The sequence below is a fragment of the Oncorhynchus kisutch genome, linkage group LG29, assembly GCF_002021735.2.
Source record: "Oncorhynchus kisutch isolate 150728-3 linkage group LG29, Okis_V2, whole genome shotgun sequence".
NCBI classification, from domain to species: Eukaryota; Metazoa; Chordata; class Actinopteri; order Salmoniformes; family Salmonidae; genus Oncorhynchus; species Oncorhynchus kisutch.
Window position 1 is genome coordinate 20253913 of NC_034202.2, and position 72089 is coordinate 20326001.

Genomic DNA, 72089 nt, shown 5'->3' on the forward strand with positions numbered 1-72089 from the left:
GATAAATTGGGGTCAAATCTCAGATTCTGGGTCTGATTTCACCTACAGAAGTATATGAAAACAAACATATGAGGGTCTCAGAGAGGAGTGTCCTGAGTCAGAGGTCGTCAGAAATGTACTAAAAGTAATCAAGCCAGGTGCTTTCAGGGACATGTTGACAAACAAACAGGGTCTTACTGTAGCAGATCTGAAACGCTTCTTTAGGTCTCATCTCAGAGATAAAAGTAGCACAGAGCTCTTTTGGGAGCTGAGTAACGCTATACAGCAGGACAGGGAAACCCCTCAGCAGTTTCAATAGGGGTTAATGGGGCTCAAGCAGCGGGTACTGTTCGCATCACAGAAAACTGGTGGTAGGTTTGTCTATAACAAGAAGTTGGTGCAGGGTATGCTTCTCCTGACATTTAACCAAGGTCTCAGTGAAAAATGCACCAAAATCGGAGAAAAAATAACATATCTCTGATTGTTGTGACTGGCAACTTTATCCTCAAACAGATAACACAATCAGCCAGTTAGGAAGCAGATAGACAGAAACATCTAAGTATCAGTGCTAGACACAGTAAATGTCATCTCAGCACAGCAACATCGGGAAAGTGAATAATGTGACCAGTCTCCCCCCACTCAGGTTGACGGTGAAGTGAAGGCCAACCGCACAGCCATCCAGGAGCTGACCGAATCTGTGTCGGCACTGTCTCAAAACCTGGAGAAAATTATGAAACCTGCTGCAGGTGAGGACCAGGGATACACACATCCCCCACCCTCCAGATGGCTCATGAGAGGTGAAACCCAGGGATACACCCCTTCCCCACCATCCAGAGCCGTCAGCTGCCTGAAGAGACAGACATCGGGAAACGGGTCAAGGTTGCTGGCGAGGGACAGACAGTGACCTCTGCAAACAAAACATCCCCGTCATTGTAAACTTTGGGAAGACAGAGAAACCAGCTACACCACCACACACAGCAAAACCACCACGCATTCAGCCTAAGACACCCAAGGTGAAGCACGTCACACAGCTCATAGTCTCCTGTCTAGTCAATGGATTCAAAGCAAATATGTTGTTAGACACAGGGGCACAGGTTAGCATTAGGAGAATGACAATACATGTGCCTACGCTAGTCAGTCAGAGCTGTGTATACTGTCCACTACTAGGCTTTAATTTCATAGAGGAACTGATCAGAGAAAACAGCTACAGTAACAACCTGATGGTGTCAATCTCACTGCTCTGCTAGAGGTGATGAATGTTAGAGAGAGAGCTGTTGAAACCATGGTCTCTGCCATTCAAGTTATGACACATGAAGAAATGTGACCGACCGCCTTCATTCGGTCTTATCTAATAAAATTTGAATTCTTTTTAGCATTTTTATATTGGATAAAACAGAGACACAGAGCTACAAAATGTTATATCATACACTGCATTTGAGGAACAATGGGAAAGAAATTATGCTTTGAAAGTTTATAAAAGTTTATAAGTGTGACCTCACTTTTGAGAAAATGGCCTTTGAATGTTGTGGTACCTGCTGGAGAGCTCTTCTTTGTCTACATCCATTCAGCATCGTTCACACCCTCTTAAACTTTATCCCCACCCATCTCTTTGACGATTGATCTGAGCTAACTTGCCAGCTTCTTCCAGACAAATGAGAGAACAGCTTACTGACCATTATTTGCCCTAGCAGAGCTGGTTAGGCTGTTTTTATGTTATCCAGAGTGTTGGTGACTGCAACTGTGCTGCTGGCAACAATATACGCATATCCAACGGGTGTTGAGCGTTCGTAAATTTGTCAGCTATTCTAGCTCTGGCACACTCAGACGAGAGGGCTCCGATGTCGGAGTAGATAGCGAATTTATCAGCTACGTCTATCAACAGTTGTCGCAGTGACACTCTATTGAAGGGTAGGTGGGTGAATTCTATATGGAGTACCAGAGTGCACTCTGGGCGTTCATAAATTCAGAGTGTTGTCAGATTGTCCGTTCGCACACTGGACGCTCTGGCTGAGGAGTATGGTTGATCCGAGCGTTCTGACCTCACACCCAAGCTAACTGACTTACATTGGTTAGTTTGCTAGTTACTTGAAGACACAAATGAGAGAACACCCCACTCTGACCATTTTACTCGCCCTAACAGAGCTTGTTAGGCCGTTTTCATGTTATCCAGAGCGTTGGTGACTGTAACTGTGCTGCTGGCATGAATTTAATTATGCTTTTATGCCAATGTTTACTGACACCGGCCATATTCAACACATGTTGAGCGTTCCTAAATTCATTAGTTATTCTGCGTTCTGGAACACTCAGATGAGAATGCTCTGAAATCAGAGTAGATGGCCAGATTAACTGGAGTCTTTTGTTCAGACATATAGCTAACTAGCTAGGTAAACAATTATCCATAATCCCTACTCATGACGTTACTACCCTGCACATGAATTATTATATTTTTTTCACCTTTATTTAACCAGGTAGGCAAGTTGAGAACAAGTTCTCATTTACAATTGCAACCTGGCAAATGAATTAAGTACCTAACCAACCAGGTTGAATGTTAGCCAGCTAATATTAGGCTATAACTAGGAAAGCAAATGGCTCTGAGAAACTAATAATAAGCTCATACACGTAACATTAACTAGCAAGCCAACCAGATAAAGTTAGCTAGCTAACAGTACACTTTAACTTGAAATTAAACTACTTTCTGTCAAAATTAGAAAGAAAGATGTCATATCTGAAAATTTAGCTAGCTAGACTATCTTACCCATGTACATCATGGATGGATGCGTCTCTCTGTCACGGATGCCATGGTTACCCTTAGTTTGAAGATATAATCCGGAGACAAGTGTTTTCTCCATCTCCTTAGCTATCATACTCTAATTCCACTGATTTCAAAACTCATTCCTCCAGAAAGGGGAGAGCATCGCTTACGTAGTTTTGCTATGCGATACATTAAAAAAAGTTGCATTAGATAGGATAACCTAAACATACTCACCAGCTCAAAAAAACAGAAGTGTGTTAAATGGCAGACCAATCCAAACTTCTCTCTCAGCATGTCCAGCCCACTCATTATTTCAGCCAATCATGGTTAGTGAGAAGATTGCAGTCTTTTTCTGTGGCTAAACCAACTAGACTCGTAATTTAACCATTTTATTCGTATTTACAGAAGGCATACACGTTTGTTAATAAGGCACATGAAAGATTACATGTTCCAGAACGCATTTCTGCCAAAAAACGCATTTTGATTTAAAAAAAAGTTTGTTCAAAATGCTCTCCTGTGAAGTAATGACATACACCTAGTTTCCTGAAACGAATCAGGAATATCACGAGTTGTGTTGTGAAAGTGGGAAAGAAAGGACTCACCATTCATACAGATCAAATAGCAGAGGTGAAATACAGAGTCAGAGCCTGGCCAGAGGAAGGAACAATGATGTTTGAGCCAGCCATGGAGAGCCACTGCCCAGACGGGTTGGTGGTGTTTCCATGCCTCATGGATGTGCCCTGTGGAGCCTCTAAGGTGGTAAAGATTGAAATCCAGAACTCCACACAACATGATATTTACCTCTCTCAGAGAACAGTGCTGGGCAGGGTAGAGAAAATAGCTGACTTCAGACCTGTAATCACTCCAAACGGTGAGTCAGTCCAGTGATGCTTACCTCTGGACCACTCAGCTCCTGAAAAACATGAACAGAGAAAAGAGAGCCACACACCAGCTGGGTCCAGAGAAAAATGGCCATTGTCTGATGTGTTCGCACAGGAAGATAGGCGACATGGCTACATTCCAAACCTGAAGATGAAACTCAACTTGAAGGATGACAAGCCTGTCCAGAAAATCTACAACAATACTCGACGAAGGCAGCGCGTACCATCAAAGCTGTGTGGATGAAAGTTCAAGACATGTCACTGCCTTCAGCATCCCCTTGGGGCTATACACTCTTAGAAAAAATGTGCTATCTAGACCCTAAAAGGGTTCTTTGTCTATCCCCATAGGAGAACCTTATAACACTACTGCCAGCACTAAGATCCACCATTGTGTTAGGTTTGTTTAAAGAGAGCCCCTAGTGTGCCTCTGCTACTCTATCATGGCCTCTCTTTCACACATGTATATGCTAGTTCTTTTTTTGTCAATGTATCTCTTCAGTGTCATTCAGTCTGTTTTTCATCCCTTGCTGCTGCTCAAATGGACTTCTTCCCTTCTCTCACTTTCTTGGCTGCTCTCTCAAGGGGGGCTAGAACCCTGCGTGTTTTCATTTGTACATGCAGGGAATGATGATGTCTGCTCTGTAACAATAAAACTTCACTATCTTGAGTTCATATGCATGACACATTGCAAAAATACTATGCATACTATACATAAAATGGATTATGGATAATAGTAAATTAATCGTGAATAATGATTAGTGAGGAAATTACAAAGGCATAAATAGCATACCCCCCCCCCCCAAAAAAATGCTAACCTCCCAAGTTGTTGGTAATGGTAAGAGGTTAGCATGTCTTTGAGGTATGATATTTGTGCACCTGTAACTTTCTGACTCATCATTATTCAGGATTAATTCAGGATTATCCGTAATCATGGTAGCATCCACATTAATGTAGAGGTGTTCAGAAACACATTCTATTTGATTTACAATAAAAGTGATTCCCGAAATGACACAATACATCATTTACCATTCATTTCTATTGGACACAAAACAATCTGAAACACAACCAACAAACTAAAAATGTGAATCATAAGCTTCATGTAGTCATTGCTTGCTAGGAATATGGGACCAAATACCACAGTTTTACTACTTTAGTATACATATACTGTAAGTAAATTTGACCAAGTACCTTTGGTTCCCTAAAATGGGGGGACTATGTACAAAAACTGCTGTAATTTCTAAGCGGTTCTCCCGATATGAATTAAAATATCCTCAAATTAAAGCAGACCTTCTGCACAGTAGCCCTTTCCTGCATTCAATGACCAAAAGCACCCCCTTTGACCTGATGGGTGGAATGTTATTCATATTTTTCCTAATTTCCTAATTACTAAAGTTATTTTTTGTGTTTTTTTCAAACAAAAATCCAGTCTTTCTATGTCAAACAGTTTTGTTATATTTCAGTTTTCTATAAAGTGTATAACAAAAAAAAGAATTAATGTCAACTCTATATTTGACATGGTACAGGTGTCTTGTTTTTAAAGCCCATAACCATGTGTGTGAGGTGTATACTTTTGTTTCAAAGTAGATTTGTTTAAGACTACCAAGAAACACTCTGTGTGACCCTGATTTAGCCCACTACAGTATAAGGTTAACCTCATAGTCATTTTAGTCATTGCTTTATTAAACTGTATATACAATTGAAGTCGGAAGTTTACATACACTTAGGTTGGAGTCATTAAAACTTGTTTTTCAACCGTGGATCCTAATCAAGTTGTAGAATCATCTCAAGAATGATCAATGGAAACAGGATGCACCTGAGCTCAATTTTGAGTCTCATAACAAAGGGGATGAATAGTTATGTAAATAAGGTATTTCTGTTTTTTATTTGCAATACGTTTGCAAAGATAAAAAAAAAACTGTTTTCGCTTTGTCATTATGGAGTATTGTGTGAAGATTGATGAGGAAAATGTGGCACTGTATATGGTCACATAGGGTAAGCTTAACACCACAGCCCTGAAAAGACACAATTTCAGGCAAATCCAACTGACGTCCCAAAAATACCTTCCAACACATGTTAAATGTGGTCTTTCCAGTTCCACTTTGATGTGCTTTTTTATACTTGACCGGGCATAATAGGGCATACTGGAATGAGGTAATAATGTTAGTGGGACTTAACTGTAGCTACACGCCTGCCTACACAACATAAATTGTGTTTAGTAATGGTCTTGTGTAATCATTTTTTTATCAAATATCCACCCCGAATGTTGTCATTAATTTACCACTCTCCTCTGCACAATGTGATTCCCCAGTTGTTAAGTCATACTCTACCGCCATAATTGCACTGTATACTTATAAGAGATTATTAAATAAATCATGTCTCAGGCCTTCATGGCTGCAATCAGGGTGAGTAATCACCGGTGATTTGTAGGTAGCGACTAGAGACAACCACAAAGGGGCCAGGCTATCGTCAGGACACTTTAGGAGATTAAGATTGAGGATGATAGTAATACTAAACCACAGTCCACTGGCGATACAATTTGAATTTGACATGGATGAACTGGAAACCCACTGACTGGATACATTTAGTGAAAAGGTGATCTTGCCTTCCTTTAAATATATAATTATACAGTTTGTACACAGTATAAGCCCTGAAGTGGAACAAGAGGTCATGGATGTGTGCCGGAAGGCAAGATCACCTGTTCGTCGAAAGTTTACATACACTTAGGTTGGAGTCATTAAAACTTGACCCACTGGAATTGTGAGTCAGTGAGTTAATTATAAGTAAAAGAATCTGTCTGTAAACAATTGTTGGTAAAATGACTTGTGTTATGCACAAAGTAGATGTCCTAACCGACTTGCCAAAACTATAGTTTGTTAACAAGACATTTGTGGAGTGGTTGAAAAACGAGTTTTAATGACTCCAACCTAAGTGAATGTAAACTTCCGACTTCAACTGTATATGTATATATTGTTTGTTTCCACCATTGTCCCGGAATCTGTTGTGAAACTGAGACGATTGTGTTGGCCAAGCAGTGAGGATCTTCAGTGCAGCTCTAATTTTCAATCAGAGTGAGTCATCCAAACTTCCTGTTGTGGAAAAACACAGAGACAAACACACAGCTCTTATGTTTATCTATCAAATCAACATCAAATCAAATTGTTTTTGTCTCATGCTTTGTAAACAACAGTTGTAGACTAACAGTGAAATGCTTATTTACGGGCCCTTCCGAATAATGCATAGAGAAAAAAAACAAAAATAATGAGAGGAATGAGCAACAACAATAATTTGTCTACATATACGGGATACCAGTGCCTAGTCGATGTGCAGGTGTACAAGGTCATTTAGATAGATATGTACATTTCGGTAGGGATAAAGTGACTAGGCAACAGGATAGATAATAAACAGCAGCAGCGTTTAGTGCAAAAAGGGTCAATGCAGATATTCCTCCTAGCTATTGGTTAACTATTTAACTAACTATTTAGCAGTCTTGTAGAAGCTGTTCAGGGTCCTGTTTGTTCCAGACTTGGTACCGCTTGCCATGCAGTTGCAGAGAGAACAGTCTATGACTTAGGTGGCTGGAGTCTGAAAATGTTTAGGGTCTTCCTCTGACACCGCATGGTATAGAGGTCCTGGATGGTAGGGAGCTCAGCCCCAGTGATGTACTGGGGCCAAGCAGTTGACATACCAAGCAGTGATTCAGCCAGTCAAGGTGCTATCAATGGTGCAGCTGTAGGACTTTTTGAGGATCTGAGTGTCCATGCCAAATCTTTTCTGCATTCTGAAGAGGCGTTTTCGTGCCTTCTTCATGACTGTGTTAGTGTGTGTGGACCATGATAATTCCTTAGTGATGTGGACAGGAACTTGAAGCTCGCGACCCGCTCCACGACAGCTCCGTCGATGTGTATGGGGCAGACTCGGCCCTCCATTTCCTGTAGTCCACGATCAACTCTTTTCTCTTGCTGATGTTGAGGGAGAGGTTGTTGTCCTGGCACCACACTGCCAGGTCACTGACCTCCTCCCTATAGGCTGTCTCATCATCCTCAGTGATCAGGCCAACCACCATCGTGTTATCAGCAAAATTAATGATGGTGTTGGAGTCGTGGCCACGCAGTTGTGGGTGAACAGGGAGTACAGGAGGGGATTAAGCACACACCCCTGAAGTGCCCCCTTGTTGAGGGTCAGTGTGGCATATGTGTTGTTGCCCACACTTTCACTACCCCGGAGCGGCCCGTCACAAAGTCCAGGATCCAGTTGCAGAGGGAGGTGTTCAGCCTCAGGGTCGTTTGCCTAGTGATGAGCTTTGAGGACTCTGTGGTGTTGAACGCTGAGCTATAGTCAATGAACAGCATTCTCACATAAGTGTTCTTCTTGTCCAGGTGGGAGAGGGCAGTGTGGAGTGCATTAGAGCTTGCATCATCTGTGGATCTGAGTGGTTCCATGGTGTCTGGGATAATGGTGTTGATGTGAGCCATGACCAGCCTTTAAAGTATTTCATGGCTACAAATGTGAGTGAGCACAGGGACTATGGTTGTCTGCTTGAAACATGTACTGTAGGTATTACAGACTGGTTCAGCTTTAACATGTCAGTAAAGACACTTGCCAGCTGGTCAGCCCATGCTCTGAGTACACGTCCTGGTAATCCATCTTGCCCCCCGGCCTTGTGAATGTTAATATGTATAAAGGTCTTATTCACATTGGCTACGATAGCAATATCACACAGTCGCCCGGAACAGCTGGTGCTATCATGCATGGTTCAATGTTGCTTGCCTCGAAGTGAACATAGAAGGAATTTAGCTCGCGTCACTGGGCAGCTCACCGTGATAGTTTGCAACCCCTGCCACATCCGACGAGTGTCAGAGTCGGCATAGTAGGATTTGATCTTAGTCCTGTATTGATGCTTTGGCTGTTTGATGGCTGGTCGGAGGTCATAGCAAGATTTCTTATAAGTGTCCGGATTAGTCTCACACTCCTTGAAAGGGGCAGCTCTTTAGCCCAGTGCGGATGTTGCCTATAATCCATGGCTTCTGGTTGGAATATGTATGTATGGTCACTGTGGGGACGACGGCGTAGATGCACTTATTAATAAAGCCGCTGACTGATGTTTTAAACTCCTCAATGTTATCGAATGAATCCCAGTACATATTCCAGTCTTTGCTAGCGAAACAGTTGTGATGCTTAGCATTCGCTTCATCGGACCACTTCCGTATTGAGCCCGTCATTGGTACTTCCTGTTTGAGTTTTTGCTTGGTCTGCAGTTTATCATGAGGTTATTCAAGCGAGCAAAACCTAGAGACTTCCTTAATATTAGAGATTTCACACTAGCTGTTGTTAAAAAAGTGACACACACCTCCCCCATTTAAAACTTGTTAGGGATAGTGTCTAGGTTCCTGAATTTCCATCTGACTGACGTGCCCAAAGTAAACTGCCTGTTACTCAGGCCAAGAAGCCAGGATATGCATATAATTCGCAGCATTGGATAGAAAACACTTTGAACTTTCTACAACTGTTAAAATAATGTCTGAGACTATAACAAAATTGATATGGCAGGCGAAGATCTGAAGAAAATCCAACCAGAATTATTTTCTTTCTTTTAGGTCCCAGGTACCTACAATGGAAAGCTATGGGTCCTATGTAATTCTGGCTCACAGACTGCAATTCCTATGGCTTCCACTAGATGTCAACAGTTTCAGGCTTGTTTTTTGAAAAACAAGCAAGAATTTGGAGTTTTGGTGAAGAGAACACCGGAACAATATCAGTCTTTCGGCGCGTGTGGATGAGGGTGTGCACTTACTAATTTTATTTTCCTATTGAACATACTACTTTCCGTATTAAATATTATAGTTTATTTACATTTTAGGATACCTGAGGATTAAATAGAAACATCGTTTGACTTGTTTGGACGAAGTTTTAGCGGTAGCTTTTTGGACTCCTTTGTCTGCATGTTGAATGAGGGGATTACTGAAATCGATGGTGCCAAACTAAACAGACTTTTTCAGATATAAAGAAGGATTTTATCTAACAAAACGACCATTCATGTTGTAGCTGGGACCCTTGGGATTGCACACAGAGGAAGATTTTCAAAAGTAAGTGATTTATTTAATTGCTATTTGTGATTTTGTGAAGCCTGTGCTGGTTGAAAAATATGTTGATGTGGGACGCTGTCCTCAGACAATCGCAAAGTATGCTTTTGCTGTAAAGCATATTGTAAATCGGACAACGCAGTTCGATTAACAATATTTTAAGCTTTTAAATTATATAAGATACTTGTATGTTCATGAATGTTTAATATTACGATTATTTATTTGAATTGCGAGCACTTCAATTTCACCAGATGTTGTCGACAGGCCTATCCCGATTAACCTTACCCAAAGATAAAAATGACACAATACATTATTTACAATTCATTTTTATTGGGCACAAAATATTCTGAAACACCCAACACAAACAGCAAATGCTTCCAACAAGTTTGTAGAGTCACAAGCTTGATGTAGTCATTGCCTGTTAGGCAGTGCAGGCTCATCATATGAGGAAGGGGAGGACCATCCTCCTCAGTGAATTTCATAAAAATAAAATAGTGAAACAATAAAAACAGTTAGTTTCCGTCCTCCTCTTGGTACATTGACTTCAATACAAACCCTAGGAGGCTCATGGTTCTCACCCTCTTCCATAGACTTAGTAATTACATAGTAATTATAACAAATTCAGGGTTCTTGCAATATAAACGGACATGTTGTTGAGTACTGAAAGAATAAGCTACAGCTAGCTAGCACTGATGTGCATAAAATGTGGTGAGTAGTTGACTCAGAGAGAGAAAAACAATAGTGGCATACTTTTGAACAAATGTATTTCTTTAAAAATGAAGAAGCGAGAAAGAGAGAGAGAGAGCTAGCTATATTTCGTAGTATTTGTTTCACTTACCTAGCTAGCAAATTCAGCTGGCTAGTTTAGCTTACTAAAACACCCAGCCCAAACAGAGCGGGATGCTATGTTAGCTAGCTGGCTATGGCTATCCAACACTGGAACTCTTCCAAGTAACGGTAAGGTTTTATTTATTTATTGCCACGCGGCACGCCAGTGTAACTGCTAAACGACTGCATGTTTGTAGCTGGTTTATTAACATGTTAGTTCTAGTAGCTAGCTATGTTGACTATGACAGTAGGTTACAACAATGTAGCCTATGCGTAGCGGTTACCGGTTATGATATGAAGGTTTGGCTTGGAAAAGTTTTTTCGCCTGAGCATTGGCAACTGTTGTATAGTGCACTTAAGTCCACAAGCAAAGGGAAAAGGTGAGAGGAGGAGAGTGCGTAGATGAGAGAAGGAATTATACAACAAGTAAATGATCATGCTGTTTGTATTTTTATTTTTATTTATTTTATTTCACCTTTATTTAACCAGGTAGGCTAGTTGAGAACAAGTTCTCATTTGCAACTGCGACCTGGCCAAGATAAAGCATAGCAGTGTGAGCATACAACAAAGAGTTACACATGGAGTAAACAATTAACAAGTCAATAACACAGTAGAAAACGAAGGGGGGGTCTATATACAATGTGTGCAAAAGGCATGAGGAGGTAGGCAAATAATTACAATTTTGCAGATTAACACTGGAGTGATAAAAGATCAGATGGTCATGTACAGGTAGAGATATTGGTGTGCAGAAGAGCAGAAAAGTAAATAAATAAAAACAGTACGGGGATGAGGTAGGTGAAAAGGGTGGGCTATTTACCAATAGACTATGTACAGCTGCAGCGATCGGTTAGCTGCTCAGATAGCTGATGTTTGAAGTTGGTGAGGGAGATGAAAGTCTCCAACTTCAGCGATTTTTGCAATTCGTTCCAGTCACAGGCAGCAGAGTACTGGAACGAAAGGCGGCCAAATGAGGTGTTGGCTTTAGGGATGATCAGTGAGATACACCTGCTGGAGCGCGTGCTACGGATGGGTGTTGCCATCGTGACCAGTGAGCTGAGATAAGGCGGAGCTTTACCTAGCATAGACTTGTAGATGACCTGGAGCCAGTGGGTCTGGCGACGAATATGTAGCGAGGGCCAGCCGACTAGAGCATACAAGTCGCAGTGGTGGGTAGTATAAGGTGCTTTAGTGACAAAACGGATGGCACTGTGATAGACTGCATCCAGTTTGCTGAGTAGAGTGTTGGAAGCCATTTTGTAGATGACATCGCCGAAGTCGAGGATCGGTAGGATAGTCAGTTTTACTAGGGTAAGCTTGGCGGCTTGAGTGAAGGAGGCTTTGTTGCGGAATAGAAAGCCGACTCTTGATTTGATTTTCGATTGGAGATGTTTGATATGAGTCTGGAAGGAGAGTTTGCAGTCTAGCCAGACACCTAGGTACTTATAGACGTCCACATATTCTAGGTCGGAACCATCCAGGGTGGTGATGCTAGTCGGGCATGCAGGTGCAGGCAGCGACCGGTTGAAAAGCATGCATTTGGTTTTACTAGCGTTTAAGAGCAGTTGGAGGCCACGGAAGGAGTGTTGTATGGCATTGAAGCTTGTTTGGAGGTTAGATAGCACAGTGTCCAAAGACGGGCCGAAAGTATATAGAATGGTGTCGTCTGCGTAGAGGTGGATCAGGGAATCGCCCGCAGCAAGAGCAACATCATTGATATACACAGAGAAAAGAGTCGGCCCGAGAATTGAACCCTGTGGCACCCCCATAGAGACTGCCAGAGGACCGGACAGCATGCCCTCCGATTTGACACACTGAACTCTGTCTGCAAAGTAATTGGTGAACCAGGCAAGGCAGTCATCCGAAAAACCGAGGCTACTGAGTCTGCCGATAAGAATATGGTGATTGACAGAGTCGAAAGCCTTGGCGAGGTCGATGAAGACGGCTGCACAGTACTGTCTTTTATCGATGGCGGTTATGATGTCGTTTAGTACCTTGAGTGTGGCTGAGGTGCACCCATGACCGGCTCGGAAACCAGATTGCACAGCGGAGAAGGTACGGTGGGATTCGAGATGGTCAGTGACCTGTTTGTTGACTTGGCTTTCGAAGACCTTAGATAGGCAGGGCAGGATGGATATAGGTCTGTAACAGTTTGGGTCCAGGGTGTCTCCCCCTTTGAAGAGGGGGATGACTGCGGCAGCTTTCCAATCCTTGGGGATCTCAGACGAGATGAAAGAGAGGTTGAACAGGCTGGTAATAGGGGTTGCGACAATGGTGGCAGATAGTTTCAGAAATAGAGGGTCCAGATTGTCAAGCCCAGCTGATTTGTACGGGTCCAGGTTTTGCAGCTCTTTCAGAACATCTGCTATCTGGATTTGGGTAAAGGAGAACCTGGAGAGGCTTGGGCGAGGAGCTGCGGGGGGGGCGGAGCTGTTGGCCGAGGTTGAAGTAGCCAGGCGGAAGGCATGGCCAGCCGTTGAGAAATGCTTATTGAAGTTTTCGATAATCATGGATTTATCAGTGGTGACCGTGTTACCTAGCCTCAGTGCAGTGGGCAGCTGGGAGGAGATGCTCTTGTTCTCCATGGACTTCACAGTGTCCCAGAACTTTTTGGAGTTGGAGCTACAGGATGCAAACTTCTGCCTGAAGAGGCCTTAGCTTTCCTGACTGACTGCGTGTATTGGTTCCGGACTTCCCTGAACAGTTGCATATCACGGGGACTATTCGATGCTATTGCAGTCCGCCACAGGATGTTTTTGTGCTGGTCGAGGGCAGTCAGGTCTGGGGTGAACCAAGGGCTGTATCTGTTCTTAGTTCTGCATTTTTTGAACGGAGCATGCTTATCTAAAATGGTGAGGAAGTTACTTTTAAAGAATGACCAGGCATCCTCAACTGACGGGATGAGGTCAATGTCCTTCCAGGATACCCGGGCCAGGTCGATTAGAAAGGCCTGCTCACAGAAGTGTTTTAGGGAGCGTTTGACAGTGATGAGGGGTGGTCGTTTGACTGCGGCTCCGTAGCGGATACAGGCAATGAGGCAGTGATCGCTGAGATCCTGGTTGAAGACAGCGGAGGTGTATTTGGAGGGCCAGTTGGTCAGGATGACGTCTATGAGGGTGCCCTTGTTTACAGAGTTAGGGTTGTACCTGGTGGGTTCCTTGATGATTTGTGTGAGATTGAGGGCATCTAGCTTAGATTGTAGGACTGGCGGGGTGTTAAGCATATCCCAGTTTAGGTCACCTAACAGAACAAACTCTGAAGCTAGATGGGGGGCGATCAATTCACAAATGGTGTCCAGGGCACAGCTGGGAGCTGAGGGGGGTCGGTAGCAGGCGGCAACCGTGAGAGACTTATTTCTGGAGAGAGTAATTTTCAAAATTAGTAGTTCGAACTGTTTGGGTATGGACCTGGAAAGTATGACATTACTTTGCAGGCCATCTCTGCAGTAAACTGCAACTCCTCCCCCTTTGGCAGTTCTATCTTGACGGAAGATGTTATAGTTGGGTATGGAAATCTCTGAATTTTTGGTGGCCTTCCTGAGCCAGGATTCAGACACAGCAAGGACATCAGGGTTAGCAGAGTGTGCTAAAGCAGTGAGTAAGACAAACTTAGGGAGGAGGCTTCTGATGTTGACATGCATGAAACCAAGGCTTTTTCGAACACAGAAGTCAACAAATGAGGGTGCCTGGGGACATGCAGGGCCTGGGTTTACCTCCACATCACCCGCGGAACAGAGAAGGAGTAGTATGAGGGTGCGGCTAAAGGCTATCAAAACTGGTCGCCTAGAGCGTTGGGGACAGAGAATAAGAGGAGCAGGTTTCTGGGCATGGTAGAATATATTCAGGGCATAATGCGCAGACAGGGGTATGGTGGGGTGCGGGTACAGCGGAGGTAAGCCCAGGCACTGGGTGATGATGAGAGAGGTTGTATCTCTGGACATGCTGGTAGTAATGGGTGAGGTCACCGCATGTGTGGGAGGTGGGACAAAGGAGTTATCAGGGGTATGAAGAGTGGAACTAGGGGCTCCATTGTGATTGTATGTGGCTGCTATGAAAGTGAACTGTGTTTGCGGTGATCAGGGGTGTATTCACTCCACCAATTCTGTTGAAAACATTTCTTAAACAGAAGCAAAGGGGATAATGGGGATAAACATACCTGAATTTGTCCAATAAAAACTTGTTTGCAACAGTTGGACTAATGATTACACCCTAGATCAGCTAGATGCAGGCGAGAGTGTGCAAGGCGGTATCGAATGAGATCAGTGTAAAAAAAAGCACACAAATAAGCAGAATTGGTCAGGACCCTGTAAGATGACAGCTATCCATTTCTGCAGTGCCAATCTCATCTCTCTCTGCAAATGGTCCTCACTTTGTCTACACATACCCCCTCCCCCTTCTCGCTCTCTCTCGCTCCCTCTCTTTCCCTCTCTCTCCCTGCACATGGTTCGCTCTCTCTCCCTCCCTATTCTTCTCCTTCCTTCCAGAGACAACACACTCAACACCATGTGGATGCACTAGATTCCTGTCTCCTCTTCTGTCCCTCAGCCTTCCCCCTTCTCTCCATCCCCCTTTCTCCCTCACTCTCCTGTCACAACTGAATGCATTTGATAGAAGCTATCTCAAGCACCAGAGTCGCTGGCATAAGCAGTTTGGGCAAGTGAGAATTGTCAAACTTAGAGTAGGGGTAGTTGGATCCACCAGGCTACATAAGCCAGACTGAATGGTAGGAAACTGCTACCCTCTGCAGTTTCACTATCAGTAAAAGTATTTGTTTGCGATAAGAGAAGTTGAGCAGAAAAGCATTTTGATACATAGACTATAACATGAGCTTATCTCTATGAAAAGACAGTGTCCGACAGAGTCATCATTACCTCACCGCTACAGTATGTAGTCTGCAAAAGACAACATGAGACTGATACACACAGTTTGTTATCACCTATCTGTCCCAACGTCATTATACCACAGAGTAGTAGCCTAACATTGTGAGCAAATTGCATATTGTTTCTGTCAGACATTTAGTCATTGTCCGTCTTATCAGGTCCTTCCGCCGAGCCATAGCCCCTTTACAAAGACACTCATACAGAAACGTAATAACTCTACTTTAAAACCTTACTTTAAAACCTTAACTCTACTGAAAAACCATAATAACTGTAAAACATTTATTTGTCCACATTGTCCTTTTTCCCCCACTGACCCACTCCCCAGCCAACCCCAGGAATGTTGACTTTAGTGCATCAATCTTTTTGTGGTAAGTCAATTCTAGTGAAATTAGTCGGGAGAGGAAATGAATGTGCAATGAACCAGCCGTGATGTCAGAGAGACAGATTTACAATTAGTTTGTTACCCAGTCAGCCACACAGTGACCATCTGACTCATATCGGTTTATTAGTATCAACACAACAATCCGAAGAGGAGATGCAGAAGCTCGTACCACCCAGGAGCAGACCAGAAATGACATCACAGCTACAGGCAAAAATATCAGGAAATGAGAGCTCCTGGAGCCAATGCTTACTTCCACGTCAGGGAAAACACAAACTTTGACTCATTACCATGAAATTTTTTTGGGGGGTCTTCTGCCTTGTATAGTGTACAGAAACAATGTACGTTGCCATATAAATCATGGCTTTGCCTACTGTGATGAGTTCAGCTCGCATTGCTTATTCGATTGAGGTGGCTTACAGCCTGAATTCAAAATGGATTGAATATTTATTTTTTCTCACCCATCTACACACAATATCCTATAATGAGAAATTTAAAATATGTTTTTAGAAAGATGTCCAAATGTATTGAAAATGAAATACAGAAATTTCTCATGTACATACGTATGCACACCCCTGCTTTGCAGAACCTTTGGCAGCGATTACAGCTGTGAGTTTTTCTGGGTAAGTCTCTAAGAGCTTTCTACATCTGTAATAGTGCAACATCTGCCCATTATTATTTTCAAAATTCTTCATGCTCTGTCAAATTGGTTGTTGATCATTGCTGGACAACGATTTTCAGGTCTTGTAATAGATGTTCAAGTAGATTTATGTTAAAACTGTAACTCGGCCACTCAGGAACATCACTGTCTTCTTGGTAAGCAACTCCAGTGTATATTTGGCCTTGTGTTTTAGGTTATTGTTCTGCTGAAAGCTGAATTCATCTCCCAGTGTCTGATGGAAAGCAGAGTGAAGCAGGTTTTCCTCTAGAATTTTGCCTGTGCTTACACGGAACCCAAACCGGCTGTATTAATTAATTTTGTCCCCCCACACCAAAAGCGATCACTACACGCAGGTTAAAATATCAAAACAAACTCTGAACCAATTACATTAATTTGGGGACAGTCGAAAAGCATTAAACATTTATGGCAATTTAGCTAGCTAGCTTGCACTTGCTAGCTAATTTGTCCTATTAAGCTTGCTTGCTGTTGCTAGGCAATTTGTCCTGAGATATAATCATTGAGTTGTTCTTTAACCTGAAATGCCCAAGGTCCTCTACTCCGGCAATTAATCCACACATAAAATGGTCAACCAAATCGTTTCTAGTCATCTCTCTTCCTTCCAGCCTTTTTCTTCTCTGGACTTTATATTGCGATTGGCAACTTTCAAATTAAGTGCATTACCGCCACTGACCTCGTTCGTCTTCAGTCACCCATGTGGGTATTACCAATGAGGAGATGGCACGTGGGTACCTGCTTCTACAAACCAATGAGGAGATGGGAGAGGCAGGACTTGCAGAAATATAACTATTTTAGTTCTATTTTAGCCCTTGGCAACGCAGAGGCTCATTGGCGCAATAATTGAATAACATAGATGCCTAAATATATTTTGCAACGCTCGCATCGTGGTGTGGTCAGCCTATTTGCTCTATTCCGTTTTATCCTGAAAAACTCCCCAGTCCTGACTTTTTCAGGATCGGTGGGTCCCCTGCAGGACTGTTGAACTAATGTAAGCTAATGCGATTAGCATGAGGTTGTAAGTAACAAGAACATTTCCCAGGACATAGACATATCTGATATTGGCAGAAAGCTTAAACACTATTATTGCACAGAGGGAGTCCATGCAAAATATTGGGTGACCTTTTAGGCTTGTAATAACAAAGTGTTTGAATACTTATTCACTCAAGTAATTTCAGCTTCATTTGTTATTAATTTGTAAACATTGTGAAAAACATAATTCCACTTTGACATTATGGAGTATTGTGTGTAGGCCAGTGAAAAACAATCTCAATGTAACTTGAACGCTATAAATGCAGGCTGTGACACAATCTAGTTAAAGGTCCCACACAGTCATCATATTTCCCAAGTAAAAATAGCCTTTGAATGACCAAATCATCATACATAATATTTTTCTGCTCTCAAAATGTTTAATCTTTTCTCTCATCTCTAATAATCAATAAAGAAAATGCTGAATGGGTGGGGATTTTATACTCCATATAGCAGCCTAGGCTAGGAGCTCCTGTAAATTTGTAAATATTTAACCATTTTTAAGTACTTTTGATAGTGCCCCTTTTTCAGGACCCTGCCTTAAAAGATAATTTGCAAAAATCCAAATAACTTCACAGATCTTCATTGTAAAGGGTTTAAACACTGATTCCCATGCTTGTTCAACGACCCATAAACAATTAATGAACATGCACCTGTGGAACGGTCGTTAAGACACTAACAGCTTACAGACGGTAGGCAATTAAGGTCACAGTTATGAAGACTTAGGACACCAAAGAGGCCTTTCTACTGACTGCCCAGGGTACCTGCCCAGGGTACCTGCCCAGGGTACCTGCTCATCTCCGTGAACGCGCCTTAGGCATTCTGCAAGGAGGCCTGAGGACTGCAGATGTGGCAAGGGCAATAAATTGCAATGTCCGTACTGTGAGATGCTTAAGACAGCGCTACAGGGAGATGGGATGGACAGCTTTCCATCCTTGCAGTGGCAGACCATGTGTAACAACACCTGCACAGGATCGGTACATCCGAACATCACACCTGCGGGACAAGTATAGGATGGCAACAACAGCTGCCCGAGTTACACCAGGAATGCACAATCTCTCCATCAGTGCTCAGACTGTTCACAATAGGCTGAGAGAGGCTGAACTGAGGGCTTGTAGGCCTGTTGTAAGGCAGGTCCTCACCAGACTTCACCGGCAACAACGTCGCTTATGGGCACAAACCCACCGTCACTGGACCAGACAGGACTGGTAAAAAGTGCTCTTCACTGGCGAGTCGCGGTTTTGTCTCACCAGGGGTGATGGTCGGATTCACGTTTATTGTCGAAGGAATTAGTGTTACACCGAGGCCTGTACTCTGGAGCGTGATCAATTTGGAGGTAGAGGGTCCATCATGGTCTGGGGTGGTGTGTCACAGCACCATCGGACTGAGCTTTTTGTCATTGCAGGGAATCTCAACGCTGTGCATTACAGGGAAGACATTCTCCCCCCTCATGTGGTACCCTTCCTGCAGGCTCATCTGACATGACCCTCCAGCATGACAATGCCACCAGCCATACTGCTCAGAACGTGCATGATTTCCTGCAAGACAGGAATGTCAGTGTTCTGCCATGGCCAGCGAAGAGCCCAGATTTCGATCGCATTGAGCACATCTGGGACCTGTTGGATCGGAGGGTGAGGGCTAGGGCCATTCCCCCCAGAAATGTTCGGGAACTTGCAGGTGCCTTGGTGGAAGAGTGGGGTAACATCTCACAGTAAGAACTGGCAAATCTGGTGCAGTCCATGAGGAGGAGATGCACTGCAGTACTTAATGCAGCTGTTGGCCACACAAGATACTGACTCTTACTTTTGATTTTGTTTAGGGACACATTATTCCATTTCTGTTAGTCACATGTCTGTGGAAATTGTTCAGTTTATGTCTTAGTTGTTGAATCTTATGTTCATATAAATATTTACACATGTTAGGTTTGCTGAAAATAAACGCAGTTGACAGTGAGAGGACGTTTCTTTTTTTGCTGAGTTTATTATCAACATTTTTGCTTTTGTTAGTTATCGGCATGGCATGACTGACAAGTCAGTTGGTTTCATCTAACTAATGTGTCTCTGTTATCAAGAAACTCAGCTAGCTAACTTACTCGCAAACTAGCTAGCTATGTTTTGATTCAAATTAAGGGGATGATGTTTGGAGATGGCAGGCTCTTTGAAAAATGCTGAAGTAAACATTTTCAGCAGTTTTCTCCAGTGGTTAGCTTCAAGGCAGACTATTCTGGACTTTTATGAATGCCTATCCATGTGGTTTGTAAAACAGGCAGTTGTGTTGGCTTTATAGTCCTGATACCTGACAATGACTTATCATTTTGGTTATTCAAGCTCTGAATATCAGTTACCATAGGCGGTGCATCCGAAAGTACATTGAAAAAAATGTGTCTAAACTATATGACTAGCCTACAGCCTACTAGTCTTTACAGAAATAAAATAATAAAAAATACTTTACCAGAGAGCATTATTTAAAAATGTTGTGGATTGTTTCAAATCACAAGAGGCGTAGTTTGGGAAAGCCCGCACTGTCTCAAGTATCATTTGAAATGTTGATAAAAAAGGTGAGGGGTGGGTGGTGAAGAAATAGGCAAATCTCTGGACTCTTTCTTTTTTTATTTAACCTTTATTTAACTGGGCAAGTCAGTTTAAGAACAAATTGTTATTTACAATGACAGCCAAGGAGCAGTGGGTTAACTGCCTTGATCAGGGGTATAATGACAGATTTTTACCTTGTCAGCTTGGGGATTTGATCTAGCAACCTTTTGGTTACTGGCCCAACGCTCTCGGCATACCTGCCACCCCAATTTTCTAACGCTTTCCTCCTCAATATGACCAAGCCTTGGTGTGAAAGTGCAATATCTCATGCTCTAATGATTCCACATATCCAGTTGAAACATCATGAAATGCATGAACATTTTTCCCTCGTGTAAAAACAGTTGTCTGTCCCGAGCTCACTGGAGCAGAAAAGTCTAAGGCCCCGGAAAAGGCTAGTTGATACCAGTGGCGATTTTAGCATTTCAATCTTGGTGGGGCAAAAAAAAAAGAAGTGGGATGCATGCCAGCAAAGCCACTACACAACACTAAACAATACATTAGTTGCACTATAACGGTGACAAACGGTGCCCACAAACTGTTAGGGCCCACATAAAGCTGTCCCAACAGCAGTCCCAACATTTTACCACTGCTACACATGGCTATCATCGGAGCCTTGTCTGTCAGCGAAACAGTTAATTCAGCCTAATTTTAATTTGTTTAAAAAACAAAGCTGACATGGCTGCCTTGCATAAACAAATGTGGTATCTAATGACAATTGAGATGTACAAACTGTGGTATAAGGGGTCGACAAGAGGATAAGAGGCAATCTGTAATTTCAATTGGGAAATTAATGAGCGAGCTAGGACGGATGTAGTCAGTATAACTATTTGTTTAGCACTTTTGATATATTTTTATTTTACCTTTATTTTACTAGGCAAGTCAGTTAAGAACAAATTCTTACTTTCAATGACGGCCTAGGAACAGTGGGTTAACTGCCTGTTCAGGGGCAGAACGACAGATTTGTACCTTGTCAGCTCGGGGATTCAAACTTGCAACCTTTCGGTTACTAGTCCAACGCTCTAACCACTAGGCTACAGCGACAGAATTCAGATCATGGGGCGTTCATACAGTGTTCTCCCTGTACACCAAGCCAGAACTGTAGGATAAATAATGGGGGCATTTAAGCAGACAATGAAAGCTCTTAGAATATTCTGACAAGGTACAAATTTGTCGTTGTTTTTCTTTGAAAAACAAGGACATTTTTAAGTGACCCCAAACTTTTGAATGGTAGTGTACATATATGACTGATGATTGTCTGGAATAAATTGATGATAGAAAGATTGTGGGGGCTGTTGTGTTAGACTTCAGTGCAGATTTTGACATTATCGATCATATTCTGCTGCAGGAAAAACACATGTGTTATGGTTTTACATCCCCTGCTATATTGTGGATAAAGTGTTACCTGTCTAACAGAACACAGAAGGTGTTCTTTAATGGAAGCCTCTCCAACATAATCCAGGTAAAATCCAGGGTAGCTGTTTAGGCCCCTTGCTTTTTTCAATCTTTTTCAATCTTTAACATGCCACTGGCTTTGAGTGAAGCCATTGTGTCTACGTATGCAAATGACTGAACACCAGTGGTGTAAAGTACTTAAGTTAAAATACTTTAAAGTTCTACTTAAGTAGTTTTTTGGTGTATCTGTAATTTATTTTACTATTGAACTTTTTTTGCCAACTTTTACATCACTACATTCCTAAACAAAATAATGTACTTATTATGTTCCCTGCCCCCTAAAAGTAATTGTTACTTTTTGACAGTAAAATGGTCCAATTCACACACTTATCATGAGAACATCCCTGGACATCCCTACTGCCTCTGATCTGGCAGAGTCACTAAACACTTGTGCTTTGCTTATAAATTATGCCTGAGAGTTGGAGTGTGCCCCTGGCTATCTGTCAATAAAAAAAATATATATTTTAATTGTGCCGTCTGGTTTGCGTAATATAAGGAATTTGAAATGGTTTATACTTTTACTTTTGATACTTAAGTACATTTTAGAAATAACATTTACTTTTGATACTTAAGGATATTAAAAACCAAATAATTTGACTCAAGTAGTATTTTACTGGGTGACTTTCACTTCAGTCATTTTCTATTAAGGTACCTTTACTTTTACTCCAGTATGACAATTGAGTACTTTTCTCACCACTGCTCAACACTATACACGTCAGCTACTACAGCAACTGAAATGACTGCAACACTTAATAAAGAGCTACAGCTCATTTCAGAATGGGTGGCAAGGGATAAGTTAATTACGCTATTTCAAAAACTAAAAGCATAGTATTTGGGACAAATCATTCACTAAACCCTGAACCTCAACTAAGTATTGCTATGAATAACGTGAATGCTTTTTAAAAAAATATATATTTATTACTTTCCAAATAAACTTTATACTTCCATGGAAATACATGGGTAGCCATGAGAAATACTATTGAGATACCTATTGAGATCGACTATCGAGGATCGCTATGGGGCCTATTGGGCAATGTAGGCTTGTACACAATCGCCCAACCTTAACACACACACACACACACGTCCTCTCTGTTTGTGGTTACAGTAGGCTAACGTATGCCAATGGTTTCAGGAACAGCAGTAACATCAGGCAGGATTTAGGCTTCCAAATGCCTGGCCAGTTGTAGCACAATCTTGGGTGCAATGATCACGTTCCCGCACTGACTGACAGTGTGGAGAATCATTGATTTAACGTTATGTTAGCCTACATGCTACACTAGCAATGTTATATACAGTATAGCCGTCGGCTATATTAGCCACGACTTACCGTTCTTTGTGCAGCTTCAAATGTCGAACAAAGTTGAAGTTGTTGTGCCTCCGTCTGTAATTTTCTTACTGCATGTTTTGCAAGTTTCAATCTGTTTTTGATAACTACAGTGTAGTCTTTATATCTGAAAATAATAATTTGGGGTATCATCTTTCCAAGGGCTCCGTCTGAATCCAACCACTGACGTTCCTCCGCACTCCTACGCGCAACTTTTTCTCAGCTGTCACAATTTGATTGGCTCCTGTCCGATTCCAATTGTAATCCGTTAAATGAAAAGTTGATGCGCTGCACTTTTTTTAATAGCATCATTTTTATTATTTGGGCTTGGGGAAGGTATCAAGTCAGTTCGAGTCAAAAGGCTCAAGTCCAAGTTAAGTCACGAGTCATTGGTGTTAAAGTCAAAGTCGAGTTGCATGTCACCATATTTGTGACTCGGGTCTGACTCGATTCCAAGTCATGTGACTTGAGTCCAAGTCATGTGACTCGACACCTCTGGTCAAAACATATTGATACAACAGTAGCTAAGATGGGGAGAAGTCTGTCCATAATAAAGTGTTTCTCTGCCTTCTTAACAACATCATCAACAAGGCAGGTCCTACAAGCCCTAGTTTTGTCGCACCTGGACTACTGTTCAGTCATGTGGTCAGGTGCCACAAAGAGGGACCTAGGACAATTGCAATTGGCTCAGAACAGGGCGGCATGGCTGGCCCTTTGGATGTACACAGAGAGCTAACATTAATAATATGCATGTCAATCCCTCCTAGCTCAAAGTGGCACAAGGCACAAGTGATGACGGTTTTAAGGTGGTATATATTAAAATGAGTTAGGATGATAAGACGTTACCATGTGTGTATTACATTTTTGTCTTTATGTGACGTTTCATAAAGCCGGAAGTAAATCCTTGGTAATGCCTGCCTCCTGAATCCAAGTGTTTGACACGGTGGGAGGGAACCAGTAACTTTGTGATCAAACTTTATCAATGTACCTGTAATTACATTTTTCATACTTGGGTAACCCTACTTCAAACGGGTTTTTCATTCCAAAATCATCCAATTTGATGAAAAACACAATTTTCAGGAAACAACTTCCTCAGTGTTGGGTTGTTCAGAAACCAGGGAGCGTAGTAAACTACTGTATACCATGGCATTGTTGAATTATTTTTTCTGATAGGCTTGAAGGGCATTCTAGAGTATGTATTATTTACCTGTAATGTTATATTTGCACGGTAGAACTTAATGGCTATAGTTCATTCTTACATTTCTATGTTTGAGCTCCTTTTAAAAACAAAAGTCGAATTGAAAGTGTTTTTGGCATTGTTGAATTAGATTTTCATAATGGCTAGCTAGGACTAATGGTTTGGTTAGCTAAACTAGCAAGTCTGTTTGTTTGGTTTCTGTGACAAATATTGTAGTTATCTTGTAAACTTGCTAGCTACTTCAGTGGATGTTGAACACATTCCCTTACAAATAAAGATTGCAGTTTTGAAACTGCAGTAAAAGTGCAGTAACTGCAGTTGACTGTGGTATTTTGGACGCAGTAAATGCAGAATAACTGCAGTTTAACTACAGTTATATTGCACTCTAACTGCAGTTACACTGCAAAATTACTGCAGTTAAAAAAATGTGATTTTGGACACAGTATTTGCCACATACTGCAGTTGTACTGCACTATAACCGCAGTTAAACTGCACTCTGACTCCAATCTTTTTTCGTAAGGGATGAACAATTTTTATAGCGGCCATGGTATAAAAGGGATAATCAACTTGGAGCTCTATGCCTTCTCTGGAAAATAAAGCAACTCTGCCGAAGATCAGTTCCACTCTGATAGCACGTCATTGTTCATTATTTTCAAGAGAACGTATAGCCCCTCGTTGATTATACCTTACGTAATGTCCTTTCCAGACATTTCACGTCGACATGGGAAGAGTATTTCTGAAGGCTGTGTGTGAAATCAGGTGGGCGTCCTTAGGGAAACTCATCTTCCTGTCTGTTGAATGAGCAGGCCGCATGATGACATCATCAGACCCTGCTAATTGCTCACGGCCTTCAGCTGTGGCCCTCAGCTCTCTTGGCTGTATGAAAAGCGATTCATGGATACATGACTATCGTGTGCTGTCAACCTTTTCCCATCCTTAGGCATTGCTAAGGAGGACAAGCATTCCCTTGTCTTTTTTTCTCACTCTCCTTTTACTGAAATTAAGGCATTAGTAATGGAACCCTGAACCTTGGCAACTATACTCCCTTTTATAAATTGTTTACTGGAATTGTTTTCTAAGAGTGAAGGCAATTGGTTGGAGAGAGGGACTGTGTATTAGTTCGATTTGACACTGATACTTCACAGATTTTGCCCTGAGGTCTTTGGTGTAGCTGGGGGAGTGAAGGAAGCATAGGAACTGAAAGGAACATTGGGCTGTTCCAAAACAGGCAGAGGAAGAAAGAGTGATATGCTCCATGTGTCCCTCTCATTCATTTGTCTCTTTTTTTCTCTCTCTCATTTCTTTTCCCGGGTCCTCTGTAAATCCTTCCTTTGGCGCTCTCTGTGTTGTGGATGGATACGTAGTGTAGAGTGGGGATCTCCATGAGTGACTATCCTAGAAGACTGAGGGGAATCGTGGTGAGTGCAGAGGGAAAAAGCACAGAACAGCCTTTGACCATATGCCGCTGTGGATTGTTTGACATTAGGAAATCTGGAATCCAAAACATGGATAAATTGGTAATTTGATGTTTAGAAATAACAAATTGAGTGTGCTCGGCAAAGAGACCCTTTTACAAGGGCATACACAAGCAGTGTGTGTGTGTGTGTAAAGTCTTCTATTCTTATACAGTGACCTTTCTTAATACAAAACAAACACATTCTCACTCAACATGCACGCACGCATGTACACAGAGACACACAGACACACACTGTACATGCACGCAAACAACCACACAGACCAGCCATCACCCATATTTGCAGGTCTTTTGCACCACGACAGAGTGCAGTAATACAAGCAGCTCCACAATAAGAGAATCAATTACCAATTTCAAGCTGCGACTGCCAGTGTTATTCCGACAGTCACGTTTTCCCGAAAAAAGAATGAGGTGCAAAAGGTTGTGCAGAGCAGGGGCTTAAGATATGGAATCCCCTGCTCTATCCTGCCCTGCCAAGTTTTTGGCTGGATCGCTTTGTCAGTGTGAGGATAGAGCTAAAACTTAGGCCACCTTGCATAATACTAGGTCAACGGTGCCAAGAGCTCAGAAAGACTATCAGATGAGATCTGAGTGGGTGTCAAACGCTCTACAACAAAGCTTTCTTGGTGTCCAACAAGCTTTCTCTGCCCTTAACCTTGTTCTGAACACCTCCAAAACAAAGGTAATGTGGTTTGGTAAGAAGAACGTCCCTCTCCACACACGTGTGATTACTACCTCTGAGGGTTTAGAGCTTGAGGTAGTCACCTCATACAAGTACTTGGGAGTATGGCTAGATGGTACACTGTCCTTCTCTCAGCACATATCAAAGCTGCAGGCTAAAGTTAAATCTAGACTTGGTTTCCTCTATCGTAATCACTCCTCTTTCACCCCAGCTGCCAAACTAACCCTGATTCAGATGACCATGACATGCTAGATTATGGAGACATAATTTATAGATCGACAGGTAAGGGTGCTCTCGAGCGGCTAGATGTTCTTTACCATTCGGCCATCGGATTTGCCACCAATGCCCCTTATAGGACACATCACTGCACTCTATACTCTTCTGTAAACTGGTAATCTCTGTATACCCGTCGCAAGACCCACTGGTTGATGCTTATTTATAAAACCCTCTTAGGCCTCACTCCCCCCTATCTGAGATATCTACTCCAGCCCTCATCCTCCACATACAACACCCGTTCTGCCAGTCACATTCTGTTAAAGGTCCCCAAAGCACATCCCTGGGGCGCTCTTCTTTTCAGTTTGCTGCAGCTAGTGACTAGAACGAGCTGCAACAAACACTCAAACTGGACAGTTTTATTTCAATCTCTTCATTCAAAGACTCAATCACGGACACTGACTGACAGTTGTGGCTGCATTGGGTGATGTATTGCTGTCTCTACCTTCTTGCCCTTTGTGTTGTTGTCTGTGCCTAATAATATTTGTACCCTGTTTTGTGCTGCTACCATGTTGTGCTGGTAACATGTTGTGTTGCTACCATGTTGTTGTCATGTTGCTACCATGCTGTGTTATGTGTTGCTGCCATGCTATGTTGTTGTCTTAGGTCTCTCTTTATGTAGTGTTGTGTTGTCTCTCTTGTCGTGATGTGTTTTTCCTTATATTTTTATTTTTAATCCCAGCCCCCGTCCTCACAGGAGACCTTTTGTCTTTTGGTAGGCCGTCGTTGTAAATAAGAATTTGTTCTTAACTGATTTGCCTAGTTAAATAAAGGTTAAATGTAAAAATGAAATAAACATGATCCAGTGTGGTTTACCGCTAGCTGTTGCCAGGGTCTATTGTGACCCTAGATGAACAAATGAAACGATAGGGCCATGTGCTAAATTGCTTTACTGTCGTGAGGTCAGAGAGGACCTTTAGAGAACGTAACGTGCACGAGACACAGAAAAGGTAGCACAGGCCTAGCATTTTCCCTCTGATTCTGAATACAATTTTGAAATATTATTTTCTATTTTAATAGCATCATGAATTCAGCAATTACTCAGGTTTAACTGCAAGAGCAATATGACCACTAACACAGTAGAGCCCATAACTACCTATGACGGCCTGTTTTTTCTCTCGCAACAGATCTTGTAGTTTCTTACAACACATTCCAGCTGTCATGTGTTTACACTTAATTATGGTAAATGGGCCACAGCACGTATAGCCTACAACACACAAATAACCACTTTTCAACAAGGGACAACTTCTAAAATATGAAATTGTAGTAAATTAAATATGAATTACATTGTTTTCTGGTAAATAATAAACAATAGTAAAATGGCGAAATATGTGTGAATAAATCTCAGATCTGGTGACACATTAAATTAGGAAAACACAATATGTTGGCAAGAATTTTACCACAGAGAAAAATCTAACCAATACCAGTGACTACACAGGGAACTGCAGGCATCACATGCTGCTAAACTCAATTAGGAAAAATCGCATTTCACAGAAGTCTATTTATTAAGGAGTCTCTCTCTCTCGGTCTCTCTGTCTCTCGCTCTCTCTCTGACACACCTGGACTCCATTACCTCACTTATTACCTCCACTATATATGGCACTCCCTTAGGTTCTTTCTCCAGTCTGTGTTGCATGTCTGTACGTGACTTGTGTTTGTTATATTGTTTGATGTTGCATTTATTATTAAACTCACCACTTGCTTTCTGACTCCCAGCCTCAACATTATAATTATTCACGCACTTTTACATTCTAGGTGTAAGACCAACAGGACACGTGAGCTCTGTTTGGCTCTCAATTTATCCACCGACTGATTTACAACCGGTACTACTTTTACAGTAATTACAAGCAAAGTGATCTTAACTTCTTGTGGGCTAGGCACAGGAAAAGGAAGTTTAAATATATGTAACAGGACTATTCTCTGTCAGCCATACCACGTCCATCTGCAAGGTAACATTATTCTCTGAGAATAGCCTCACTGTTTCTAATTACAGGTACCATGCTATTGCACAACTGAGGGAAGAGAACTCAGGGAGAGGACAGACTTCATGAAGAACTACTCTTTGGAGGATAAAGAGTGATGGGGGGGGAAAGGAGAATTATTGAAACGTGGTAGAGTGCAACAATAATTGAGGCTTGAAAATACATATTAAACAATATATTTATATCTCATCTTCCTAATCATCTTTTCAATCCAATTATGACTTGCTACCTTTCTCAGGGGAAGAAGGGAGATAACGAGGTATAGGGGGGGGGGAAACAAACGATATACAGAACATCTGCTACTGTTTTGTGGCTGGCGCGTGATGTCGGTCCCTTGAGCCTAAGTGATGCTGTGCAATCGTAGCCCATCACAACATGTACTTCTGTCATCTACCTGTGAGTGGGAGCCAAACACTGAAAAATACAAACATAAATAAATCCATATCCCTCCATGTCTGAAGCACCTTGATGTATGCCCTACAACAGTGCTCTTTGATCTACTCCCCCGGTGACAACTGACCTCTCGTCACCCAAGCGTCCCCTTCACAGCCGTCTCACTGGTGGTGAGTCAGACATGACCAAACAAGCCCAGTTTCACCTCTACAAATGTCAAACTTCTCTGCTGTCTACTGCTCTGCCCTCAGAGGATGTAATTGTATCTTCTGTCTGTTTGCGACAGAGGCTAATAAATTGAATGTTAAATGTTATTCCTGCTCACCAACTCGGGGACGTCATTTCTTGTAGTCTGGGTTAGGCCTGTGCGTCACTGCACCATCAGATGGATGAACTCATTGCCATTTAGAAGACAACGTGGAGGGTGTGACTGTTGCATCACGAAGGATGTGGGATTTGACAATTGCATGTTTCATACAGTAACCATGCTCAGTGTATTTTCCTGAGTTAAATGCAGTAGCTTCCTCTTACAAGTTACTGTAAAAATAGATGGGGATGGCCATAGATATTGTTTTACATGTCCAGATAATTCCTTAACGAGTGACTGCCTTTATAAAGCAACACATCCCTTGAGAACGGCCTATGTGACATCAACATGAGTTAGAAACAGTTATTATTGTGTCAAAAGTTGCCTACAAAGTGTAAATAGGATCATTTTGGTGAGTTTGGAACATCCGTGCGTCACAACGAATTATTGAAGGTTGGGTTTTGTTTTGATGATGTCCAATTACCCACTAACATGGGGTGGAGAGCTGCAGTGATTGCTCTCTATCCAATTGCATAGACAGTGAGACAGATCTGCCCAGCAGCTCTGACTGTTTACAGAAGACATAGCATATTTTTTTTGCTTGAGAAATACTGCACCAAACACCTTAGTTAGATGTCAAATTGAGCAACTAAAACATCCTCGTCAAAACCTTCAAAATTAATTACAGATTGAAATTCTGTGGATTTTGAGGAAGTGAAATAAGCTTCCACATCTACAGTGTCTCGTGGGGGACAAACATCATTAACCAAATGTGTAATTGGTCAGGAAACACACCTCCAAGAATGACATTTTAAAAAATTAGCAACAGAAAAACCTACGTGCCAATCGGCATGTTCAGTGGTTCTTCAAAGGACTTTGCCGGCCACGAACTAGCATTTCAATGGGACTCCTCAGCACTTCAGCCCTCTTCACTGTCCCCACTCCCCTGAGCGTACGTTGTCTGTGGGTGAATCAATATCAACATCCATGTCCCTTCCAGTCTATTTTGGGGTTGTGTCGTGCTCTTAAAAATTCAGGTTGAACAATGGAAAATAAATAAACAACTGTTGCTATCACCTGTCAATGTCTGGAATATAAATATACTGTGTGGGTGTCACGCCCTGACCTTACAGAGCCTGTTTTTTTCTATAATTTGTTTAGGTCAGGGTGTGATTTGGGTAGGTATTCTAGTTTTCTATTTCTTTGTTGGCCGGGTATGGTTCCCAATCAGCTGTCTATCGTTGTCTCTGATTGGGAATCATACTTAGGCAGCCTGTTTTCCACCTGAGTTTGTGGGATCTTGTTTTTGTACAGTTACTGTGTAGCCTGCAGAACGTTACGTTCATCTTTTTTTTTTGGGGGGGGGGGGGGGGGGGGGGGTGTTCATCTAATAAAGAAAGATGTACACTTACTACGCTGCGCCTTGGTCTCATTCCAACAACGGATGTAACAATGGGTGTTATCCTCTGTGTAGTTGGGCAGCCAAGCGTCTAATCCCCTCCCTTACTCACCACACACCAATCAATAGGACTGTAATCATTAATTAGATGTACCGTCTGCAGGTGGTTTTTGCAGATGAATGACATTGCTTGCCCCCCCCACCTTACCTCTCTTGGCCACTCGGTTATGTAACCAAAGAACACTCACCCTTTGCTGTCTGCTCTGTTTGTCTTCCATCTCTCCCTCTCTCTTTCCCCTCTCTCTTCTGATAACTAGTTGAGTCAGTGTACACATGCACCTTTGTGCTCCAGGTACATCTTAGATGTAGAGACAGAGACGTTACAGCATTATATGTCTGCCCCCACCGTTTGAAGAGGAGAAAGGCAAAAATACAAAGTCAACCAGGAAGGAACATCTGAATCAGCTATAGCAGACTCAGCCCTATGGCATGCTGGATAAGTAGCATTAATTGTCACATGTTGTTGGAGTGTTTATGATTAAGAGAGAAACCGATGGCTAAAATACTACTACAATGAGGATGAAAGCTACTAAAAAACCCACCAAAAGGTTTGACCAAGGGGGGGGTTGGGAAAACCTGATCTAATTGAACTATATCCAAGCGATATGTATGGAACAGAGAGAACAGAACATAGAAAGAAATACGACAAACGTTTAATCTGGATCAGAATGAGACGAATTCTGTAATACTATTTTTTGCAATCCAGGATCAGATCGATCTGGCTGTTTTTAATATGTTTTTTTTTCAGAAGACAATCGGATAGGATACATCTGATCCAGATAACACAATATCAAGATTGGGAAAATCCAGATATTCAGTGCTTTGAACAGGCTTACAACTAGCCATCTACTGGACAGGTTACAGTAATACTTCTATATTGTCATAGTGAAGCAGATATCAATAAACAACATTAAAAAAGGTACCACAATTACAAATAATACAGTCTGCATATCACTTATACACTACATTACCAAAAGTAATTACGTTACGTTCTCTAGTGAACATCTCATTCCAAAATCATGGGTTCCCCCGTTGCTATTATAATAGCCTCCACTCTGGGAAGGCTTTCCACTAGATGTTGGAACATTGCTGCGGAGACTTGCTTCCATTCAGCCACAAGAGCATTAGTGAGGTCCGGCACGGATGTTGGGTGTTTAGGCCTGGCTTGCAGTCAGCATTCCAATTCATGCCAAAGTGTTCGTTGGGGTTGAGGTGAGGGCTCTGTGCAAGCCAGTCAAGTTCTTTCACACCGATCTCGACAAACCATTTCTGTATGGCCTTCCCTGAACTGTTGCTACAAAGATGGAAGCACAGAATCATCTAGAACGTCATTGTATGCTGTAAAGTTAAGATTTCCCTTCACTGGAACTAAGGAGCCTAGCCAGAAACATGAAAAACTGCCCCAGACCATTATATCTCCTCCACCAAACTTTACAGTTGGCGCTATGGTTGTGACCAGAGCAGCTCTAGCAGGGCAGAAATTTGACGAACTGACTTGTTGGAAATGTGGTATCCTATGACGGTGCCACGTTGAAAGTCACTGAGCTCTTCAGTAAGGCCATTCTACTGCCAATGTTTGTCTATGGAGATTGAATGGTTGTGTGCTAAATTACACACAAATCTAAAGGGGTGAATGAGAATATGTACAGTACATACAAGTTTATGGATGAGCAATGGCCGAACAGAATACAGTGGTTCCTCCTTTAAAAGTTCCGTAAACTGAGGCACACTCTGCGTGCTGCTGCAGCATTCTGTGGTACGTCATTTAATTTTCAGCCGTCATTTAATTCTCAGTTCGAGCTCAGGTAGGGGTGAGGAGAGGAAAGGAAGCAGAACTGTTACATGGGCACCATTTTAATCAGGAGAATCTCCTCTTTGAAATTATGTCTGGGCAGCGAGCTCGTTTGTCATCGATCGCTAGACCAGAAATAGTCCAAGTTAAAAAATGTTCCCTACTTTTTCATTACGCAGACATAAGCACAGTTGACACCATCGAGGTGCGGATATTTACTTTCTACAACAGTTGTATTTTTCCAGTTTCGTCAGACGAAAAGATTGTAGTGGTAAAATAAAAAAGGGATACACTTTTAATCGAATTCTAAGCATCACTCCAGTGAAAACAGGCTCTGCGAACATTCGATTCCATTAATATGCTTTTAATTTGCTACTAGTGTTCCAGCTTAGCCAACGTTCTTAAGCCGCTTTGACTCGTTCTATTGTTAATTCGTTCTATTGTCAATTTACGAAAGCACCCGAATGTCCATGGAGAAAGCACAACTATATAATTTAGCTAAGCTGAGAATGTCGAGAATAATCAAGTCAATAAACATTGGGTAGTTAGATAGCTTATAGTTAATATACTGGCAAGTTTGATGTATAGCTACTAATGCTAGGTAGCTAGCTAACATACCGGTACATGCTATGTGGTTCGTAAGGACAGCGTAGCTAACAAATAGTCAACTAACAGAATGTGCAAGGTAACTTTTTTGAAAAGTCATTACTTTATTACATTGAGTAGCATGCTACCCCTTGGTCGTTAGGACAAATCTGGTCTGTGATGGGGGGGGGGGGGGGGGGGGGGGGTTCACACCTAGCTCGGCTATTAGACTATTCTTTAGTAAAGGTTGAATAGTCTATTGTTCAGCTATTAGCTTTCCTCACCAACTTGCAACAAACTGCTGTTCCCATCTCATTCCATTCCCTCTTCCACGCGTCATCATTCTGCTCCTGATTGGCTCGCTTGTGGGCGTGCTGGCAGGATATGGCAGCATCTTCAAGAATTCTGCATACAGTAGCACGTTTGTATGAAGGTGTGGTTGTTCACAGGCAAATTGTTATATGCTGTGTAGGTACATTTGTGTATTTTTGTTGAGAGAATTTTATTTTCAATTTTCAATTTTATTTTTATTTTTATTTTTTATTTAACCTTTATTTAACCAGGTAGGCAAGTTGAGAACAAGTTCTCATTCACAATTGCGACCTGGCCAAGATAAAGCAAAGCAGTTCGACACAAACAACAACACAGAGTTACACATGGAGTAAAACAAACATACAGTCAATAATACAGTAGAAAAATAAGTCTATATACAATGTGAGCAAGTGAGGTAAGATAAGGGAGGTAAAGGGAAAAAAAGGCCATGGTGGCGAAGTAAATACAATATAGCAAGTAAAACACTGGAATGGTAGATTTGCAGTGGAAGAATGTGCAAAGTAGAGATATAAATAATGGGGTGCAAAGGAGCAAAATAAATTTATACAGTAGGGAAAGAGGTACTGGTGCTAAATTATAGGTGGGCTATTTAAATTGGTGAGGCGGGTTGCAGGAGAGTGTTTTGAAGTTGAGGTTTTGGAAAAGAAAATATATAAAAGATATGCGAAGAAAGGTGTAAATATATATATATATATGGGACACGACAAGACGAGGACAAAGGACGTCTGACTGCTATGCCATCTTGGGAATCAAGAATTCAATCAAAAATAATTGTTCTGAAAGCAACTTTTTTCCCGACACAAAGGAAGTCAAAGCGGACACCTACAAAGATGGAATCTCAGGTAAGCAGCACTGGGCTGTATTGACGTATCATTAAAATGACATCCACTGCTTTAGATTGAACAGTCATATCTCAGTTATTGTTTTCATATCTATCAAAAATAAGCTGTTTTCTTTACTTTCAGAGAGCAAGCTGACCAAGGGGTCGAAAATGTAGATATTTCCAGATGTTCACTGTCCGAGAAGCTTTATTGCTGGCAAAAGTGTCCATAACCAGAGGTAATTAAACTGTTCTGTGTTCTTTTTCTCCCTCTCTGCCTGTCTTGTTGTACATGAAACCTGTCTCACATGCATTCATTTAAAAAAAACGTATGATGTCAGCTGCTAATTTTCAGATTTACACAACATAAACACAGCCATTTTCACTGGACTCTCTGTTGCTATCTGCTGCTGCCAAGTCATGATTTCCCTGGGGATTAGCCTTGCAATAACTGGGGGCCCAAGGCTGGTTAGGAGACACCGCAATTGTGATGAAATGAGAGAATATTAGGGCAGCACTGTAATTCATGAATCATATGCTATCTGCCACTGTTCTTACCTCTTTCCCTTTCTGTCTTCTATACCTCTCTCCCCATCTCGTCTTTCTTCCTCGTTTTATAATGCACACCATATGTGCATTGAAGAACAGATTGAACTTGAATTTATAATGTATTTATGTATTTATTACACCTGGATAATGATCTTCTTTCAATAAGGCATTTCACATTCTCCACTGGTTGAAATTAAGTATCTCATTGAAATACTATCCTGTATTCTGAGATTAATGCAGATGAAGGGAGTTATATATGCATAGTTTTTTTTCTGTTTACGTATATGAATTATAAATCAATCATGTTTCTAGTCTACTGCTGTCACGGTCTTGATAATGGACGGACCAAGGCGCAGCGTGTGTTGAGTTCCACATATTTATTTGCAGTGAAACTTCTCAAAAAACAATAAACAAGCAACGAAACATAACCTCAGTGGTGCTACAAGCACAAACACAAATAACATCCCACAACCCAGGTGGGAACAATGGAGAACTTAAATATGATCCCCAATTAGAGACAACGATAATCAGCTGCCTCTAATTGGGAACCATACCAAGCACACCAACATAGAAATAGGAAAACTAGAACAACACCCGACTAGTCACACCCTGACCTACAACACCATAGAGAACCAAGGGCAGACTGCACAACCCTCTGGAAAGCCTTGCGGTTGAGGGCGGTGCAGTTGCCGTACCAGGATGCTCTTGATTGTGCATCTGTAAAAGTTTGTCAGGGTTTTGGGTGACAAGCCACATTTCTTCAGCACTGTCTGTGTGGGTGTACCATTTCAGTTTGTCTGTGATGTGTACGCCTAGGAACCTTACACCTTCTCCACTGTCCCTTCGATGTGGATAGGGGGGTTACTCCCTCTGCTGTTTCATGAAGTCCACGATCATCTCCTTTGTTTTTTTGGCGTTTTGTGAGAGGTTGTTTTCCTGACACCACACTCCGAGTTCCCTCACCTCCTCCATGTAGGCTGTCTCGTCGTTGTTGGTAATCAAGCCCACTACTGTTGTGTCATCTGCAAACTTTATGATTGAGTTGGAGGCGTGCATAGCCATGTAGTGGTGGGTTAACAGGGAGTACAGGAGGGGGCTGAGCACACACCCTTGTGGGGCCCCAGGGTTGATGGTCAGCGAATTGGAGATGTTGTTTCCTACCTTCACCGCCTGAAGGGCGGCCTGTCAGAAAGTCCAGGACCCAATTTCACAGGGCGGGTTTTAGACCCAGGGCCTCCAGCTTGATGATGTGAGCTTGGAGGGTACTATGGTGTTGAATACTGAGCTGTAGTCAATGAACAGCATTCTTACATAGGTATTCATTTTGTCCAGATAGGGCCGGGCGGTATGCAAACTGAAGTGGGTCTAGGGTGACCGGTAAGGTGGAGGTAATATGATCCTTGACTAGTCTCAAAACACTTCATGATGACAGAAGTGAGTGCTACGGGGTGTTAGTCATTTAGTTCAGTTATCTTTGCCTTCTTGGGTACAGGAACAATGGTAGCCATCTTGAAGCATGTGGGGACAACAGACTGGGATAGGGAGTGATTGAATATGTCCATAAACACACCAGCCAGCTGGTCTGTGCATGTTCTGAGGATGCGTCTAGGGATGCTGTCTGGGCCAGCAGCCTTGCAAGGGTTAATACATTTAAATGTTTTACTCACATCAGCCACGGAGAAGGGGGGTTGCAGTCCTTGTTAGCGGGCCATGACGGTGGCACTGTGTTATCCTCAAAGCGGGCGAAGAAGGTGTTTAGTTTGTCTGGAAGCGTGACGTTGGTGTCCGTGACGTGGCTGGTTTTCTTTTTGTAGTCTGTGATTTCCTGTAGACCCTGCCACATACGTCTCGTATCTGGCCCGTTGAATTGCAACTTCACCTTGTACCTGTACTGGCGTTTGGCTTGTTTGATTACCTTTGCAGAGGGAATATACACTGTTTATGTTCAGTCATATTCCCAGGCCTCTTTCCATGGTTAAATGCGGTAGATCGCTCTTTGAGTTTTGCGAGAATGCCGCCATCTATCCACGGTTTCGGGTTAGGGTAGGCTTTAATAGTCACAAAGGTTACAACATCTCCAATGCACTTCTTTATAAAAGCACCCACTGAGTCAGCGAATAGGTCGATACTGGACATTGGCTAGTAGTATACTCGGGAGCGGTGGGCGATGTGCACGTCTACGAAGCCTGACCAGGTGGCCGCTTCGTCTGCCCCTTCTGCGGCACTGTTGTTTTGGGTCGACTACTGGAATTAGATCCATTGTCCTGGGTGGTGGTTTAAAAGTCAGATTGGATTACCGAATCCAAATCCCTAGCCAAAGGATCAGAATAAAAAATGTCAGTTTTGAAAAACCCAATTCTAACACTTAATATGGTCTAACTGCTAAAATCCAATCAGATAACTTTTGAAAAACTGGGCCCAAAGCATTGCACAGCTGCACAGACAGAGCTTTTCCGAGCATCCAGGATTGCGCTTCTCAGAAATACATCTGGACAACCACCTCCGCCACCTCACTGATAGAAAAACCTCCTTTAAGAAAGATAAATATTTGGAAGGTGCGTGCCAATAAAAATCAATCTTACTCGAATGTATAAAGTTTATCTTCCATCACTAAGAATGTGGTGAATGATTGTTTTGGATGGAACTGAAGGCTCAGAGCTGAGTCCAATCTGGCAGGGAAGGCTGTACTGTCATTGCCTCATCTTCCCCCATCAGAGGCCCAATCCAAATGGATAACTGCCTCTCACATCGTTGCTAGGAGGCTAAAGGTCTTCAGAGCAAAGACTGAAATTATGGAATAAAAATTTTGACACGAGTCTTTCTGTCTTTCTGGGGTATACTAATGAGATATGAAAAAGTGTTTGTGCATTTGTGTGTGTGTCTCAGTGTGTGTGTGTATCATGTCTCCTTATGGACAGCATCATGGCTGAGGAAATCATGTTAGAGATGTGGTTCAAAATATGAACCCCTGATTATCACAATAATAATCTACGTGTCATTTACGTATATCCATCAATCAATTACAAATCGTAGTGTCTATGAAATTTCAAATTTGCAATATGTGTCATTCCTCTTAGCGACAAAGTATTGGCTGAGGTAATAATATGAGTATTGTTTCTCAGAATTAGAAGAAACAGTGTGTGAATGAACGTGCTGAAAAGGAGGGGGGGCCACATTTAAAAAGAAATGTATTAATAGTGTAGTTTATATGGCATAATGGCAAAAGGTCACAACTTTTAGTTTTCTGTGAAATCTGCATATACAGTACCGTATGTGCTTTTACTGTACAGCTAAATCAGCTGACAAGAACTGAATGGAAAGAGAAAAGGAGCATCCATTACAAAAAGAGGACCACATTGACCAAGATATATTAGTCTGTTATTATATGAGCAGTTAAAAATACTCAGAGAACGGTATTCAGCAACACATTGTGAATCAGTCTCTTTAACAATAAAGCAACATTCATTTAGGCATTTGCGGAGCTTAAGTACAATCCCTGGAGAAGCCAATCAATAAAAACAAGGCATATTACAACCTACTGTATGTCATGTGCTAATTGCGTTGTTTGCTCTATAACCTGTTAGTTCATATGCCTGGACACCGTGATATTAGAGGCCCGAGACCACAAGAAGACACAGTGGCAGAATATATTCAACTACACATTTGTTTCATTACAAAACCGGAGAGCAACAGCTGTCCGGTTAAGTCCACAAAACCTATTGCATGTAACTTGACCTACAGCATGGTCAAGCAAGGTAATGTTTCAGAAATTTTCGGACTACTAAACAACTATTGATATAGAACCACGGACAGTTACCGAAAGTCGCAAAGAAAACAGGAGCTGCCTCCACTATTCCAGCACCATTTCAACTTCAACATCATCTAATCACCTATGCTTAGTCCACTACAGTGACAACTAAAAGATGCCAAAAATGATTTAGTCCAATCAACGTAAGCTAAATATAATGTGGTTGTCCATGGTACTTATTTCTGTGTGTGTGTGCATGCGAGCGTGCAAGTAGAAAAAACATGTTGACTCACCCTACTTGTAGAGCAACGCCAATGCCATCCTCTTCTTTCATGTGTCCTAAACGGTAAATGACTGTCATACAGTACACGCTATTAGTTTTTCTTGTCCAAGGCTACCTGGCCAAAAATATTATTGCTAGCCTAACTTCCTTTCATGGGCAATGATGCACCAGGCCAGTTAGTTAACATTGTTGAACTTCCATCCTCTCAGGCCAGGGGCACAATGTATTAATTTATGGTTGGATCAGAATAGTCGTTATAATCGTTGGCCAGTACAGAGAATTCAGTAAAACCACAATTCCAAATATTTATCTCCATCCATGGCCAATTTAGGAAAGGGACCATTTTAGCTAGCTAGCCACCAGAGGACAACACCACAATGAGATGCAACAATTCAAGTTTTTTATGTCACTAATGACATTTGGATTGTGATATGATTGGTCTGAAGCCAAATCCAAACTGGATTCCTTGACACTTTTTTTTGTGTGCCAGGACCATTCACAACTGAGCTCCCTCAGTTTAGCTCAACGCTGATTGGCTGTTCTTTTATTTGTATTTTTTTATCAGGGGAAGCCAAATGCTCGCTGGCTTCCCTTGGATGCAATGCTACGGCAACAATGTCATACTCTTTCTGACCAGATAGCATCAGATAGATACGCTACACATACTGAGACAGAGGGGTTCTGTTTCATTCGCTTTTTCCGGTGAGATGCAATTCGCAATCCTCTTTCGAATTGAAAGAAATGTACGAAACAGAGTGATGAACAATAAATAGTTTTATGTTTTTTTCTTTATTCCTGATAAGTGTTCGGGGGAATCCCAGCCTCCTTTGAGATCCATGAATACACACCACTGAATTTAGAATAAAATAAATGTCCACTTGTTTTGGAAAGTGCTAACAGAAGAAAAATTGGACGTTGCGTTGTGGGGGCCTATAAATATAGATCTAAGATTTCCTTTTTGGAAACTTGGTGGAGAACATGGCCGCCTGGAATCTTGGTCAAAATGGAGCTGTGATGGAAATAGCAGCTGATGTTATTTTGGAGGAAAATTGTAGACTAGCTCTACTTTGACCTCCCATCACTCTCTTTGGGTGAGAAATGGGAAGCTCCCAATTGTGTATTGTGTGGACCTTTTGTGTGTGTGTGCAGGCGTGTGCATGTGAGTGCGCAGATGTGTATTTGTGTGTCAGTTACTTTCATCTTCTGTCTCCGACTCCTGGTGTGTAATTTCCAGCAGTCTGCGCCACACTGCTTTTAGAGGTTTTTAGCGTGGGAACAAGGGATGCTCGTGAAGTAGCTTTTGGCGGTGACATCATCAGTTGTGGCCCAGGACTGCTGGGGGATTTACTGGCTGCTGAGTGGATGTTGATGCTACACAGCACTCCTCCTGCCAAAATACTGCAGACCTCACAGCTGAAATATTTAATATTAGCTTTGTATTTTGAACATCAAAGGCACATGCAGACAAGCAGGCTTTCAGCCCCATTATGGCCTGAAAGGGGTTTTAATTGTCTGTAGTACAACTTTTCTCACTCTAACTCAACCTGTGTTGACATTGTTCAGTGTTTTTCTCAGCTGAAGCTAAACAGGCCAATAGAGTCAGGTGGGTACTTTGTAGTTCAGTTCGTGTGTCCTTTGGGCATTACTTTTTCTTTTTGATTCAGCCTTACAAAGGGTGACAATGTGACACATTGTCACCCACATTATACAAACTTTTGTGACACATTCTATACAAGAGGAACATATACATATTTCTTCGTATTTGTCATGTGTTTTCTTTCTGTTATTAAATGGTTGGGTTTTGATTTAGCAATAAAGTCATTTCACTGGACTTATGCATGTGACATTAAAACTTGAAACATAAATGGATTCATATTCTATGACGTTCTGCACGGGCATGACTCCACAACGTCTCCAACAATGAGCTCAGTCAGTGGATGTAAGCTGTCATCTCCACAGTTTTCAGTAGGTGGACCACCACAGTGCCACTCATGTTGACTGACTCATCATCCAGCCCGCTAGCCAGTGGCTGCTAAGAAACATTAGCTTCTGTATTTCCATAGTTTTCCATTATAGTGTTCCTGTTCTTGGTTGTCTGTGACAGGTCCATGCTCAACCTGTCTGTGGCAATCGACTTAGCCAGAGCACAACACAATCACTCTGAAGTAAGACCCTGAAAAACACAGACAGTAAATGTAGGTTAATTTACTCCAATAAGTCTTCAGGGACAAGAAATCATTGTTGCGTTGGTATATGGTGTGTAACCATAACGGCATTAGTAATGTCTGGTGATGATGTATGCATGTGTGGTGGGTCTGACTGAGATACAACCAATAAGTGTGAGGGAGTGTTATGTTATATTTGTTTGACCTGAGCTATTAGTTTCATCCGAGGTCAGCAAAGTAAAAAAGACAGATAGGTTGAGGCACCTATTTCTGTGTATAGTCGATCTCTGGCCTTTCTACAAAAAAGTTGTGTTTTCCTAGCTATATTTTGTAACCATAGTAATAGTGGTTTGATTGGCAGAATTGCACAATGGTAAAGTAATTCATTGTATCGTCATGGTGCTTCCAACATATTGAACTGATTTATTTTTGCTGTAAGTTTAGCCGGGAAAAGCTGAGGAACGGTTTACAGCGAGTGAGAACATGTGGGACTTGGAATGTCAGCAGTCAAGGACCCATCACCCCAAACCACCCTGCCAGAACTATCCGGTAACTTTAGACTGAATTCCACAATACCCACACAACTATAATCTCCATGTGTTGTCTAATTTATAACAGTTTACTATATAGCTATATACTGTATAATAGTTACAAACTTTTATAAATAACAAAGTAATGTCCAATGTGGAAATATAAAAGTTTTGAGGGACTTTTTGTCTGTAATCATTTTTGTCTGTATTGTTTTTTTGTTGTGTCGGACCCCAGTAAGACTGTCACCATTGATGTCAGTTAATGAGGATCCTAATAAAATCAGAAAGCACTCCAGGAATCTCAGGACCATCTTCAGATTAGCCTTAACCTGTTTGGTATAGGGGGCAGTATTTTCACGTCCAGATGAAAAGCATGCCCAAAGTAAACTGCCTGCTACTCATTCCCAGAAGCTAGGATATGCATATAATTGGTAGATTTGGATAGAAAACACTCTAAAGCGGTTAAAATAATGTCTGTGAGTATAACAGAGCTTATCAGGCGAAACCCCGAGGACAAACCATCCAGGAAAAAAATATTTTGAGTTCACTGTATTTTCAATTGGCTTTCTAAGGGAAACTAGATCCTGTGTGAATTTAAGTATGCTCTCTCTAATTCTTTCCTTTTCTCTCTTTCTCTCTGAGGACCTGAGTCCTAGGACCATTTCTCAGGACTACCTGGCTTGATGAGTCCTTTCTGTCCCCAGTCCACCTGGTCGTGCAGCTGCTCCAGTTTCAATTGTTCTGCATGCGGCTATGTAACCCTGACCTCTTCACCGGACATGCTACCTGTCCCAGACCTGCTGTTTTCAACTCTCTAGAGACAGCAGGAGCGGTAGAGATACTTTGAATGATCGGCTATGAAAAGCCAACTGACATTTACTCCTGAGGTGCTGACCTGTTGCACCCTCGACAACCATTGTGATTATTTTTATTTGACCCTGCTGGTCATCTATGAACATTTGAACATGTTGGCCATGTTCTGTTATAATCTCCACCCAGCACAGCCAGAAGAGGACTGGTCACCCCTCATAGCCTGGTTCCTCTCTAGGTTTCTTTCTAGGTTCCGGCCTTTATAGGGAGTTTTTCAGAGCCACTGTGCTTCTACATTGCTTGCTGTTTGGTGTTTTAGGTTGGGTTTCTGTACAGCACTTGGAGATATCAGCTGATGTTAGAAGGGGTTTATAAATAAATTTGATTGATTGATCTCGAATCGTAAGTCCCCAGGGAAGAAGGCGCTGGAACCTCTGGATCCAGGGCGGCGAAGCTGTTTCTGATCTGTGTCCGGTTCAGGCTTAACATCTCCAAGGAGGCCCCTTGTTGCCAGAGGATGCTTTTTTCGACTTCCACGGCGAGCGACAAATCTCCATGGCTGGTTGGTAGGATCGAAAACAAGAGCATCCCCCAAGTCATCCAGTAGCATCCTACAAGTGCCATTCTCCAGGGAAGGGGAGACCCCTTCGGGGAGGGATCCCTGCAGAGTACCGGCCAGTCGGCTGTGAAGAGCCGGCACAGTGGCGACCGGCTACTGAGGTGGAAGAGAAAGAAAAAGTGGGCGGCCGTGGATGCCGCAGTAGCTTGTGTAGGTTTGCCACTTGTTTGCTAAGAGTAGCCCTTTTATCCTCTGCAAGCAAACAGATGCTAAATTGACATTCTGGATGTTCCACATTGTCCCGGAATAAAGAAAAACTCCAGTCAGTGAGTTTGACTTATGTCTGATCTGTTTTTGTAAAATCAACCAAGTTAACCCAGATGGTACACTTTTAGGGGGCAAGTGCTAGCAACAGCATTGAGTGGAGATTTTGAAGAGTGCGCATTCACGGGTAGCTAATTAGAGCCTATTGAGCCTCCAACCTTTATAATCTCGGACACCCAGGGTATCTGTCCACTAGTGATCACAACCTTTTGACAGTTATTACTGAATCACATGCAGTTATGAAGAAAAGAAACACTAAAGTGGTGAATTTAGTGGAAACTTACCCATTTGTAACAAGCATGGTAAAAACCATTTGTTGTTATACCTCTGTAATTAGACTGCAATTACCATCAGTTACATTTTATTACAGTGTGACTATGAGTTAATACAATTAGATACACATGTTATTACACTATTAAGGACCTCTTAAAATGAAGTGTTACCTAACACATTTTCTCAATATATTATAATTTTTCTTCTCAGGAAATAGAACATATTTTTTATCAAAAAAATTAAGAGTAAGAATTTAAATTGTTTATTGTTCAACTAAAACAGAGTGAAAGAGAGAGAGGGAGAGTCAAAAAGGGGCCAAACAGAGAGACAGTCAAAAAGGGGCCAAACAGAGAGACATTCAAAAAGGGGCCAAACAGAGAGACAGTCAAAAAGGGGCCAAACAGAGAGACAGTCAAAAAGGGCCAAACAGAGAGACGTTCAAAAAGGGGCCAAACAGAGAGACAGTCAAAAAGGGGCCAAACAGAGAGACATTCAAAAAGGGGCCAAACAGAGAGACAGTCAAAAAGGGGCCAAACAGAGAGACATTCAAAAAGGGGCCAAACAGAGAGACAGTCAAAAAGGGCCAAACAGAGAGACAGTCAAAAATTGGCCAAACAGAGAGACATTCAAAAAGGGGCCAAACAGAGAGACATTCAAAAAGGGGCCAAACAGAGAGACAGTCAAAAAGGGGCCAAACAGAGAGACAGTCAAAAAGGGGCCAAACAGAGAGACAGTCAAAAAGGGGCCAAAGAGAGAGACAGTCAAAAAGGGGCCAAAGAGAGAGACAGTCAAAAAGGGGCCAAACAGTGATACATTCAAAAAGGGGCAAAACAGAGAGACAGTCAAAAAGGGGCCAAACAGAGAGACAGTCAAAAAGGGCCAAACAGAGAGACAGTCAAAAAGGGGCCAAACAGAGAGCCTCAAATCCAGCCTTCTCGGGGTCCAGGCTGCTCAGGATATTATGCCTTCCAAACATATATATTAAATGTACAAAACATTAGGAACACCGGCTCTTTCCACGATATAGACTGACCATGTGAATTCAGGTGAAAGCTATGATCCCTTATTGATGTCACGTGTTAAATACACTTGAATCACCATAGATGAAGGGGAGGAGACAGGTTAATAAAGGTGTTTTTATGCTTGAGACATGAATTGTGTGTGTGTGCCATTCAGAGGGTGAGTGTGCAAAACAAAATATTTAAGTGCCTTTGAACGTGATATGTTAGTAGGTGCCAGGCGCACCGGTTTGAGTGTGTCAAGAACTGCAGCGCTGCTGGGATTGTCACGCTTAACAGTTTCCTGTGTGTATCAAGAATGGTCCACCACCCAAAGGACATCCAGCCATTTGACACAACATTGGGAAGCATTGGAATCAACATGGGCCACCATCCCTGTTGGAATGCTTTTGACACCTTGTAGAGTCCATGTCCCGACGATTTGATGCAGTTCTGAAGGCAAAAGGGAGTGCAACTCAATATTCGGAAGGTGTTCCTAATATTTTGGACACTTAATGTATGTCTTGCTGGTCTCAGAGCAGCACTCCCACAGCTCCTTGCCTAAGCCAGTTACATGTTTGAAGACCAGTTTCGTTGCCCTCAGGACCAGATTCTGAAGTTCTTAATCTGTTGAGGATTTTTCAGTTTCCTCTATGCTCCACTGTCTAAAATATTTGAAGATAGTGGATCTGAAACAAGCAAACACAATCACCAGGAAAAAAATGTATATGAATTCTTATAATTTTCTGGGGCATTAAAAAGGCATTGTCAATTGCATTATAACATCATACCTGTAGTTTTTGAACCACTTGTTGACAATTTTAATAGTGAACCCCTTCATCAAGCATGTTTGCTTATTCCTCAGGGGGAAAGAGTTTGAGGAAAAAGGGCATTACTTTTTTCCAAATATCTATTTTGGCCCATTGCAACCTGGGAATCTAGTTGTCACTGTAAGGGAAGAAAAAATAATTTGTGTATGTATAGCCTATCTATATCATGTGTTTGAGGGAGAGTGTGTGAGTGTGTGTGTTACATGCTGAAGCAGCAATTGGCTCCTGTCCCTGATGGCAAGGGCAGGTGCAGGCACAGCATGCGTAGCAGGATTCTGTTCCAGCGGACCCTGTATGTCTTTGAAAGCCTGCTTTAGACAGACTTTCTTGAAAAACATGCCAAAACAAATGTATTTACTGACCTCTCACTATATATGAACTATATCTTTATTTAGAGCTTGTTGAGAGCGTGGTTGTCCTATGGTTATTTTGCATACAACCATCCCTCAGCTTTCTGGGAATGGTGCAGAGTATTTGCTCGGCTTTGGAACATTCTCAGCACATTTAAGGAACTTGACCCCTAAAAATATTTTCTTTGTATTTCATGACTTTAGAAGAAAGTAAAAACCAGGTTAAATTGAAATAAAATAATGTCATAGGAACGTTCTCCAACTGGTTTGACATTGGGGATATTCTCATGTTTTACAAGAACGTTGAGAAAACTTTCCAGAAAACTGTAGCAATGTTCAGAGACCGTTTTAAGAATGTTTGAAACATACACTACCATTCAAAAGTTTGGTGTCACTTAGAAATGTCCTTGTTTTTGAAAGAAAATCATATTTTCTTGTCCATTAAAATAACATCAAGTTGATCAGAAATACAGTGTAGACATTGTTAATGTTGTAAATGACTATTGTAGCCGGAAACGGCAGATTTTTTAATGCGAATTCTACATAGGCGTACAGAGTCCCATTATCAGCAACCATGACTCCTGTGTTCCAATAGCATGTTGTGTTAGCTAATCCAAGTTTATCATTTTAAAAGGCTAATTGATAATTAGAAAACCCTTTTGCAATTATGTTAGCACAGCTGAAAACTGTTGTCCTGATTAAAGAATTGGCAGAGAGGTTTGGAACTCTCTTTCTTATTGGTCTATTAACTAATTTACCACCTGGTGATACCAACAGCCAAGCCAAAACTCCATCCCACATAAACAATCTGACATTTCAGGCAGCTCTTACACTAAAAGGGCATTATCATAATTTTCACAATTTCAAAGTATTATTCCAACCTCATAATGTGGAAAGAGATATAAAACACAGGTAATCCACGTTTTTGACTGCACTGGGCCTTTGAACAAATGCTAACCATGTGTTGTCAAAAAATATATGTCAGTCAAGAGATCTCACAAGCAGCCAGCAGCACTTGTCACAATGGTAGTCTGTCAGATACTCCAGTGAGTGAAATTTGATCAATATTATGAGTTGAGAAATAAAGTTGACATCATTAGCAATAATATATTCTCCTCTTTTCTACTGTAGGAATGTAATTCAACATTTGTTTATTCTATTGTTGCTAGAGATATTTATAAAAACGTTTAAATAAAATAACAACAATGTTGCGGACCTCTGCAGTACCTCCGTGGACCCCAGGTTGAATACCCTGACGCTAGATATGTGTTCAACGTCCACTGAAGTAGAGTAGCAGGTTTCCTAGATAGCTACAGTAGTTGTCTTGGTAACCAAACAAACAGACTTGCTAATTTAGCTGCTAGCTTGCTATTGTGACAATCTAATTCAACAATGCCAATGTTTTTGATTCAACTTTTGCTTTTAAAAGCAGCTCAAACATGTAAGAATGAACTTCATAGCCATTGAATTCTACTGTGCATTATAGGGAAATAATGCACCCCTTACAAAAAAAGATAGCAGTTTTGAAACTGTAGTCAAAGTCCAGTAAATGCAGTCGACTGGTATTTTGGATGCAGTGATTGCAGATGAACTGCAGTGTACTACAGTCGAATTGCAGTTATACTGCACTGTAACAGCAGTTACACTGCAAAACTCATGCAACTGTTTTATTTTCCAAATTAAATATTGAATAATTCCATGGTCAAAATAACTTTCACTAATATCTATAGCTTTGTAATTGTGTGTATCAATGTCTGAAACAAAAATCTCAGCAAATACTCTTGATTAATCTACTGCTGCTAAATTCATATAAGATACCTGTTGAACTAAGTGCATATTTGTATGATCTGCATTGTGGCGCGGTTAACATGTAAAGGTAATTTATGATCGAGACGAATTCTGCAGCATTTACTATGAATGTGAGATCTCTGTGACCACGGTAACATTTCCTTTTAATGGTGCATAGCCAAAAAGAGGAGAGTGGATTTAATCCTGGTCATAGTGACTTAAATAATGATAACATATCTGTAACACAGACAAAATTCTATTAAAAACACATCAAAACGATTATATAACAAGCTCATACTGCCACTTAGACTAGCCAAATTTGGTAGAAATCAGACTTCAAAGGCCATCCAGATTATGTCTAGTCTTTCTTGTGTGTTATGTTTTCCACTGTCGGATCATATTATGCTAGAGGATAAGTTAATAAAAACATTGTCACAGACAGTTAGGTTAGTGCTGGCTTTGCAGACTGAGGCAGATAGCTGCAGTGAGTGTTGTGGTTGTGATAGAGGGATAGATGTCTGTGTTGAAGGCCCTAGGTATTATCTTAACAGTCTAATGTGGATTCCTCTCCTACTTTCGCCTCCTTCTCCTCTCCCTCATTGCTTCACCTTCACCTCCACTGATATGAGAAGACAGGATAGGTGAAAGTAATATAGCCAAGCCAACTGGGGATTCAATTTAACATGGGAGGTTTTTATTCCAAGCAATCCAGAATATAAAGTGAAGGACACAAAGAGAGGAAGGCTCTTCAGGGTATTGAGATTAAGCCATTTTCTTTTCAATATATTGCATCACAACCCTCCATTTGGTTTCCTGCTATAACTAGGATGTGGATGGTCTCAATGCCTTGAGACGTAGTTGCTTCACTTTGCAGCGAATACACCTTGCTCATTAGATATCCAAACTCGCTGGGTGATAAAATACCATTTTCTCTGCCTTCTCAACCCTCTGAAAATGGGATTCATTTTATAGCCTTAAAATAGCTGCTGAACTCAGTCCCCTACCCATCTCCTACTGTTTCAAACATGTGCATATCTTAATGCAATCACTTTAGATAGCAAGTTAGCACTGTTGTTATAATGAGAGACTGGAGAAGAGGCCACATTCGGAGACAGAATAGTTCACTGAGTTTAAAGTCTGCATGTGAAAGTTGTTTGAGTCACTGGTGTCTCTCAGATACACTGACAATGGGATGAGTGAGGTCAAAGACACCTTTAGCTGAACTAATCGTCACAAGCAGTTTGAAGCCATATCTGGATATAAGCTTTTTAATTCTGAAAGAAAATGTAGAGTATGGCATTTATATATATATATAAAAATATAAATGTTTCTTAAAAAAAAAAAAAGTTGTGATTCAACTGAGTTTCAGTCATTTATCATACACTTATCTGGTTCGACTCACAGTACAGTCAAAGCCTTGTTCACTAGGACTGTTATGGTAGACATAAAATGATTTATCTGTATTTCATGCTCCTTCCATTGACCTCAGTGACAGGTCAGCAATCTCTCTCTCTCTCACGCGCTCAATCTCTCTTTCTCTCTTGCTCTGTCTCTGACTTCCCTCATAACCTGCATTGATTTATTTGTCTGACTCTGTAGAGGCCCTGCTCTGTTTAGTCAGGGAGACTTATTTTCACACAGAGTCGTCATTGTCTGAGGATCCCACTGGATGTGACTCTGACCCTGTAAACCTTATCACTATTTATAGAATCCTCCAGTTATGGGTTACCTTACTATTGGTCACATACACATGGTTAGCAGATGTTAATGCGAGTGTAGCGAAATGCTTGTGCCTCTAGTTCCGACCTTGCAGTAATATCTAACTTGTAATCTATCAATTTCACAACTTATTTTTACCATTGTGATTAGACTCAAAGAAAAAATATTTAAAGATGTAAATTGTCATTATCACATTAAAATTCATAGCAACTATTCCAATGTAACCCTGAGTGAACAACTGAGGCCCATAAAGATGTCTTAGCAGGTCACCTTGAGGTTGAAGGGAGAAGAGATGGAAATGGACCATGGCACTCGCCTTCTTCTCTTCATTTTCCTGTTGCCTGTGTGGAATGTCACCCTCAGAGGAAGGCAATGAGCGGCCTGTTAGTCAGGATCAGAGGATGACACTCTAACATCTGTCACTACATGGCCCATTTTGCCCAGATCATGATTCCAGCCCACTTAGTCCTTAATGGAGTATTTATAGGCCCCCAGATTAAAATATGTACATTTGATGTAAAAAGAGTGAGACAGAGAGAGAAAGAGAGAAGAGAGGGAGATGAAAAAAGAGAGCAAAACATGTAGGCATCTGGACACATGTCAAGCTGAACAGCCTCATCAACACCTCCTCTGACCACACAGACCTGGCCGGTTCTTAAAAGGTTATTCATCACTACAGACACTATAGTGAAGACCCAAAAGACCAAAGACTGTGTCTGGCTGCCTGAGGGATGGTGATGGTGAACAGCCCAGGGTCATGTCTTCAAACAGACAGGTCAGCATGGAAATCTTTCAAAGTGGTGAGAGTAACACGTGTTGTGGCTCTTGCCAGTGTAGCACATGGGGATGTGTGAAACTTACCCCTCAGCCTGAAGTGTTCCACTTGTGCCAGTAAATAGCTAGCTTTTTTTGTGGTGCTGACTGGTAAGACGCTTTAGGAGGGTGGTCATCATGTGTGCTGGCAAGGCAGAGGTCCTGAGTTCGAGCCTTGGAGTGAGCTGAATCAGGGGTAAGTGGTGCTCGCTAAGCACACCGCGTGACGTCCTTTACATCAGCATTGGTGATGTATGGGCCCATATAGTTTTCACTGTGTACAGTTGAAGTCAGAAGTTTACATACACCTTAGCCAAATACATTTAAACTCAGTTTTTCAATTCCTGACATTTAGTCCTAGTAAAAAGTCCCTGTCTTATGTCAGTTAGGATCACCACTTTATTTCAAGAATGTGAAATGTCAGAATAATAGTAGAGAGAATGATTTATTTTAGCTTTTATTTATTTCATCACATTCCAAGTGGGTCAGAAGTTTACATACACTCAATTAGTATTTGGTAGCATTGCCTTTAGATTATTTTACTTGGGTCAAATGTTTGGGATTGCCTTCCACAAGCTTCCCACAATAAGTTGGGTGAATTTTGTCCCATTCCTCCTGACAGAGATCAAATCAAATCAAATCAAATTTATTTATATAGCCCTTCGTACATCAGCTGATATCTCAAAGGGCTGTACAGAAACCCAGCCTAAAACCCCAAACAGCAAGCAATGCAGGTGTAGAAGCTCGGTGGCTAGGAAAAACTCCCTAGAAAGGCCAATACCTAGGAAGAAACCTAGAGAGGAACCAGGCTATGTGGGGTGGCCAGTCCTCTTCTGGCTGTGCCGGGTGGAGATTATAACAGAACATGGCCAAGATGTTCAAATGTTCATAAATGACCAGCATGGTCGAATAATAATAAGGCAGAACAGTTGAAACTGGAGCAGCAGCACAGTCAGGTGGAAGTTGAAACTGGAGCAGCAGCATGGCCAGGTGGACTGGGGACAGCAAGGAGTCATCATGTCAGGTAGTCCTGGGGCATGGTCCTAGGGCTCAGGTCAGTTGAAACTGGAACAGCAGCATGGCCAGGTGGACTGGGGACAGCAAGGAGTCATCATGTCAGGTAGTCCTGGGGCATGGTCCTAGGGCTCAGGTCCTCCGAGAGAGAGAAAGAAAGAGAGAAGGAGAGAATTAGAGAACGCACACTTAGATTCACACAGGACACCGAATAGGACAGGAGAAGTACTCCAGATATAACAAACTGACCCCAGCCCCCCGACACATAAACTACTGCAGCATAAATACTGGAGGCTGAGACAGGAGGGGTCAGGAGACACTGTGGCCCCATCCGAGGACACCCCCGGACAGGGCCAAACAGGAAGGATATAACCCCACCCACTTTGCCAAAGCACAGCCCCCACACCACTAGAGGGATATCTTCAACCACCAACTTACCATCCTGAGACAAGGCTGAGTATAGCCCACAAAGATCTCCGCCACGGCACAACCCAAGGGGGGGGCGCCAACCCAGACAGGATGAACACAACAGTGAATCAACCCACTCAGGTGACGCACCCCCTCCAGGGACGGCATGAGAGAGCCCCAGCAAGCCAGTGACTCAGCCCCTGTAATAGGGTTAGAGGCAGAGAATCCCAGTGGAAAGAGGGGAACCGGCCAGGCAGAGACAGCAAGGGCGGTTCGTTGCTCCAGAGCCTTTCCGTTCACCTTCCCACTCCTGGGCCAGACTACACTCAATCATATGACCCACTGAAGAGATGAGTCTTCAGTAAAGACTTAAAGGTTGAGACCGAGTTTGCATCTCTGACATGGGTAGGCAGACCGTTCCATAAAAATGGAGCTCTATAGGAGAAAGCCCTGCCTGCAGCTGTTTGCTTAGAAATTCTAGGGACAATTAGGAGGCCTGCGTCTTGTGACCGTAGCGTACGTGTAGGTATGTACGGCAGGACCAAATCAGAGAGATAGGTAGGAGCAAGCCCATGTAATGCTTTGTAGGTTAGCAGTAAAACCTTGAAATCAGCCCTTGCTTTGACAGGAAGCCAGTGTAGAGAGGCTAGCACTGGAGTAATATGATCAAATTTTTGGGTTCTAGTCAGGATTCTAGCAGCCGTATTTAGCACTAACTGAAGTTTATTTAGTGCTTTATCCGGGTAGCCGGAAAATAGAGCATTGCAGTAGTCTAACCTAGAAGTGACAAAAGCATGGATTAATTTTTCTGCATAATTTTTGGACAGAAAGTTTCTGATTTTTGCAATGTTACGTAGATGGAAAAAAGCTGTCCTCGAAATGGTCTTGATATGTTCTTCAAAAGAGAGATCAGGGTCCAGAGTAACGCCGAGGTCCTTCACAGTTTTATTTGAGACGACTGTACAACCATTAAGATTAATTGTCAGATTCAACAGAAGATCTCTTTGTTTCTTGGTACCTAGAACAAGCATCTCTGTTTTGTCCGAGTTTAATAGTAGAAAGTTTGCAGCCATCCACTTCCTTATGTCTGAAACACATGCTTCTAGCGAGGGCAATTTTGGGGCTTCACCATGTTTCATTGAAATGTACCGCTGTTTTTTCATCCGCATAGCAGTGAAAGTTTACATTATGTTTTCGAATAACATCCCCAAGAGGTAAAATATATAGTGAAAACAATAGTGGTCCTAAAACGGAACCTTGAGGAACACCGAAATTTACAGTTGATTTGTCAGAGGACAAACCATTCACAGAGACAAACTGATATCTTTCCGACAGATAAGATCTAAACCAGGCCAGAACATGTCCGTGTAGACCAATTTGGGTTTCCAATCTCTCCAAAAGAATGTGGTGATCGATGGTATCAAAAGCAGCACTAAGGTCTAGGAGCACGAGGACAGATGCAGAGCCTCGGTCCGATGCCATTAAAATGTAATTTACCACCTTCACAAGTGCCGTCTCAGTGCTATGATGGGGTCTAAAACCAGACTGAAGCATTTCATATACATTGTTTGTCTTCAGGAAGGCAGTGAGTTGCTGCGCAACAGCCTTCTCTAAAATTTTTGAGAGGAATGGTTCACGGTGGTTCACGGCAATGCTTCACGGTTGGGATGGTGTTCATTCGGCTTGCAAGCCTCCCCCTTTCTCTTCCAAATGGTCATTATGGCCAAACAGTTCTATTTTTGCTTCATCAGACCAGAGGACATTTCTCCAAAAAGTATGATCTTTGTCCCCATCTGCAGTTGCAAACCGTAGTCTGGCTTTTTTATGGCGGTTTTGGAGCAGTAGCTTCTTCCTTGCCAATTTGCCTTTCAGGCTATGTCGATAAAGGACTCGTTTTACTGTGGATATAGATACTTTTGTACCTGTTTCCTCCAGCATCTTCACAAGGTCCTTTGCTGTTGTTCTGGGATTGATTTGCACTTTTTGCACCAAAGTACGTTCATCTCTAGGAGACAGAACACGTCTCCTTCCTGAGCGGTATGACGGCTGCGTGGTCCCATGGTGTTTATATTTGCGTACTATTGTTTGTACAGTTTGTATAGTTTGTTTTCAAGACATTTGTGGAGTGGTTGAAAAACTAGTTTCAATGACTCCAACCTAAGTGTATGTAAACTTCTGAATTCAACTGTATGTTGTTTTATAGGTAGTTCCCTGTGACATGGAGCAGATGTTTCTGAGAGAGAGAGAGTGATATATATATATATATATATATATATATATATATATATATATATATATATATATATATATATATATATATGTATATATATATATATATATATATATATATATATATATGTATATATATGAGAGATAGAGGGTCTATTTTCCGATATGGCCTCACATCCTAACTTCAAAGTCCTTCTCCTGACCTTCAAACTAAGAGCATGCTCCACTTACTCCTCCGTGTGAGCTGAAATAGGGCAGGCCAGGTACAGTACACCTACCTACTGCACACACTCTAAGGAGAATAGTGTTGCACACCGCAGCAATAACTCCTGAAATACCTGCCCTACTTTCACCACCTCCAGACAGACACACGGTGACACGCAATGGTCTGGAGAGAGAGACAATTGTTTATGTGCATTGATAAACTCAACACTTTGGCCAAAGCAGCCATTTCCTTTGTTTGAGCTGAAGGGCATAGTTCCATTGTGTTCATTCTTCCACTCTCAATCTCTCGTGGATCCCGTAAACAACACGTGTTTGTTCCTACAGTGTGAGCGGGATGTGTGTGTGTGCATGTGTGTATGCAACTTGTAGAGCCTACAAGTTCCTCATGTGTGTATTTTCTCTGCCACAGTTCAGTGGTTAAATTAAATTCCAAGGTTAATTGAGGAGACGCAAAGCTTTTCCAAAACAGGGAAAGGTGACTTGGAGACATGACTGTATCATGAGTGACGGCCATCCTTGAATAGGCCACATGTCTCACAGAGCCATTTCAACCTCAGTAACCAATGCAGCCAACAAATCTGATTTTTGAGTAAACAGGTTGGATTAGAACCTGTCACTTCCATTTACACACCTGCTCCAAGACAGGTATTTCTCATTCAGACCAGTAGCTCTCAAACAGTGTCAGTGCTGTATGACTCACCTAATGTCATTGTCATTGTTCCGTGACCCACAGTGTTTTTTAACCACAGCTAAGGTTTTAGCCACAGCCCAAGAGGGACTGGCCATGACCCACCATTGTAAAACACTGGTCTTTTATAACAAAACTACCAATGGATCTGATTCAAACTGCCGCACTCTGCTTCTCTAACTCACCACTCAAATTATAACTGTCTCTATCCACTTCTCAAAACCAGTATATACCAGTCTATTTGAAAGGACGTGCATGAGAATCCACAGGCTATGTTGTTGAGCCTATATATATATGGGGTGACATAGGGCTGGCGCCTGGTTTTACTGTCCACACTCAGTATTGTTCAGCCTGGCTGTTTGGCCCAGGGTCGGTCAGTTGGATTACACCGCTCCACCTCACACCCTGAAAGGCTACCCTTCAACTTCACTCTGTGTCAATGGAGTAGTAGAGACAGAGAAAGAGTGCGCTTGCGTGTGTGCTTGAATGTGTGTGCGCTCGCGTGTGTGTCGTGAGTGTGTGAATGGGGTTTGTTGAGGATGGTGAGTGTTATTTTGTTACAGGCAAAAACTGTTCTACGTAGGTCTAGGACATCTTTTATAATTTTACAATATGATCATTACGATCCTTTCATGTCATAATCATGAAATCTAAACTGAAGTTTCACCTTTGTTAATAAACCCTAGTTTTGCAGAGTGTGTAATGTGTGCATGTGTGTGTGAGAGCTATTTGTGGTGTGTGTAGAGAGTGCTACAACATTGTAAAAATATAGTTGCTTCAACTAACTAGTTCCACTGCCTTTTTTTGTTTACTTAACATTTTTAGTTGGCCCAAACTTATTCCCAACATCAGAAAAATAGGGGAAAATTCAGTCTCCTTAAAATGATGTGTTTGCTCAAATTGTCTCATAAGTTCATTCAACTACAAATTCTTACATGGGTATCTTACCTAAAAAAAAGTATGTGGATCACAGTGCTTTTAACATAGAATGTTTTCAACTGACCTAATTGACACACATGGACAAATAGTGCATTATTACACTGTTCATGTTTATTTATATATATTGTTTTGTTTAACCTTTATTTAACTAGGCAAGCCAGTTAAGAACAAATTCTTATTTACAATGATGGCGGGGACGGGGGCTGGGATTTAAAAATAAATAAATATATATATATATATATATATACAGTGCCTTGCGAAAGTATTCGGCCCCCTTGAACTTTGCGACCTTTTGCCACATTTCAGGCTTCAAACATAAAGATATAAAACTGTATTTTCTTGTGAAGAATCAACAACAAGTGGGACACAATCATGAAGTGGAACGACATTTATTGGATATTTCAAACTTTTTTAACAAATCAAAAACTGAAAAATTGGGCGTGCAAAATTATTCAGCCCCCTTAAGTTAATACTTTGTAGCGCCACCTTTTGCTGCGATTACAGCTGTAAGTCGCTTGGGGTATGTCTCTATCAGTTTTGCACATCGAGAGACTGAAATTTTTTCCCATTCCTCCTTGCAAAACAGCTCGAGCTCAGTGAGGTTGGATGGAGAGCATTTGTGAACAGCAGTTTTCAGTTCTTTCCACAGATTCTCGATTGGATTCAGGTCTGGACTTTGACTTGGCCATTCTAACACCTGGATATGTTTATTTTTGAACCATTCCATTGTAGATTTTGCTTTATGTTTTGGATCATTGTCTTGTTGGAAGACAAATCTCCGTCCCAGTCTCAGGTCTTTTGCAGACTCCATCAGGTTTTCTTCCAGAATGGTCCTGTATTTGGCTCCATCCATCTTCCCATCAATTTTAACCATCTTCCCTGTCCCTGCTGAGTAAAAGCAGGCCCAAACCATGATGCTGCCACCACCATGTGAGACAGTGGGGATGGTGTGTTCAGGGTGATGAGCTGTGTTGCTTTTACGCCAAACATAACGTTTTGCATTGTTGCCAAAAAGTTCCATTTTGGTTTCATCTGACCAGAGCACCTTCTTCCACATGTTTGGTGTGTCTCCCAGGTGGCTTGTGGCAAACTTTAAACGACACTTTTCATGGATATCTTTAAGAAATGGCTTTCTTCTTGCCACTCTTCCATAAAGGCCAGATTTGTGCATTGTTGTCCTATGGACAGAGTCTCCCACCTCAGCTGTAGATCTCTGCAGTTCATCCAGAGTGATCATGGGCCTCTTGGCTGCATCTCTGATCAGTCTTCTCCTTGTATGAGCTGAAAGTTTAGAGGGACGGCCAGGTCTTGGTAGATTTGCAGTGGTCTGATACTCCTTCCATTTCAATATTATCGCTTGCACAGTGCTCCTTGGGATGTTTAAAGCTTGGGAAATCTTTTTGTATCCAAATCCGGCTTTAAACTTCTTCACAACAGTATCTCGGACCTGCCTGGTGTGTTCCTTGTTCTTCATGATGCTCTCTGCGCTTTTAACGGACCTCTGAGACTATCACAGTGCAGGTGCATTTATATGGAGACTTGATTACACACAGGTGGATTGTATTTATCATCATTAGTCATTTAGGTCAACATTGGATCATTCAGAGATCCTCACTGAACTTCTGGAGAGAGTTTGCTGCACTGAAAGTAAAGGGGCTGAATAATTTTGCATGGCCAATTTTGCAGTTTTTGATTTGTTAAAAAAGTTTGAAATATCCAATAAATGTCGTTCCACTTCATGATTGTGTCCCACTTGTTGTTGATTCTTCACAAAAAAATACAGTTTTATGTCTTTATGTTTGAAGCCTGAAATGTGGCAAAAGGTCGCAAAGTTCAAGGGGGCCGAATACTTTCGCAAGGCACTGTGTATATATAGCACAAAACACACATCACGACAAGAGAGACATCACAACATTGCATGGCAGCAACACATGACACCACAGCATGGTAGCAACACAACATGACAGCAACATGGTAGAAACACAACATGGTAGCAGCACAAAACATGGTACAAACCTTATTGGGCACAGACAACAGCACAAAGGGAAAGAAGGTAGAGACAACAGTACATCACGCTAAGCAGCCACAACTGTCAGTAAGAGTGTACATGATTGAGTCTTTGATTGAAGAGATGGAGATAAAACTGTCCAGTTTGAGTGCTTTTTGCAGCTCTTTCTAGTTGCTACCTGCAGCGAACTGAGAAGAGGAGCGATCCAGGGATGTGAGTGTTTTGGGGACCTTTAACAGAACGTAACTGGGAAAACGGGTGTTGTATATGGAGGATAAGGGGGAGTGAGGCGTAAGAGGGTTTTTATAAATAAGCATCAACCAATTTGCTTCAAGTATACAGAGATGACCAGTGATGTGTCCTATTGTAACGGTCATCTGATTAAGAAGGATCGGACCAAACCGCAGCGTGGTAAGTGTTCATGATGTTTATTTACATTGAACACTAGAACAAAATGAGAAACAGTCCTGTCAGGTGCAGAACACTAAACAGAAAACAATTACCCACAAAAACAGGTGGGAAAAAGCTACCTAAGTATGGTTCCCAATCAGAGACAACGATAGACAGCTGTCCCTGATTGAGAACCATACCCAGCCAAAACAAAGAAATACAAAACATAGAAAAATTAACATAGAATGCCCACCCATATCACACCCTGACCAAACCAAAATAGAGACATAAAAAGCTCTCTAAAGTCAGGGTGTGACACCTATAAGGAGCATTGGGGGCAAATCTAATGGCCGGTTGGGAAAGAAAATCTAGCTGCTCGAGAGCACCCTTACCTGCCGATCTATAAATTGCGTCTCTGTAATCTAGCATGGGTAGGAAGGTCATCTGAATCAGGGTTAGTTTGGCAGCTGGGGTGAAGGAGGATCGATTACGATAGAGGAAACCAAGTCTAGATTTAACCTTAGCCTGCAGCTTTTGATGTGCTAAGAAAAGGTCAGTGTACCGTCTAGCCATACGCCCAAGTACTTGTATGACGTGATCACACTGGAATTCTTCTTACCAAACCAGATGACCTTTGTTTTGGAGGTGGTCAGAACAAGTTTAACGGGCAGAAAAAGCTTGTTGGACACTAAGAAAGCTTTGTTGTCGAGCGTTTAACACAAAATCTGAGGAGGAGCCAGCTGAGTTTAAGACTATCATCTGCAGATAAATGGATGAGAGAGCTTCCTAATGCCTGAGCTATGTTGTTGATGTAAATTGAGAAGAGCGTGGGGCTTAGGATTGAGCCTTTGGGTACTCCCTTGGTGACAGGCAGTGGCTGAGACAGCAGATTTTCTGACATTATACACTGCACTCTTTGAGAGAGGTAGTTGGCAAACCAGGCCTAAGACCCCTCAGAGACACCAATGCTCCTTAGCCAGACCATAAGAATGGAATGGTCTACCGTATCCAAAGCTTTGGCCAAGTCAATAAAAATAGCAGGACAACATTGTTTAGAATCAAAGGCAATGGTGACACTATTTAGGACCTCTAAGGTTGCAGTGACACATTCATGACCTGAGGGGAAGCCAGATTGCACACCAGAGAGAATACTATAGACTTCAAGAAAGCCAGTCAGTTGATTATTGGCCAGTTTTTTTCAACACTTTTTATAAATAGGGCAAAAAATTAATTGCTCTATAACAGTTAGGATCAGCTTGGTCTCCCCCTTTGAATAAAGGATGCACCGTGGCTGCCTTCCAAGCAATGGGAACCTCCCCAGAGAGGAGAGACAGGTTAAAAAGGTAAGAGATATAGGCTTGGCGATGATAGGGGCCGCAACCTTAAAGAAGAAAGGTTCTAAACCATCTGACCCAGATGTTTTTTGGGTCAAGTTTAAGGAGCTCCTTTAGCACCTCAGACACAAAATAGGGAGGAGCATCGGGGATAGTCACATTAGAAGGGGTGGAAGATGAGGAAATGTTGGACTGGCAAAAAAGGCTTGGCTGACTCAAATAGGAATCCTGACTTAATGAAGTGGTGATTAAAGAGCTCAACCATGTGCTCCTTGTCAGTAACAACCACATCATCAACATTAAGGGACATGGGCAGCTGTGAAAAGGAAGCTTTATTCTCCAGGTCTTTAACCGTTTTGCAGAACTTTTTGGTGTTAGAACGACAGAGAGAGAACTGCTCCTTAAAGTAACTTTGGCCTTCCAGATAGCCTGTGTGCACTTTTTTCTCATTTGCCTGAACGAGAGCCAGTCAGCCTGAGTATGCATCTGCAAAGCATTTTGCCAAATGGAATTCTTGAGTTGTATTAACTCACGGTTAATCGGTTAATCAGATCATGGTTGAACCAGTTGCTGAACCTGTTTTTAATGATCTTCTTTTCTTTATAGGGTGTTTTCGTTAACAATACCACTGAAAATATCAAAAAAAGAAGCTTCAACCATCTTCGATAGAGGGGATCAGGCTGATTCTAAGGAGTCCCATTGCTTTAAGGACTTGGTCAGGTGGTTTAAGCATGTCCCAGTTTAGGTCACCAAGCAGGACAAGTTCTGACTTGGTGTAAGGGGCCAGGAGAGAGGCAGGTAGGGTACAGGCCGGTGCTGATGGTGGACGATAACACCCAGCAACAGTCAACAAAGAGCTATTTGAAAGTTTAACGCTTAAAACCTGCAAATCAAATTGTTGAGGGACAGACTTGGTGGAGACAACCGAGCATTGAATGTGTTCCTTGGTAGAGATTTCCATTCCACCACCTTTGGAAGATCTGTCTTGCTGAAAAAGCACAAATCAGAATTGGGGCTAGCAACAGTACATGGGACAGGGTGCACGTACACATTTCCAGATATCATCAGCAGTAATAGAATCAGGGCACAGCAGAGGAAAGGGAGAGCTCTGCAGTGTTAATTTTTTATGACATTTGAGTCAGATGGCAACAAGGTCATATTGTACTAAAATTTCATCAGGCAACATGAATACAAAGCCGTCGAGAGGTTGTTAGAATGGGAAGGGAGGCCAAGAGTCCATGTAACCAATAGAGAGTCAGAGTCCCGAGTGTGGGAACAAACATAGTCTGTCCCACAGTCTGGTAAGCAAGCAAGTTCATAGTCAACAAAGCACGCAAGAGTCATGAGGCAAATAGCATAAAGAACAATACAAAATATATAACGACTTGGGTCTAGCCATTGTTCAAATAGTTACTCTCCCCAACAGTGTGTGTGTGCTGGAGCCAAGTGAAAGGTCGGGTGAGAGGGGAGTGTAGCGGGGGTACCTGTATCAGACAGGGGGAGACAGGCGAGAAGATTTAGCAATTTTATTACTAGTTTCATGCAATTCTACTCGTTCTGTCATGGGACGAGAGGAAAATGAGCTGTTTTACAGGAAATGTCCTGCAATTCTACACATTTTGCCATAGGATGGGGAATACTATTTTCAGTTTTTAATATTATATCTGAGTGAGACTGACTAACACAATCAATGGGGGCCCCCTGGATTGTAATTCAATATCTAATGAAATTGTATTTGTCAAATACAACAGGGGTAGACTTTAGCGTTAAATGCTTTCTTATGAGCCCTTTACCAACAATTAGACCATGATAGAGCTAATTCAGAGGAAGGGAAATGTCAAGGAAACAGCTCACTGAGATAGATGAACTGAGTAGTGCAGCAAGGATGACTGGAACACTTTCCTCCTCTCCCACATCCAGCATGCCTAATGACGGCTAAATGTCACTGTGTACAACAGGAGGCCAGCTGAATTTAAAGCATGTCAACAATACCTGGAGTATCATTGGAAAAAGGACTGGAGACAGTGGAGTGAGAAATAGGACACCTGCTCGTCGAACATCTCATTCCAAAATCATGGGCATTAATATGGAGTTGGTCCCCGCTTTGCTGCTATAACATGTTGGAACATTGCTGCAGGGAATGCAGGGGCTCCATTCAGCCACAAGAGAATTAGTGAGGTCGGGCACTGATGTTGGGCGATTAGTCCTGGTTTACAGTCTGCATCCCAAAGGTGTTCGATGTGGTTGAGGTCAGGGCTGTGCAGGCCCGTCAAGTTCTTTCACACCGATCTCGGCAAAACATTTCTGTATGGACCTCGCTTTGTGCAAGGGGGAATTGTCATGAAGAAACAAGCAATGGGCCTTCCCCAAACTGTTGCCACAAAGTTGGAAACACAGAATTGCCTAGAATGTCATTGTATGCTGTAGAGTTAAGATTTCCCTTCACTGGAACTAAGGGGCCCAGGCTGAGCCATGAAAAACAGCCCCTGACATTATTCCTCCTCCACCAAACTTTATAGTTGGCACTATGCATTGGGGCAGGTAGCGTTCTCCTGGCATCCACAAAACCCAGATTTGTCCGTCGGACTATCAGATGGTGAAGCCAATTCATCACTCAAGAGAACACGTTTCCACTGCACTAGAGTACAAGCTTTACACCCCTCCATCCAACACTTGGCTGATTGGCCAAGGAAACCCTTTTCATTAAGCTCCCAAAGGAAACAATTCTTGTGCTGAAGATGCTTCCAGAGCCAGTTTGGAACTCGGTAATGAGTGTTGCAACCGAGGACAGACGATTTGTAAGCACTACGTGCTTCAGCACTCGGCGGTCCCATTCTGTGAGCTTGTGTCGCGTAACGCTTCGTGGCTGAGCCGTTGTTGCTCCTAGACGTGTCCACTTCACAATAACAGGACTTACAGATGACCTGGGCAGCTCTAGCAGGGCAGAAATCTGACGCGCTGAATTGTTGGAAAGGTGGCATCCTATGACGGTGCCACGTTGAAAGTCACTGAGCTCTTCAGTGAGGCGATTCTACTGCCAATGTTTGTCTATGGAGATTGCATGACCATCTGCTCGATTTTATACAACTGTCAGCAATGGCTGTGTCTGAAATAGTCTAATCCACTCATTTGAAAGAGTGTCCACATACTTCTGTATATATAGTGTAGGTTCAGTGGACCATGAGATTTGACAATACCAATGGAGGTTCAGTGATGTGGATGAGGGAATTTTCCCCACGACCCTTGCTCACTGAGTGTCTGTTTATTCTAGTATTTACATGATACCAGGAAGTGGTCCTCGAGGGCACAACAACCCTGCTGGAGGTAGTTTCTCCCTGGAGATTCATTTATCATTATATCATTATATAATTGCTTGGCACACCTGTTTACCTAGGAATAATTCAGCAGGCAAGAATAATATATTTTTTTAAACTCTCAAGCTCCCCAACCTGTCCCAGCCGTACACGCAACACAATGGCCCAGTGAGTCTGACGCCCAGTGACACAGCCAGTTCCCTCTGGTGCAATTTGGTACAACAACATCTGAATGGCATCAATGGCTCATTTATAGCACCTGAAGAACCAGTAGTGATGTGTGTATCAGACTCATCCAACCTACTAGTCTGAGTCACACACTCTATTTCTAGACCGATCGGCTGGGGTTGAAAGGGATGGAGCTTCCGCTGAGCTCATTAGGACTACTGCCTTTATGTCACCCTCTCAATACAGCAGCTACCTTTTAGCCACACACATGCTCCATTTACTCCAGCTCTCTCTCCCTCTATTCAGGGCACGCTAGCTAACAATAACCTACCTAAGTTTGTTGTCCGGTTGTTGTATTTTAAGCCCAGTGTTGAGGGCTATTCTTACTCCTTCCTGAGAGAGAAGGTTAGATGAATTGGGTCAATCCAAGCAGTCACGCTTTTGCCATAGGTAGGGTTTAGGAATCATGTGGTAACACACTGTCTCTGTCTGTCTGTCTGTCTGTCTGTCTGTCTGTCTGTCTGTCTGTCTGTCTGTCTGTCTGTCTGTCTGTCTGTCTGTCTGTCTGTCTGTCTGTCTGTCTGTCTGTCTGTCTGTCTGTCTGTCTGTCTGTCTGTCTGTCTGTCTGTCTGTCTGTCTGTCTGTCTGTCTGTCTGTCTGTCTGTCTGTCTGTCTGTCTGTCTGTCTGTCTGTCTGTCTGTCTGTCTGTCTGTCTGTCTGTCTGGGTCTGTCTCTCTCTCGGTCTGTCTCTCTCTCTCTCTTGGTCTGTCTCTCTCTCTCTCTCTTGGTCTGTCTCTCTCTCTCTCTTGGTCTGTCTCTCTCTCTCTCTTGGTCTGTCTCTCTCTCTCTCTCTTGGTCTGTCTCTCTCTCTCTCTCTTGGTCTGTCTCTCTCTCTCTCGCTTGGTCTGTCTCCCTCTCTCTCGCTTGGTCTGTCTCCCTCTTACGCTCTTTCTCGCTCTCTCTGAGGTCAGTGACTCATTCCAACTGTTCCACTAACAATTTACTTTCATCATTCTCTTAGCAACAACGGCTTGATCCCCAAGCAGCCAAGGCACTGTATTTCAATTTTTTTCTGATGACAAATTATAGAATAGTATTGAGTGACTGGTACTGTAGTGGCGTTTTCAGCTCTCTGTTGGCTGGATAACAAGCCAATAGGCACCGTTCCAGATTGGACTTCATCGTTACAAAAATGAAAGTGTCTTCCAGGTCGTACCAACGGGATTCAATCAAACTGCTGTGTTTTTGTTGACAAACTGCTCCCTATACGTACAGGCCAGTAGGATACTCCTTTATGTTACATTTTGCAATGGCTTGCAGATTTGATGATGATGACACTGGCCATACAATGTAGGAGGCCGTTATCTTGTACTGTTTATACTGTGTGTTCCTTTCCTGCATTAGCACTGTCTGTTTGGTTTGTGGTTTGTTCAGGATATTGCGTCCAGATGTGAGCGTATGGTATTGCGTTATTTGCAAGGGCTTGATGCCTTCTTGAGTGGTCAGAATGACTTTAGTTTTATGGTCTTGCAAGGTAATTGATCATGTCAAAGGCACACTTGGAAATTAAACATACGCTTCACTCGCCTAGTTCATCACCATAAGGTACGAGCCACTATTATGCTCCTTTGCGCTCGACTGAGATTTATATTTTCAGTTTTACAAGCCGGCCGATGCACGCACCAGAATCACACACACACACACACACACACACACACACACACACACACACACACACACACACACACACACACACACACACACACACACACACACACACACACACACACACACACATTAAATCTTTACACACACAGGCCTTACACTGTTTTTACAGTCACTCTGAGAGTAGGGGTAGGGGAGGGTAGTAACTCAACAGAGTATGGAGGTCTGTTTTCTGTTTCTCCACAAATATTCTAGGGTTGCTAGGCTATGAGATATTTTATGGAAAAACGAAATATACAGAGAGGGTTTTCCCCCTACTCCTTTCCCCCAAAGTTATTTTGGTGGTGCACATGGCCCATGCATGAAGGCCTCTCTCTGGGCCTGAGCCAGTTAGAACGCCATGACTCACCTTCTGGAACCATCCAGATGTGGTTCTCTCACTCTTCCATGGCACACATACTCAGTGTGAGTGGGAGGGAATCAGAGCAAGACTGAGGGAGAGTGAAAGCAAGGGAGAGAAAGACAGAGATAATCACTTATACTTTTAAACTGCTTCTTGTATGTTGTTCAAAAAGGTGTAACCAACTGAGACATCCCATTTCAACTGACTGTAAACTGCTGAGTTTAGTCTTTTGCAGGTCAGAAAAAGTTTTGATATATACAGCAGGACATTTATCAAAAGAGAAATTGAGTGAATGCACGCTGGAAGCCCTTCACTCCAAATGTTATTAGAGTGAAACATTGGATGACATTTGATTGGATTTTAAAGGTCTCTTGCTGAGGGATGTTGGAGACAGAACAACAACAAAAAACACAGAATAGAGAATGTGATTAATAACTAGCTGTGACATATAAGACTGATAGAGTGTGGGGAAGCCAGAGGGAGAGAGAGTGAGAGATTGCTGCTGTTGACTTGATTGAAAATTGCTGGCAATTTACATTTGTCCTCCTTCCAAAACAAGCTTGGAAAGAGCTTGTGTTTTTCTCCCAACACTTATGTCATGATTTTGTTGTGATTGGAAATAATGAAGAGTTTGGGATGCTTAGTGTGTGTGTGTGTGTGTGTTTCTCTGTGTGTGTATGCGCGTGTATGTGCATACGCTTATGTGTGCGTATTTTATATATATATATACTTTGTATATACTTTATGTGTGTGTGTGGCAAACTATGACCACATGGCACACAGTGCTGCTTTATTGCACTCCCTCCTCACAGCACTCATATGCACAGGGGAGAGTGTTGAATTTTATACATTTATGGAAAATATCTCTGAAGAACTACAGTGCAATTGAAAAGTATTCAAACCCCTTGGCTTTTTTCACATTTTGTTGCGTTACAGCCTTATTCTAAAATATTCTAAAGTATGAAATAAAATCAAAAATCCTCATCAATCTACACGCAATACCTCATAATTACAAAGCGAAAAAAGGTTTTTAGATTTTTTTGCATAAGTATTCAGACCCTTTACTATGAGACTCGTAATTGAGCTCAGGTGCATCCTGTTCCCATTGATCATCATTGAGATGTTTCTATAACTTGATTGGAGTCAACCTGTGGTAAATTCCATTGATTGGACATGATTTGGAAAGGCACACACCTGTCTATATAAGGTCCCTGTCACATTCTGACCATAGTTATTTTGTGTTTTCTTTGTTTTAGTGTTGGTCAGGACGTGAGCTGAGTGGGCATTCTATGTTGTGTGTCTAGTTTTCCCATTTCTATGTTTGGCCTGATATGGTTCTCAATCAGAGGCAGGTGTTAGTCATTGTCTCCGATTGGGAACCATATTTAGGTAGCCTGTTTTGTGTTGGGTTTGTGGGTGTTTGTTTCCTGTCTTCTGTCTTTGTGTCTATGCATCAGATAGGACTGTTTTGGTTTTTTCACATTTGTTTTTTTTGTATTTTGTAGTGTTCACGTTTATTGTCCTTATTAAACATGTTGAACACTGACCACGCTGCATTTTGGTCCTCCTCTCCTTCAACGGAAGAAAACCGTTACAGTCCTACAGTTTGACAGTGCATTTCAGAGCAAAAACCAAGCCATTAGGTCAAAGGACTTGTCCGTAGGATTGCGTTGAGGCACAGATCTGAGGAAGGGTACCAAAACATTTCTGCAGCATTGAAGGTGCCCAAGAACACAGTGGCCTCCATCATTCTTAAATGGAAGAAGTTTGGAACCACAAATATTATACCTAGAGCTGGCCGCCCAGCCAAACTGAGCAATCGGGGGAGAAGGGCCTTGGTCAGGGAGGCAACCAAGAACCCGATGGTCACTCTGACAGAGCTCCAGAATTCCTCTGTGGAGATGGGAGAATCTTCCAAAATGACAACCATCTCTGCAGCACTCCACCAATTAGGACTTTATGGTAGAGTGGTTACACGGAAGACACTCCTCAGTAAAAGGCATATGACAGCCCGCTTGGAGTTTGCCAAAAGGCACCTAAAGACTCTCAGACCATGAGAAACAAGATTCTCTGGTCTGATCAAACCAAGACTGAGCTCTTTGGCCTGAATGCCAAGCGTCTCGTCTGGAGGAAATCTGGAATCCTCCCTACGGTGAAGCATGGTGGTGGCAGCATCATGCTATGGGGATGCAAATTACAGAGAGATCCTTGATGAAAACCTGCTCCAGAGAGCTCAAGATCTCAGACTGGGGTGAAGGTTTACCTTCCAACAGGACAACGACCCTAAGCACACAGCTAAGACAACGCAGGAGTGTGTCCTTGAGTGGCCCAGCCAGAGCCCGGACTTGAACCCGATCAAACATATCTGGAGAGACCTTAAAATAGCTCTGCAGCAATGCTCCTCATCCATCCTGATAGAGCTTGAGAGGACCTGCAGAGAGGAATGGGAGAACCTCCCCAAATACAGGTGTGCCAAGCTCATAGCATCATACCCAGGAAGACTTGTGTAACGGGTGTTGTCGGAAGGATGAGACCAAGGCGCAGCGTTCTTTGAGTTCCACATAATTTATTAACGAAATGAAAATGTAGAAAAGACAAAACAATAAAGTATACCGAACATCTTCGTTGCGCAAACTATCTGCACACAAACAAAGAACATGATCCCACACAGAAGGAGGGAAAAGTGCTGCCTAAGTATGATCCCCAATCAGAGACAATGATAGACAGCTGCCTCTGATTGGGAACCACACCTGGCCAGAAACAAAGAATTAAAGATCATAGAATGCCCACCCAAATCACACCCAGACCAAATAGAGACATAAAAAGGCTCTCTAAGGTCAGGGCGTGACAGTACCCCTCCCAAAAGGTGCAGACTCCAGCCGCAAAACATGAACCTATAGGGGAGGGTCCGGGTGGGCATCTATCTGCGGTGGTGGCTCTGGTGAGGGAGACCCCACTCCACCTCTGGCTCACCCCACTTTGGTGGCACCTCTGGTGCGGGGACCCTCGTCGCTGGGGACCTTCTCCGCAGGCCCCAGACTGGGGACCCTCGCCGCAGGCCCCGGACTGGGGACCCTCGCAGCAGGCCCTGGATTGGGGACCCTCACCTTAGGCCCCGGACTGGGGACCCTCGTTGCGGGCCCCGGACTGGGGACCATGGATCATCACTGGAGGCTTCGTGCCATGGATCATCACTGGAGGCTGGGTTCGTGGAGCTGGCACAGGATATATTGGGCCGTGGAGACGCACCAGAGGCCAGGAGCGCTAAGCCGGCACAACCCATCCTGGCTGAATGCCAACTCTAGTTCGACAAATGTGAGGAGCTGGAATAGAGCGCACCGGGCTGTGCATGCCCACCGGAGACACAGTGCGCATCACCGCATAACATCGTGCCCGCCTAGTCTCTCTCTCCTCACGGTAAGCACGGGGAGTTGGCTCAGGTCTATAACCTGACTCCGCCAATCTCCTCGTGTGCCCCCCAAAACATTTTTTGGGGGGCTGCCTCTCAGGCTTCCATGCTGGCCGTGTCCCCTTGTAACGCTGGGCCCCCTTTCTAGCTGCCTCCGCCTTCCTAGCTGCTTCCACCCATTCCCATGGGAGGCGAACCCTTCCGGCCAGGATGTCCTCCCATGTCCAGTCCTCCTGAACACGCTGCTAGGTCTTTTTGTGGTGGAATCTTCTGTAACGGGTGTCGTCGGAAGGATGAGACCAAGGCACAGCGTTCTTTGAGTTCCACATAATTTATTAATGAAGTGAAACTTTAGAAATGACAAAACAAAAAAGAATACAACGACCGAACAGCTTCATTGTACAAACTACCTGCACACAAACAAAGAACAAGATCCCACACAGAAGGAGGGAAAGGGCTGCCTAAGTATGATCAACGATAGACAGCTGCCTCTGATTGGGAACCACGCTGGGACAGAAAAAAAGGAAATAAAGAACATAGAATGCCCACCCAAATCACACCCTGACCAAACCAAATAGAGACATAAAAAGGCTCTCTAAGGTCAGGGCGTGACAACTTGAGGCTGTAATCGCTGACAAGGGTGCTTTGACAAAGTATGGAGTAAAATGTCTGAATAATTATGTAAATGTGATATTACTGTTTTTATATTTAATACATTTCCAAAAATGATGTGTTATTCTGTGTATATTGATGAGGGAAAAAAACGATTGAATCAATTTTAGAATATGGCTGTAAAGTAACAAAATGTGGAAAAAGTCAATGGGTCTGAATACTTTCCGAATGCAGTGTATCTTTTAACTATGCTGTGATGTTTAACATACAATTTGAATCTGTCTAGGCTCCACAGATTGTGAGTTGAAGGTAAATCATTTTACTAATAGACAGAACAGGTCTCTCCAGATCTCCCGACAATGCTATTTCTAAGGTCAATTTTAGATTAATGTTATGCTTTCAGCCATTCTTGTACCTGAGACCTGAAACAGGCTACCTGAGGGCAATTCCAAAACAAATGATATATTGGTTCTGTATCCCCACAACAAAATCTGCAGAGCTGCGATGATTGAATGCCATTCAGCATTTTGTTGGTGGCAAGAATTCTGTACAATAAATTTAGCTGAAAAGCACAAAGTTTTCAATATTGCATCATTTTATATATCAACTCATACACCCTGTGCCATGGAATCTGTACATCAGAAATCTTTTCATAACTATTTTGCAATCTGTATGGCAATCCTGGTCCTCAAATAAAACTGGAATACTTTCCTATTTATGCTATTTTATTCCTCCTCTAGTTTTGACCATTTATATTTGGCATACTGACCAGTTCCCTACCTCCTCCCGCTGCCACCAGTTCCCTCCCTCCTCCCGCTGCCACCTGCCTCCACCAGTTTTGATCCTTTACATTGAGCAGACAGACCAGTTCCCTACCTCCTCTTGCTGCCACCTGCCTCCTCCATTTTTGGGGTATTGCTATAATCAAATGGTTGCAATATTGGATAGACTTTCCCATACAATTCTGATAACCCCATGAAATACATAACTCTACCATTCCAATTTACCATATAATTTAAAAACAAAATTACTTTTCAAACAAAAAAAAATTCAATCAAATTTTTTTTCAATCAACCAGCACATTAATATATATTTTCAGGGGATGAAATTGAAAATGTAACCAGCTCTGCAATGTTTGTTTGAGAGAGTGTTTAGTGCTTTTATATTTAATAATGTCAACCCATCAAGTTCATATGAAATATACATCTCAGATCTCAGATACAGCAAAATATGTTTTGCTCATATCAGTGAGTAAGGGAGTAATCTGGGTTTATGACTAAGGAGTTAATCAGTAAAGAAATTCAATAAATAGACAGGTGTTGACCTCGCAATGGTTGCAGGATCTTCTATTGATATTCATTGTGGAGAGCTCATTTATATATTTTGTAAGATGAATTTCAAGTTTGTCTATTTCAACGTCAGCCCATTTTTATAGATAAACTGCAGGGTAATGTAAAAGTAAATCCAATATGTAATATTGTACACTTATCATAATTAGGTTTTAGTCCAGACAAACAGAAAAGTTATCTAGCTCTTCAATGAGACATTGCAGGGATCTAGCTTGCGGAGTCAATAGCATACATAGACACCTTTGTTTTTAAGCCTTGGATTTCTAATCCTCTAATGTTGTTATTTGATCTGATTTTTATAGCTAGCATTTCAATGGCCATAATGAATTGATATGGTGACAGCGGACACCCTTTTTTAACGCCTCTTGACCATTCAAAACTCTGAGAAGTAGCCGCTATTAACTACTTTACACCTGGGGTTGCTATACATTACTTTTATCCATTTAATAAGAGACTCACTGAAATTGAAAAAATCCAGGCATTTATAAATAAAATTCAGTCTTACTTTATCAAAGGCCTTTACAAAATCTGCTATAAACACCAGGCCTGGCTTCTTATATCTTTCATGTTGTTATATTATTTCTAGTAGTTAATCTCCTATGTATCGTCCAAGTAAAAACTGGTCTGATCAGGATGAACAATACCTGTGTCATGTTCATTGTATACATAATGAGCGGACCAAGGCGCAGCGTGAGTAGAGTTTCACATATTTATTAAAGTGAACCTTCAAAAACAACAAAGAATAAACGAACGTGCAGTTCATAGCGCACATAGCACTAAACCAAATCAAAACAATATCCCACAAACGCAGGTGGGAAAAGGACCACACTAAGTATGATCCCCATTTAGAGGCAGCGATCATCAGCCCCAAGGGCTCTCTATGGTCAGGGCATGACAGTACCCCCCCCCCCCCCCCCCCCCCCACCAAAGGTGCGGACTCCGACCACAAAACCTGAACCTGGATGGGGAGGGTTAGGGTGGGCAACTAGTGTCGGTGGCAGCTCCGGTGCGGGACGTAGCCCCCGCTCAGACCGCAGATCTGACCCTGAAGCCTGGCTGAATGCCATGCCCGGACTGGGCACTGGAGCAGCGGAAGGCTCCGTCCATGGAGCGGGACTGGACGCCGTGCCTGGGCACCGGCACAGAGGAAGGCTCCGGCCATGGATCGGGACTGGATGCCATGCCTGGATCGGGCACCGGCGCAGAGGAAGGCTCCAGCCATGGCACCGGCGCAGGATGCTCTGGGCCGTGGACCGTCAATGGAAGCTTCGGACCGTTGACTGTCACTGGAAGCTCCCGACCGTTAACCGTCACTGGAGTCTCCGGACTGTTGCCCATCACTGGAGGCTCCAGACCGTTGACCGTTGCTGGAAGCTCTGGACTGTGAACTGTCTCTGGAAGCTCTAGACTGTAGACCGTCACTGGAGACTCCATACCGTAGATCGTCACTGGAGTCTACGGAAAGTAGACCGTCACTGGAGGCTCTGGACTGTGAACCGTCGCTGGAAGCTCTGGACTGTGAACCGTCGCTGGAAGCTCTGGAATGTGAAACATTGCTGGAAGATTGGACTGTGAAACGTCGCTGGAGGTTCCGAGCTGTAGACTGTCGCTGGAGACTCCGGACTGTACACACGCACTGGTGGACAAGTGCGGGGAGCCGGCACAGGACGTACCAGGCTGGGGTGGCGCACTGGATGCCTGGTGCGTGGAGCCGGAACAGGTAGCACCAGACTGAATCTATATTGTACTGGAAAGATCATCAAAGGTAAACGATTAATTTGATTGCTTTTCTGATTTTCGTGACCAAGCTTCCTGCTGCTAGCTGGACATAATGCTATGCTAGGCTGTCGATAAACTTACACAAACACTTGTCTTGATTTGGCTGTAAGGCATCATTTCAAAATCTGAGATGACAGGGTGAACCTCTCGGAACTACACATTCCGGATCCGGGAGAATTGTTTTCAACTACACTAATTTGCATAGCGCAACGGTCAAAAAATATTACTACAAATCTTCATATTCATGAAATCACAAGTGAAATATAGTGAA